The following is a 69,553-nucleotide window of genomic DNA, read 5'->3' as shown; positions in this document are numbered from 1 at the left end:
CCTTGGGGGGCCTGAGTCATTCTGGGGTTTCCGGCAAGCATATCGCCCGAGGGCACAGACAGACCACTGTCTGGTTCCAACTGAATGTGTCTGCACCCCTCTTCTCCTCCTCTCCGATCCTCAACGCCCCATCTTTTACCAGCTTCAGGGTTGTGAGTGAGGGAGAGCGAGAAGTAGCAGTGACTTGTCCTTGGCCACCCTGGGATGTTTTAAGGGGTACAATCTGGTGGCGAGGAGGAAGAGGAGACGGCCCAAGATATTCCCCATTCCTTCTCATCCTTTAGGGAAAGCATAGGGTCAGCACCTCCCCTATCAATCAGTCAATCAATAGTTACTTTCTGAACCCTTATTAATAATAATAATATTAATAGTGGTATTTGTTAAGTGTTTACTGTGGCCAAGCACTGTACTAAGCGCTGGGGGGGATACAAGGTAATCAGGTTGTCCCATGTGGGGCAGTCTCAATCCCCATTTTACAAATGAGGTAACTGAGGCCCAGAGAAGTCAAGTGACTTGCCCAAGGTCACACAGCAGACATGCAGCAGAGTAGGGATTAGAACCTATGACCTTCTGACTCACAGGCCCATGCTCTACCCACTAGGCCATGCTGTTATTGTGTGCAGAGCACTGTACCAAGCACTTGATAAATGTGATCGTCGTCTATCCTCACTCCTCCCAAACATTTGCCCCCTAGTTTACTTCCTCAAAGCTTGACTCAAAAGATCACATCATCCTGAGATCCGGAGGGACCTGGAGAGATCATCTAGTGCAGTCTTCTGTCTCCAGGTAGACCTACCCCTAAATCATCATGGACTGATACTTATGTAGCTGGCACCTGGCACGCAGACTCCACAGACTCTCACCCTCATACTGACCTTAAGCAAGATCAGTGGTCTTCGCTTCAACCCAGCGTTCCATCTCCCCAGCTGTAACGTGGTGCTTGGAGGAACCCTGAGATGATAACCCTTCTTTAGATCTAGTCTAATGATTAGAGATGCATTATTCAATATTCTTAATCAGCGTAGCCTAATGGAAAGAGCACTGGGCTGGGAGTTAGAAGACCTGAGTTCTAAGACTTGCTCTGCCACTTACCTGCTGCATGTTCTTGGGCAAGCCACTTCACTACTCTGTGCCTCAGTTCCCCCATCTGCAAAATGTTCTCCCTCCTACTTGGACTGCGAGCCCCATATGGGACCTGATGATCTTGTATTTACCTCAGCACTCAGTACAGTGCTTGACACATACTAAGCGTGTAACAACTATCATTATTATTGTTATTATTGTTACTATTAACTTCCCCTCTGACAGCCTATTATCCAAACTCTGGGACTAGAATCTTCTGACTCCCAGAGGTGCGCTCTTCCCCTTAGACCAACAGCAGGGCTGCTCATCAATCTGCAATGCCCTATCTGTCCTTGAGGCTCTATGTCTAATGACCTTAGCCTAAGCCTTACATCCTCAGCCTTTTTGGTCCCTCCAAAACCCCAGCAATGAAATGTTATTCTCGTCCTGAGAATAGCATTCCTCCCTCCAGAGGATCAGAAATACGTCAGACGAAACCCACTGGTTAATCAGGGTCATTCCTATTCCATCCTAGGACTAAAGGGAGACCCTGTCATCACCACCATCATCATTGTAATCAACACCTAAACCCCTCTTGAACCTGCTAATATTTTTTAATTGCACAACCTCAGGTGTGAACAAATAACTTGTATTTACCACTTGCTGTGTTGAAAAGTGTTCCTATTGCTTTGAACTTGCATCACCACCATCATCATTGTCATCAACACCTAAGCCCCTCTTGAACCTGCTGATATTTTTTAATTGCACAACCTCAGGTGTGAACAAATAACTTGTATTTATCACTTGCTGGGTTGAAAAGTGTTCCTATTGCTTTGAACTTGCCACCTTCTAGCTTTGGAAGATGACCCTATAATAATAATAATTGCATTTGTTAAGCGCCTACTATGTGCCAAGCACTATATTAAGCATCAGGGTAAATACAAGATAATCAGGTTGGACACAGTCCCTATACCACATGAAACTCACAGTCTAATGTTTTGTTTTGTTGTCTGTCTCGCCCTTCTAGACTGTGAGCCTATTGTTGGGTAGGGACCGTCTCTATATGTTGCCAACTTGTACTTCCCAAGTGCTTAGTACAGTGCTCTGCACAGAGTAAGTGCTCAATAAATATGATTGAATAAATGAATAGTGAGGAGGGAGTAGGATTTAACCCCCATTTTTCAGATGAGGAAACTGAGGAACAGAAAAGTTAAGTGATTTGCCCACGGTCACATAGCAGAAAAATGACTTATTCAACCCCACCTTGGCTACTGAATCTGCCTCTTCTCTGACAACCCTACCTTCTGTCTCTCCCCACTCCAGTCCATACTTCATTTTTCTAAAGAAACATTCAGTTCCATATCTCCCTACTCTTCAAGAAATTCCATTGGCTTCCTATCCACCTCTGCATCGAAGAGAAACTCCTTACCTTTGTCTTTTAAGCATTAAATCAGCTCTCCCCATCTTAACTCACCTCACTGATATCCTACTCCAGCCCAGCCTACATGCTTCACTCCTCTAGCCCAGGTGGCCCAATCTCATCTCTCTCACCACCGACACCTTTCCCACATCCTCCCCCTAGCTTGGAAATCCCTCCCCCTCCATATATGCCAAATCACCACTCTCCCATCTTCAAAGCATTATTAAAGTCACATCTCCTCCAAAAGACCTTCCCTGTTTAAGCTCTCTTTTCCCGCTCCCTCACCCTTCTGTATGCACTAGATCTGTGACCTTTAGGCATTTGATCTTCACTCCACCCTTAACCCCACAGCACTTCTGTAAATATCTTTAAATTATATATTACGGAATACTTATATATATTAATGTCTGTCTACACTTATAAACTGTAAGCTTTGTTGTGGGCAGGGAACATGTCTAACCCTGTTGTAGTCTCCGAAGCACATAGTAAGAGCTCAATAAGTACCATTAATTGATTGACTGATTGAAATGACAGATCTGAAATTAGATCCCAAGACCTCTGACTCCAGGTCTGTGCTCTTTTCACTAGGCCATGCTGCTTCCCTTTCAAACAATCAATCAATTGTATTTATTGAGCTCATATGATCCCTACTCACAATTAGCTTGCAATCTACCCAGGGGAAACAAAATAATTTACAAATAGGAGGACGATATGCTCAAAAAGTAAAGTGTATAAATTGATATATCAAAAAAATCAATCAATTAATCAGTGGCATTTATTGACCGCTTACTGAGGGCTGAGCACTGTACTAGCAGCATGGCTCAGTGGAAAGAGCATGGGCTTTGGAGTCAGAAGTCATGGGTTTGAATCCCCGCTCCACCACACGTCTGCTGTGTGGCCTTGGGCAAGTCACTTAACTTCTCTGAGCCTCAGTTACCTCATCTGTAAAATAGGGATTAAGACTGTGAGCACCCCCCGGACAACCTGATCACCTTGTAACCTCCCCAGCACTTGGAACAGTGCCTTGCACATAGTAAGCGCTTGATAAATGCCATCATTATTATTATTATTATTACTAGGAAGCTGGGAGAGAACAATACATTAGAGTTGACAGACAAGTTCCCTGCCCACAAGGAGCTTACACTCTAGAGGGGGAGACAGACATTAAAAGAAGTTATGAATGTGTACATAAGTACTGTGGGGCTGGGGGTTGGTGAATAACAAGTTTTCATTGGGTACAGATTCATTCACTCATTATCTTATTTAGACTGAACAGAGCATTGTACTAAGCACTTGGGAAAGTACAATACAACAATAAACAGTGACATTCCCAGCCCACAATGAGCTCAGTCTAGAGGGGGAGAGACAGACACCAATATGTACATAAGTGCTGTGGGGCTGGGAGGCCAGGGGAAGAGCAAAGGGAGAAAGTCAGGGCAACACAGAATGGGGTGGGAGATGAGGAAAAGTGGGGCTTAGCCTGGGAAGGCCTCTCGGAGGAGATGAGCTTTCAATAAGGCTTTGAGGGGGAGAGATTTGAGATTTGAGAAGGGAGGGCATTCCAGGTCAGAGGCAAGACATGGGTTAAGGGGCAGTGGGGAGACAGGAGAAATCGAGGCACAGTGAGGTCAGCACTAGAGGAGCGAAGTATGTGAGCTGGGTTGTAGAAGGAGCAAAGCGAGGTGAGGTAGGAGGGTGCAAGTTGATGGAGTGCTTTAAAGCCAATGGTGAGGAGTTTTTGTTTGATACGGAGGTGGATAGGCAACCACGGGAGATTTTTGAGGAGGGGAGTGACACGTCCTGAATGTTTCTGTAGAAAGATGATCCAGGCAGCCGCGTGAAGTATGGACAGGAGTGGGGAAGGACAGGAGGCTGGGAGGTCAGCAAGGAGGCTGGTGCAATAATCTAGGTGGGATAAGATGATTGATTGTATTAACATGGGAGCAGTTTGGATGAAGAGGAAAGGGCAGATCATAATAATAATAATAATAATAATAATAATAATAATGGCATTCATTAAGCACTTACTATGTGTGAAGCACTGTACTAAGCGCTGGGGAGGATATAAGGTGATCATGTTGTCCCCCTTGGGGCTCACAATCTTAATCCCCATTTTCCAGATGAGGTAACTGAGGCACAGAGAAGTTAAGTGAATTGCCCAAAGTCAAACAGCTGACAATTGGCCGAGCAGGGATTTGAACCCATGACCTCTGACTCCAAAGCCCGTGCTCTTTCCCCTGAGCCACGGAGATTAGAGTGCATAGGTGATGCAAAATGGAAGGTGAATAAGAGAAATCTATTCATTAATCCATTCATTCAATCTTATTTATTGAGTGCTTACTGTATACAGAGCACTTTACTAAGTGCTTGGGAGAGTACAATACAACAATGAAAAGACACATTCTCTGCCCACAAGGAATTTACAGTCTAGAGGGGGAGAGACAGGCATCAATACAAATAAATAAATTACAGATATGTATAGTAGTGCTATGAGGCCGGGATGGGGGAAGAACAAAGGGAGCAAGTCAGGGTGACAGTCGCAGAAGGGAGTGGGAGATGGGAGAAGAGAAATGAGGGCTTAGGGAAAGCTGTGTGCAAACGTGCTAAGGTGGTGCCAAAATGTTCCAATGATAGTAGGAAGGATGCTACCTAGGGAAAAGAAAAATTGAGGAAAGCTTCTTGGAGGAGGTGGGATTTCAAAAGGGCTTTGGTATAGTGGATAGAGCATGAACCTGGGAGTCAGAAGGTCATGGGTTCTAATCGTGACTCCCCCACTTGTCTGCTGTGTGACCTTGAGCAAGTCACTTCACTTCTCTGTGCCTCAGTTACCTCATCTGTAAAATGGAATTTGAGACTGTGACCCCCACCTGGGACAGGGATTGAGTACAACACAATTTGCTTATATCCACCCAGCACTTAGTATAGTGCCTGGCATATAGTAATTGCTTAAGAAATACCATTATTATTATTATTATTATTATTATTATTATTATTATTATTATTATTATCTGGTGGATTTAAAGTTGGAGGGAGGGGTTTTCATGGTACTTGTTAAGAGGTTACTATGTTCAAGCACTAGGATACAGGTTTACTATAAACACTGGGATAGATACAAGATATTCTGGTCAGGAACAGTCCCTGTCCCACATGGGGCTCACAGTCTATGTTCCAGGCAGAAGGGAGAGTGGAGAAGGAGAAAACTCCTCACTATTGGCTTCAAAGCTCTCCATCACCTTGCCCCTTCTTACCTCACCTCCCTTCTCTCCTTCTCCAGCCCAGCCCGCACACTCCGCTCCTCTGATGCTGCTAACCTCCTCACTGGGCCTCCTTCTCACCTGTCCCGCCATCGACCCCCGGCCCACGTCCTACCTCTGGCCTGGAATGCCCTCCCTCCTCACATCTGCCAAACTAGCTCTCTTTATCCCTTCAGAGCCCTACTGAGAGCTCACCTCCTTCAGGAGGCCTTCCCAGACTCTGCCCCCCCTTTTCTCTGCTCCTCCTCCTCTCCCGATCACGCCTACTCCCTCCCTCTGCTCTACCCCCTCCCTGCCCGACAGCACTTGTGTATATATGTACATATTTATTATTCTATTTATTTTATTAATGATGTGCATATATCTATAATTCCATTTATTTGTTGATGCTATTGATGCCTGTCTACTTGTTTTGTTTTGTTGTCTGTCTCCCCTTCTAGACTGTGAGCCCATTGTTGGGTAGGGATTGTCTCTGTTGTCGAATTGTACTTTCCAAGCACTTAATGCTGTGCTCTGCAAACGGTGAGCGCCCAATAAATACGATTGAATGAATGAGTGAATGAGTTGCTGGGGAGGGATAGTGAGTTGAGCCGCGGGGTAGTAGAAGAGAATGGATAGGTAGGAGGGAGAACCTTGAAATCAGCAGTTTCTCCTCTGGTGCTTGTTGTTTGGTCCTCTTGGGGACGTGGAACTTGAGCCCCTTGTTGGATAGGGACCGTCTCTATCTGTTGCTGACTTGTACTTCCCAAGCGCTTAGTACACTGCTCTGCACGCAGTAAGTGCTCAATAAATACGATTGAATGAATGAATGGAACAATTAGTCCAGATCCTTTAAAGATTTTCCCAGGTTTTCAGTCCCCCCTTAGAACGAGGAAGTTTTTACTGGTTAGACCTAAGATGGGCACAATGTAAGGAAGAAAGCAGTGGCGAGGTAGAAAGGAAAGCAGAAAAACATAAAGAGACAGTGTTGTGGTTTTAATGTAATTACGTTTGCGCAAACTGTTTGGAAGCACTCTTGTCCAAGATAAACACCCCCCCATCTCCACCCCCAGAGCCCCCAAGCAGGGCTCCTTCTCCGGGTTTGGCTCCAGAGAAACCGAGGGCTGGTCAGAGGCGGGAAGGAGGGGACCCAGGAGACCGGGTTTGGGAGGAGCAGGGGTGGGGATCCGTGGGCTGACATAGCAGCGTGGCTCAGTGGAAAGAGCTCGGGCTTTGGAGTCAGAGGTCATGGGTTCAAATCCCAACTCCACCAATTAGCTGTGTGACTTTGGGCAAGTCACTTCACTTCTCTGGGCCTCAGTTCCCTCATCTGTAAAATTGGGGATGACGACTGTGAGCCCCACGTGGGACAACCTGATCGCCTTGTAATCTCCCCAGCGCTTAGAACAGTGCTTTGTAAAATTGGGGATGAAGACTGCGAGCCCCACGTGGGACAACCTGATCGCCTTGTAATCTCCCCAGCGCTTAGAACAGTGCTTTGTAAAATTGGGGATGAAGACTGTGAGCCCCAGGTGGGACAACCTGATCACCTTGTACTCTCCCCAGCGCTTAGAACAGTGCTTTGTAAAATTGGGGATGAAGACTGTGAGCCCCACGTGGGACAACCTGATCACCTTGTAATCTCCCCAGCGCTTAGAACAGTGCTTTGCACATAGGAAGCGCTTAATAAAAGCCGTCATTATTATTATAGCCTCTGCTGCTCAGGTCCTGCTTCCCACCTCCTCCGCGTTTTCCTTCCTCCCTCCCAACCGGGAGACCCCCCGGGATTGCAGGCTGCCCCAGGCCGGCCTCCGCTGGGGAATCCGGGCAGAGGAAAGAGGGGGAGAGACCCCCCCAAGTGGGGAAACTGTCCACCAAAAGCTGGAGCCCATTGGACTGCTCTGTCCCACTCCCATCCCCGGACCCTGCCCCCCCAAATCTCCCACACTGAGGATCCCCCCCCCCCAGCCCAGGGTCCTTGGGAAAGGGCTCTGCTCCTCGCTAAGAGCTCGTCCCCTGTTTGCTTGTGGACTTGGTATGCCCCAGGGACACATGCCTTCGGACACAGGCTTTGGCTTTTGCAAGGCTGCAAAGTTGCATGAAGTAGCTGGAGGATTGGGGGTCGATCCTGCCTGGCAAGTAAAAGGGGGAGCGGGGCTCTCTGCACGGTGGGAGTCAGAAACGGGGGGCCCTTAAAGCGGGGAGCTGGGGAGTCAAGGCCGGGAGGGGAAGGGGGAAGGGAGTCTGGATTGGGGGGGTCTTGGGTCTTTTAGACTGTGAGCCCACTGTTGGGTAGGGGCTGTCTCTATATGTTGCCAACTTGTACTTCCCAAGCGCTTAGTACAGTGCTCTGCACACAGTACGCGCTCAATAAATACGATTGATTGATTGATTGGATGGGGGGGGGGGGTGATTTAGCTTGGTGCGACTCCTCAGCTCCTCACCATCCCCTGCATTGCAACCTCCTGCAGCCCACTCGGGCCCTGGAGCACTGACCGCAAAGAAGTCAGACAAAAGAAGCAGCCCTGGGCCCTGGGGGAGGAAGCCAGGGTCAGAGGGGCGATTGGGGAAGGAGACAACCAAGACACTCACTTCCTTACTCACTCTCCTCCCTGGGGAGGAGAAAAATCCCTCCAGCTCAGAGGGAGGGGAAGAGAGCACTGTGTTCTAAATGCTGAGTGCAGAGCACTGAAGTGGATCCTTAGGGAGCATACAATGGGAGAAGAAAATCCGATCCCAATCCCGGCCCTTGAGGAGCTTGTGTGAAGGGAGGGGGAGGGAGGAGGCGGAAAAAGAACAAGAGACCAGAGCGTGCAGATTGGGGTGAGGTTGGGTTGGATTTGGTAAAGAGAGCTTGAAGAGGAGGAAGAGGAAGAAGAGGCGGAGGAAGAACAACAACCAAAGGCCAGAGGTTGTTGTAGAGGGGGGTGAAGTTGGGGAGAGGGGAGACTGGAGGTTGGGTTGGATTGGATAAAGAGAGGTCGATGTTGGGGGGAATAGAGGTAAGTGGGGAAAAAATTAGAGGGGTGTGTGTCTAGCCCGTTGTTGGCTTGGGATTGCCTCCATCTGTTGCCGAATTGTACTTTCCAAGTGCCTAGTACAGTGTTCTGCACACAGTAAGTGCTCAAAAAATACGATTGATTGAATGAAATGAATGTCTGGGGGAAGACCGGAGATTTGTGAGGGGTAAAGAAAGGGTAGGAGGAAGTCCAGAGGAGGTGAGGTGGGGAAGGAGGGGAGAAGAAAAGGATGGAGGGTTGGGAGGATGTGGAGACATAGAGGTGGTGGGAAAGAGAAAAGGAAACAGACCTAGTTATGAAGTTTGTACCTCATTCAGCCCTCTGAGACTCCACCCTTAGCCTCACAAATCTGGGCTATAAATCTGGCATGTGATTCTTTTCCATATAAAAGTGGCTGTCATAGCCAGGGTCAATGTTGACGTTTTGAGTCAGTGTTCATTGCTTCCTTCTTCCTCTGGCCTTCCTGCTGATCCTAGCCTGGGGAGTGGGAACCCCAGTGGGAAAGGCATATAACCCAATAGGAGTCCAGGGGAAGGAACCAGATTCCAGCATGTGTTCTTGTCTGGAAGATGTGATTGAGGGGTGTTTTTTTGTTGTTGTTTTTAATGGTAGTAGCAACAACTGAAACTAGACCAGCAGGTGACAAAGTTCTGTGCCCCTCGCTGGGCACCCATGCAGTGACTGGGTTAGGAGAACAATGCAGAATGTGGAGGCTAAAGTCTCTCTGTCCCCACCCTCTCCTCCATCTCCTCATCGCTGCCTCCATCTCTGTGACCCTAAAATGGCCATATTTTCTGTAACTCAAAGTGTGGCTTCTAATAGAGAGCAGTGTGGCTCATTGGAAAGAGCATGGGCTTTGGAGTCAGAGGTCAGGGGTTCAAATCCTGGCTCTGCCAATTGTCAGCTGTGTGACTTTGGGCAAGTCACTTCACTTCTCTGTGCCTCAGTTACCTCATCTGTAAAATGGGGATTAAGACTGTGAGCCCCCCATGGGACAACCTGATCACCTTGTAACCTCCCCAGTGCTTAGAACAGTGCTTTGCACATAGTAAGTGCTTAATAAATACCATTGTTCTTCTTCTTATTATTATTATTATTAATACTGGGAGCTGATGGTTGAAAAGAAGGTGGCTTAGGGAGGATGAAATAATTGTTGTGGTATTTGGTAAGCACTTACAATTGATTGACCACTAATCAATTAATGGTATTTATTGAGCACTTACTGTGTACAGAACATTGCACTAAGAGTGTGGGAGAGTGAAATACAATAGAGTTGATAGAAACAATTCCTGCCTTCAAGAAGTTTACAGTCTAATGGCTGACAGACATTAAAATAAATTACAGATCCGGGAAAAGGCAGAGTATAAGGATATGTACAGAAGTTCTTTGGGGCTGAAAATGGGGTAAGGATCAAAGTGCTTAATGGGTACAAACCCAACTGCATAGGTGATGTAGAAGGGAGGGTAAATAGGGGAATCAGGGGTTAGGAGAGGCCTCTTAGTGATGGTGTGAGTTAAGTAAGGCTTTGAAGGTGGGAAGAGTAGTGGTCTGCCTCATATGAAGGGGGAGGGAGTTTCAGGCCAGAAGGAGAGTGTGCACAAGAGGTGGTTGGTGAGGCAGTTGAGATTGAGGTGCAGTGAACACTGTACTAAGCCCTGGGGTGAATACAGTATAATCAGATCATCGACACAGCTCCTATCCCACACAAGGCTCAGAGTCGAGCAGGGAGGGAGAACAGATATTTAATACTCATTTTACAGTTGAGTAAACTGAGGCATAGGGCAATTAGGTCAATTATAAACTAGTTGTGGGCAGGGAAAGTTGCTACCAACTCTGTTATATTGTGCTCTCCTAAGTGCTTAGTACAGTGCTCTGCACACAGTAAGTGCTCAATAAATATGATTGATTGATTGATTGATTGATTGATGGACTTACCCAAGACGAGGGAAACAGCAATACACACTCAGGTAGAGGAAATGGACACCAACCTCCCCAACCCCTCTCCCAGACCAAACATACACACATACATTTTTGCAGATGAGTCTCTGCCTGCTGTGCTAAGCCTGCTCCCCAGGAGGTTTCCTCTATGACCTCCCTGTGCCCAGCTTTGGCTGTAGTGGCAACTACTGGGGAGCTGCTTGCTGAAGCCATGACCATTGTGGTAATAATAATAGTGGTAATAATAATTGTGGTATTTGTTCAGCACTTGCTATGTGCCAGGCCCTGTAATAAGCACTGGGATAGAAACAAGGTAATCAGGTTGGACACAGTCCATGTCCCACATGGGACTCACAGTCTTAATCCCCATTTTACAGATGAGGTAACTGAGGCACAGAGAAGTGAAGTTACTTGCCCGAGGTCACACAGCAGACAAGTGGCAGAGCTGGGATTAGAACCCAAGTCCTTTGACTCCCTTTAACTCCCAGGCCCATGTCAGTGACCATCATGACCATCATGGTAGGGTCTGGACCGTTTTGACTGCCATGTCACCCTGCTACTTGTGGGACTGGGAGTTGGGGGGGGTGGTTGGTCAGTAAATCATATTTATTGAGCACTTACTGTGTGCAGAGCACTGTACTAAGCACTTGGGAGAGTACAGCATAACGTACACATTCGCTGTCCACAACGAGTTTACAGTTTAGAGGGGGAGGCAGACATTAATATAAGTAAATAAATTACAGGTATGTACATAAGTGCTGTGGGGCTGGGAGGGGGGATGAATAAAGGGAGCAAATCAGGACAATGCAGAAGAGAGAGGGAGAAGAGGAAAGGAGGGCTTAGTCAAGGAAGCCCTCTTGGAGGAGAGTGCCTTCAATAAGGCTTTGAATTGGGGGAAAGTAATTTGAGTTGGTGGGACTGGGGTGGTCCTTTTGAGGTGGTGGGACAGGTGGCCCATACTGTGGAACTCACGGTCATCTTCCCCGTCCGCCACAAAGCAGCCCCTTTCTCCCATTCACCTGGGATTTCTCCAACCCTCTGAACTACAACTGTTCACTCTTGGTGCCACTTCCATCTGTTCCATCCAAGTGATTGTGAAGCCCAGCTTGTAATTCAGGACCGAGCCATGGGAAGGGTGCTTTATTTACCCGGGCGGGTGTGCACCATAGCCACAGTGTGTTAGGAAATTATGATAGTTCTAGTTAATCCCTTACATAAACTTGGGAACTAAGCAGAGACACTAATAACTCAGGGAGAAACTCAAGCACAAAGCCCAGAAGCTCTCTCCTGCATTTCTGACCAGGCTATCCTGAGGCAGGTGTCCCTGCCACTCAGTCTGGCTGACTCCAGCTAGACTTGGGGGTGGCAGCCCCTTTGTTTGGGGGCAGAGGAGGAGGGGGAGGCATTAAAGCTCTGGACTTGCCTTTTCTGTTCGGCTGCCCCCAGAGTGTCTGGGGGAGGGAAAAGGGTTAAGACTTGAGATGTTATCTAAGGTCAGGTGGACTGGGGGAGGGCCCAGAGATTGTTTGAACTAAAGGTGTAGGGAGGAATGTGAGAGTGCTGGAAATCTGGGAATGAGGGGGTGGGGAGAGGGAGAAGAGAGGAAAGAAAACTGGTTGTGGGGATGGGAGCGGCTGGAGGCTACAGCCTGAAACTAACATTCCACGTTTCCACGGAGAGATTCTGCCACTCCTTGAACCCTGACTGAGGTCAGCCAGCCTGCTACTAATCTGCTAGCCGATGGACTGTTTGTGAAAACCTATTAGGTGTTAAGTGGAAGGAGCACAGAAGGAGAAGCAGTGTGGGAAAAACACGGTCCTGGAGCTAGAAAGACCTGGGTTCTAAGGCCGGCTCCACCACTTGTGTGCTGTTTGACCGTAGACAAGTTACTTTAGTTATCTATGCCTCAATTCCCTCATCTGTAAAGTGGAGATTAAGATTGTGAGCCCTATGTGGGGCAGGAACTTTGTCCAGCTCAATTTGCTTGTGCCCACCCCAGCACTTAGTACAGGGCCTGGCACCTACTAAGTACATAACAAATACCATTTTTAAAAAAAATTGGGAGTCAGAGGATCTAGGTTCTAATCCTGGATCTGCCTCTTGCCTGCTGTGTGACTTTAGGCAAGTCACAACTTCCCTGGGCCATTGTTACTTCCTTCTTAAATTGAGCCCAAAGTGGGACAGGGACAGTGTCCAATCTGCGTATCAATCTCAGCTCTTAGTGCAGTGCTTGACACATAGTAAACACTTATCAAATATCACTATCATCATCATCATCATCATCATCATCATTATATTAAAGTGTGGTTGAAATGCCTATTCCTCCTCTCCCTTAGGGTGTCAGCCCTGTGTGGGAAAGGGACTGTATCTGATCTGATTATCTTGTAACTACCATTGATTGTCTTGTCTTATGCTGTCAAGTCATCTCTGATTCATAGTGACACCATAGTGACACTCTCCCAGAGTCCTCCACCTCCATCTGCAATCATTCTGGTAGTGTATTCGTAGAGTTTTCTTGCTAAAAATACAGAAGTGGTTTACCATTGCCTCCTTCCAACACAGTAAACTTGAGTCTCCATCCTCGATGCTCTCCCATGCCACTGCTGCCCAGCACAGGTGAGTTTTGACTTGTAGCAGATTGCCTTCCACTCACTAGCCACTGCCCAAGCTAGGAATTGAATGGGTATGTGTATGCTTGACTCTCCCTCCCGTCGTCAGGACTGGTAGAATACTGGAAACGCTCTAGGTGTGACCCTGAGAGGGGTGTATCTACCACAGATCTTTTTTTATATGGTATTTGTTAAGCACTATGTGCCAGGCACCGTTCTAAGTGCTGGGATAGATATAAGGTAATCAGGTTGGACACAGTCCCTGTCCCACGTGGGGCTCACAGTCTTAATCCCCATGAGGTAATTGAGGACCAGAGACGTGAAGTGACTTGCCCAAGGTCACACAGAACACAAGCAGTGGAGCCAGGACTAGAACCCAGGCCCTCCTGACTCTCAGGCCTGTCGTCTATCCACTAGGCACACTGCTTCTTATTCAGTCGTATTTATTGAGTGCTTACTGTGTGCAGAACACTCTGCTTGGCCCGTCCATCATAAGTACTTAACAAATACCACAATTGTTCTTATTGTGGAAACTGGAGAATAAGTAAGGAAAGAGGAAGACACAGTCTCTGACATTGAGGAACTGAGAGTCTGTTGGAAGATGCAAGGCAGCTAGACACACAATAACATACATGTAGTCACTCTCCACTTTTGGACACTGTGTGGAGGGACAGAGAAAGGACAAGAATAAAGGAACTGAAAGTTTAATGGGGGAGTCAGGTCATAAAGTACAAGTGATAGGGGCAAAGAACATAAAAGACATGTATGAGTATCACTGACACATTTAAAAAAAACCCCTGAATTATAGTCACATGCTTACAAAGTACTGGATTCAGGGGGGAAGAATAGAGAGAAGACCAGAGTGAATGGAATCAGGAAGGGTTAATCTGGAGGAGATGGGTTTTTGCATTTGCACTTATGTGTCATTGAATTATATATTGTAAATTACTTATTTATTCCTATTAATGTCTGTCTCCCCCTCCAGACTGTAAGCTCATTATGAGCAGGGAGCATGTTCCATTGCATTGTACATAGTAAGACCTCAATAAATACCACTGATTGATCAATTGATTAGTAGAATTTGGAATGAGGTGTGGCAATCAAGTTTGGGGAAGAAGAGGTTCTCGAGGTCACAGAGAAGCAGCAGGGACTAATGGAAAGAGCACAGGCTTCAGAGACAAAGTACCTGAGTTCCGATCACCTCTGCCTTGTGCTGGCTATGTGACCTTAGGCAAGTCACCTAACTTCTCTGTGCTTCAGTTTCCTCATCTGTAAAATGGGGATTCCATACCTGCTCTCCCTCCTTCCTTAGACTGTGAGCCCTGTGTAGGACAGGAACTTTTTGTGTTTTGTCTGTACCCCAGCATTTAGTACAGTGCTTGGTACATAGTAAGAACTTAATAAATACAGTTATCATCGTCCTCATCACTCCAGGAGGGGATCTGAGGGGAATAGTTTGAAGGCAGAGCTGAAGTGCTTTGATTGGTGCAGAAGTGCTAAAGTGTCAGTTGCCAGAGGGGTAGGCCCTCAGCAGATTAGAATATCATGAGGGAAGGCCTCCTGGACGAGATGGGCTTCAAAGATGGGAGAAAGTATTGGGGAAGAGGGGAGGATGGAAGCAAGAGGTTGGCAAGAGATGGGAAGTGGTTCGGTCTAATGGATGAAGCACCAGCCTGGTAGCCAGAGGACCTAAATTCTAGTGCCAATTCCACCGTTCGTCTGCTTTGTGACCTTAGGCAACTCAACTTCTCTTCCCTTAGTTTCCTCAACTGGAAAATGGGAATTCAATACCTGTTCTCTCTCCTACTTGACTTTAAACCCTATGAGGGACAGACACTGTGTCCCACCTGATGAACTTGTATCTTCCGCAGCACTTTGAATAGCACTTGATACAAAGTAAGCACTTAACAAATACCATTTAAAAAAAAAAGAGGGGAGTGAGGCACAGCGAGTAGGTGGGCTTGAGAGATCCGAAGAGAGTGAGCTGGGGCGTGGTGCGAGAGAAACGTGGAAAGAAAGAATGAGAGCTGACAGAGTGCTGTAAAGCTGACAGTCAAGCGTTTTTGCTTGGTACAGAAAGGAATGGGTGGCCATTGGAGGTTTTTGAGGGGTGCAGGTCTAAACAGCCAAGCTGCTGCCCCACAACTCTTTGAGTGGCTCTGCCCAGAAGGAGCTGGGGGTCCCGGGTACTGGGATAAGATGGGTAAGGGACTGAGACCTCCCTTGGTATAAGACTGAGAGCTGGGACTCCTGGGTCCTTGGCTGTGCCCTATCTGGAAGGAGTTGGGGAGGAGCCTCCATTTTTTCACTTGTGGAAGGGGGAGAAGAGTCACAGACCTTCTGGAGGGTGAAGGCATTGACCTTGGAGACGGGGCTGGTCCAGAGGGTCCCTTTGGGGCTCTCCCAGCACTTGGATGCCAGGGTTCCATGAATCCTGGACTCCCGATTCTCAAATCTTGACTCAGAAGGGTCCCATATTCTCCCTGGTTCTCTGGGACTCTCCAGCCATCGAGGAGTTAATCTTCTCTGTTTTTTCCTCACCCCCTCCTCCCCCAACCTCCCCCCACCCCAGACACACACACACACACACACACACACACACCTTCCAGGCTCCTGGGCCCCAGCTCTCTGTCTCCTCCCTTTCCAGACAGGGCCACTGAGGCATGGGACACGTGCAGACACGCCCATGGGCCTCCAAGGAAGGGAGGGAGGAGGAGGAAGAGAAGGGGAGCTGGGCTCTAGGACTCTCCCAGTTTGCTGACCCTCAAGGTCTCCTTAGAACAGGAATCTGAGGAGGTGGGGGCTGGGGGGGTGGGGGTCTGGCCCCTGCTGAGGAGCCAAGGTGGATTCCTCAGACCGCTTAGGCTCCACTCTAGGGCTCTCCCGGAAGCCAGTGGGACTGAGAGCTGGGACTGGTCTGTGCATTAGCCAAGGAAGATATGGCCCTCACCTACTCCTCCCCTCTGACTCAAGTCAAAACAAGTCATCCGGTTTCCCCGGCCCAGCAGCTAGGGAGGAGGGAGTAGCGAGGGAGCAAGCGAGCGAGGGAAGGAGGGGAACGGCGGCTCCAGCCCCAGCCCAGGGAGCTGAGGATGGCAGGCTTTTAACTTGCAGCAGCAGGATTACTTCTAAAACCTTCATCCTTCCGTGACTCGACTTGGACTTCCTTTCCCCTGGGACTCGGCAGGTCTGAAGCCAGGAGGTGAGAGTGGAGGCCGAGGGCTTTGGGCCAAGGGCAGGGGGCCGGGGGCCGGGGGCTGGGGACACAAGTGGAGAGAACATGACTTAGGGCAGCCACCCTTTCTGGGAGACCCCCTCTCTCTGCACATGGGGCAGAGTCTCTTTGGGGCCAAAGGACAGGAATAGCGAGCGCCGAGCAAGGAGGAAGCGGAGGGAGAGCCAGGGCACCTGAGTTCATTGTTGCTGATGTTTGTCTTGCCTGGGTCTTTCAGGAGGGAGGGAAGGGTTGAGCTGACAGAAGCAAGCCCTGCCAATGGGGGTCCCATCCCTGTCCCTCTCCCATGCTGTCTTTTTCCCTTGAGATTCCACCATCTCCAATGACGCTTGGGCCAGATGTGCCAGGTAAGCTAGAGAGGGCAGCTGGGGGTGCCAAACCTCAGGCCAGGCTGGTGGGATGTGCAGGAGTGGTGTGCCAATCCTGCTTTGGGACTAAGAGGAATTCTCTGGGGGCTTCTACTGCCCAACTCAATCAATCAATCATTGGTCTGGATAGTGGGCTGGGGCCCATATGTGTGGGTTCTGTGCTGTTATGGCCCTGGCGGTAACTGGGCACTGCCCCTCTGGGGCCTTGCACTGAGGTGGGCACCTACATGGCTATCAAGCTGGAACCGAGCAGAGGTGATGAGGACCCCGGCATCAGACAGGGATGTCCTCGGTGGCCAGTGCCTGGCCCCAGCTCCGGGTCCGGGTCACTTTTCTCTGAGCCCCAGGGTCTCCTGTTGTTCCAGGAGGCTGATCAAGAATGGTCTGAGTTGGGGTTGCCAAAGGGTGGAACCAAAGCAGCAGCATTAATGGAGGGTAGGCAAACTTCTGTTGGTGGGGAGGGGGGAAAGGCAAAGAAGACAGTGCTGAGGCTAGGGGCTAAGACTCCTGTGTTCTTTTCTCAGCCCTACCACTGCCTTGTCATGAGGCATCATTAAGTAGGGACCTGATCAATCTTCCAAACCTTGAGGAAGAGTTTGGCCCTTAGTGACTGTCTTTTTTTTTTTTTTTTGGTAATTGTTAAGCGCTTATTATATGTCAAACATTGTTCTAAGTGCCGGGATAGGTACAAATAATTTCACCCCAACTCCCTCCCTGGTGTCAAAGGCAATGGCGCCCACCTCCCTTATGGGGCCTATTCTGGAACCAGGAATCAATCAATAGTATTTATTGAGCACTTGCTATACTCAGCTCTTGGGAGAGTACAATACATGAGAGTTGGTAGACATGATCCCTGCCCCTCAAGGAGCTTACAGACTAGTGGAAAAGACTGATATTAAAATAAGGGAAGCAGCGTGGCTCAGTGGAAAGAGCATGGGCTTTGGAGTCAGGGGTCATGGGTTCAAATCCCAGCTCCACCAATTGTCAGCTGTGTGACTTTGGGCAAGTCACTTAACTTCTCTGTGCCTCAGTTATCTCATCTGTAAAATGGGGATTAATACTGTGAGCCCTCCGTGGGACACCCTGATTACCTTGTAACCTCCCCAGCACTTAGAACAGTGCTTTGCACATAGTAAGCGCTTAATAAATGCCATTAATATTATTATTATAAATGACATATAAGGACATCAAAATAAATATGAAGCAGTTGCAGGAACCCAAGGTTCCCCACCTGTCAGGCTAAGGAATTGGTGGGGGTAGGTCATGGAGAGGAGTCCTCGGCTCTATCGGAAATGGGTTTCTGAGCACCCCCAAGGATCTCAGGGAGGTCAGTTACCAGAAGGGCTCAGGACTGGTTGTAGTGGTGAGGTTTTTGGTTTTTTTATGGTATTTGTTAAGTGATTGCTACTGGCAGGCACTGTTTAAAGTACTGGAGCAAATACAAACTAATCAAGTTGGACACAGTCCATGTCCCACATGGGGCTAACATTCTTAATCCCCATTTTACTATCTCGCCCAATTCCTGCCCCTGGCCTGGAACACCCTCCCTCTTCATATCCAACAGGCTATCACTCTTCCCACCTTCAAAGCCTTATTGAAGACACATCTCTTCCAAGAGGCCTTCCCCGACTAGGCCCTCATTTCCTCTGCTTCCACTCTGCTCTGCATCACACTTATACTTGGTTTTGCACCCTGTATTCCCCCCTTCCTCAGCCCCACAGCACTTAGGTACAAATCCGTAATTTATTGATTTTAATGTCTGTCTCCCATTCTAAACTGTAAGCTTGTGAACAGGGAATGTGTCTACCAACTCTGTAATGCTGTACTCTCCCAAGTGCTTAGTAGAGTGCTCTGTACCCAATAAGAGCTCTATAAATATGATTGATTGATGAGGTAACTGAGGCGTAGAGAAATTAAGTGACTTGCCCAAGATGACACAGCAGACAAGTGGCAGAGCCAGGATTAAAACACAGGTCTTTCTGACTCCCGAGCCTGTGCTCTATCCTTTAGACTACACTGTTTCTCCGTTGGGGGTTGAGGCCGCGATTCCCTGCAGCCTCCAGAGACCCATTGTAGCACTCAGCATTTTGCTTACAGTAAGTGCTCTGCCATGCCACCTCCTCTGTGAGGACTTCCCTGCAGATCACCCCCTCTTCTGTGGCCTTCCTGGCCCTCATTTTACTGATCCCCAGTTCTCACGGGAATTGTGGCATCGTGGGACATGTTTTCCTCTCCACCAGACTGTAGCCCCCCTCAAGGGCAGAGACCTTCTCCTGGAATCTTCTCAGGACTAGGGCAGTGCATTATCCAATATAAACAAACCTACTCCATGATAATAGGCAAATTTTTGTTTATGTCGGACCTACATGCATGTTTTACAAAACTCCTCTGTGAACACCTTCCTCTCTCCTAGTCTCGTTTATGGTATTTGAGTTCTAACAGACACACCCTCGGCCTCCTCTACCCTGTGTTATTTGGGGTTGATTGTGTTGTTTAAGTGGGACCTATAAAAATCTCACTGGTTTGAAAAATGATTCTCACTCACTCCTGGTTTGGTTTGGCCCCGGAGACCAGACAGGGGGCCCAGCCCACTGTACTCTAGCTGTTTCCTGGCGATTACGGTCAAGCAATCCCTCCTCCCTGCCCAGCCCCTGCATCCTTGCCCCACCGTCCCCCAGCTCTTGCTGCCCAAAGGAGGCAGGATAAACTCCAGACAAACTCTGGAGGACTTTTGGACTCTTGTGCAATGAGCTGACTCAGCTAGGTGGTGGCTGGGCTCTTGCTCCAAAGTGCCTGGAGCTCGGCGCTTGTCTCAGCCCATTGTAAGCAGCTGCCAGACCCTCTGAGCAACAGGTGTCTCTCTCCCTTGCCAGGGTGCTGCCCCGGGGGGCCAAAGTGGGGGCCCCGCAGTGGGGGGAAGGCAGTCATCTGGCTGCTGTTTTGGCACTTGAGCTGAGCTGTAAGACCCTGTTCTGTTTTGCCCCTGGAGCAGAGAAGGAGGGTCCGGAGCTCTCTGGACCCTGGAAGACCCTGGTTCCATAGTAAGTGCTTAACAGATACCACAGTTATTATTATTATTATTAATCTCTTGGTTGGGGCGAAGGGCCAGTCTCTTTGGATAGGTCCCTTGGGTTCCCCTTGGCCTGGAACAAGGCCATGATGGGCATGGAGTTGGCAGTTCCTCAGGTCTGAGAGCAAATTCCACCTCTGAGGGCAGTAAAGCAGGGAGAGTTCTCTGTTGGCATGTCCCCCTGCTTTATACTCCTTCCTCCCTGCACCCCAACCTCTCCAAGGGGAGTAAACTGCTTGTTCCCAGGAGCAGGGTGGTTGGGGTTACTGACTCTGGGGAGGTTCTGCCTCTGGCCCATTTCCTCTTGGGACCACTGACCTCTTGGGGTGGCTGGTGAGGGCCCAGAGGACCCTAGGAAATTGGGTTTTCTGGGAAGGATCTGGGGTGGGGCTGAGACTTGAGAATTGACACCAGAACAAGGGGTACTATGCCTTTCCTTTGGGCTGCCTCTCTCTTTTTTTAATGGTATTTGTTAAGCACTTACTATGTGTCGAACACTGTTCTAAGCAGTGGGGTAGATACAAGTTAATTAGGTTGGACAGAATCCCTGTTTCGCATGGGGCTCAGAGTCTAACTAGGAGGGAGAACAGGAGAGCTGAGGCACAGAGAAGTTAAGTGATTTGCCCAAGATCACACAGCAGACAAGTGGCAGAAAGAGAAGTAGCATTACCTAGTAGATAGCACATGGTTCTGGGAGTCAGAGTCTCTATATGTTGCCAACTTGTACTTCCCAAGCGCTTAGTACAGTGCTCTGCACACAGTAAGTGCTCAATAAATACGATTGATTTTATTGATTGAAGGACCTGGGTTCTAATCCCAGCTCTCTCACTTGTCTGCTGTGTGGCCTTGGGCAAGTCAATTCACTCCTCTGCGCCTCAGCTACCTCATCTGTAAAATGGGGATTGACTGTGAGTCCCATGTGGGATATGGACTGTGTCCAACCTGATTAGCTTGTTTCTACCCCAGAACTTAGTACAGTGCCGGGCACATAGTAAGCGCTTAATAAGTACCATTTTAAAAAATTGGCAGAACTAGGATTAGTATCCAGGTTCTCCAATTCCCAGGCTTTCCACTATGCCCCTCTCTCTGTGAGGCCTGGGCCCCTGATTTCCAGAATCCATCAATCAATCAATCATATTTATTGAGCGCTTACTGTGTGCAGAGCACTGTACTAGGCGCTTGGGAAGTACAAGTCGGCAACACATAGAGACAGTCCCTACCCAACAGCGGGCTCACAGTCTAGAAGGGGGAGGAAGGTCTCTTCCTCCTCACTGGGGGATGCGGTGCCCTTCCTGGTGGGTCAGCTTCCTTTTTCTGAGAGGTTGTCAGGGGAGAGCTTGCTCAGAGAGGAGAGGCATTTGGTCTTTTTCCCCGCACCCCCATCCTGGGCCAGGAGTCTACTGGAATTAGGGGCTGGGGTCTCTGCTGAGAGTTATGCCTCCACTTCTCCTAGACCCCTTGTGCTTCTCCAGCCCCTCAGAGAGAGGGATTTGGGCAGACCCGCCTCTCCACCATGGGATCTTCCTTCCTGGAAAAAGGGGCTGGGAACAGGGGTCAGAGGCCAGAGAAAGGCTGGAAGAAATGGATACTAAAAGGGTGGCATGGGCTGAATGTGAACTAGTGTGAAGGTAGAGGCAGGGAGAGAGAGAACTTGGATGCAGATGTTGGTTTGGAGCCTTGGTTGTCAGTTGGGCACCTTTGGAGATCTCCACGGACCACGCTCATCCTCATGCCCTGTCTGCCAGTTTGGGGCCTACTTTGGATCCCAGCAGACCTCACAACCTGGAAGCCAGAGTGGAGGAGGGGGATGGAGGGATTCTGGCTCCCTCCATTCTAATAGCACCCAGTTTGCTACTGCCAGAACAACCAGAACAAATTCAGAGCTTTGCAGCCTCAGACCCCACGACCTTCTACTGAGACCTCCTGCCCGCCAGGAGATTCTGCCCTCTTCTTCAAGAAACACTCATTTAGAGGGCAGTTTTATTTATTTTTTATGGCATTTGTTAAGTACTTACTATGTGCCAGGCACTGTTCAAGGCACTGGGGTAGATATAAGCGAATCAGGTTGGATACAGTCCCTGTCCCACATGGGGCTCAGTCTTAATCTCCATTTTACAGATGAGGTAACTGAGGCCCAGAGAAGTGAAGCGACTTGCCCAAGGTCACACAGCAGGTGACTGGCAGAAGCAGGATTAGAACCCAGGTCCAGAGCTCCATATTTTGCCCCTCATCTCCCTAAAGCTGCAGTTAGTCAGTCGTATTCACTGAGGGCTTACTGTGTGCAGAACACTGTACTAAGCACTTGGGAGAGTACAACACAACAATATAACAGATAGATTCCCTGCCCACAACGAACTGCATTTGGCCCTGCCCCTGGTCCCATCATGAGCCCAGAGGGGCCTGCTGTGGTCTAGAGGAAAGGTAACAGCCTCGAAAGGCTGGAGGCCTGGGTTCTAATCCCACCTCGGGTATGAGAGTTAAAAAAAATTGTAAACACACAGGAGGGTTTAGAATAAATCACCTAGGAATGCTGAGATCAAATTTTAGAGAAGCAGCGTGGCTCAGTGGAAAGAGCACGGGCTTTGGAGTCAGAGGTCATGGGTTCAAATCCCAGCTCCGCCACTTGTCAGCTGTGTGACTTTGGGCAAGTCACTTCACTTCTCTGGGCCTCAGTTACCTTATCTGTAAAATGGGGATTAAGACTGAGCCCCACGTGGGACAACCTGATCACCTTGTAACCTCCCCAGCACTTAGAACAGTGCTTTGCACATAGTAAGCGCTTAATAAATGCCATTATTATTATTATTATTATTATCATGTATCCTGGCTGGAGTTGGGGTTGTCCACACCACAAATTCCTCGTTTTTCCCCTGGTAGAATGGGGCTCTTCCGCCAGGGGTTGATTGTTCAGCTTCTGTCCTGGGGAGAGAGGGGGTTGTTGGCCTGCTGATCAAATTTTGATTCATTTTGGAATAGGGGAAACTCCAGATCTCCCCAAGCTTTGCCTCGGGCAGAGAGTGGTGTCACCTACCGTGCAGCGGGGTTAGCCCCCTCACTCAGCCCAGCCCACCATGGAGAACAAAGATGAGGTCAGTGACACAGACAGCGGCATCATCCTGCAGTCCGGTGAGTGAGATGTGGGGAATTTCCACCCCTCTGGGGGCTGTCTGTTTCTAGGGAATAACAGTCTGGATTCCCTCTGTGTCAGAAAGTGCTCCCACCTTCTTCAAAAATCTTTCTGAAGGCTCTTCTCTTACAGGGAGCCCCCCACATTACCGCACCAACTGACTGCAGTCATTGTGATTGCTCTAGTAACCTAGAGTTCTATAAACTAGGTGCTTTTTGATCACTTACAGTCTCTGGTCTGCTATTTGTCTCTCTCATTTATGTTGTGTGTCTGTCATTGTTGTGTCTGAGGGTTTGTCGGCTCTCTTCCTGCAGCAGACTGGCAGCCCCTCGAAGACAGGGACCAAGACTTCAGTCCCTCTCACTGTCTTCTGCATCTCACTACTCAGCACCCCATGGGTGCTGGGAGCTAGCCCTCTTCCTCCCTTCAAAGCCCTACTGAGAGTGCACCTCCTCCAAGAGGCCTTCCCAGACTGACCCCCCTTTTTCCTCTCCTCCTCTCCATCCCCCCTGCCCTACCTCCTTCCCCTCCCCACAGCACCTGTACATATATTTGTACAGATTTATTACTCTATTTATTTTACTTGTACATATTTACTATTCTATTTATTTTGTTAATGATGTACATTTAGCTTTAATTCTGTTTGTTCTGATGACTTGACACCTATCCACATGTTTTGTTTTGTTGTTTGTCTCCCCCTTCTAGACTGTGAGCCCGCTGTTGGGTAGGGACCGTCTCTATATGTTGCCAACTTATACTTCCCAAGCGCTTAGTACAGTGCTCTGCACACAGTAAGCGCTCAATAAATACGATTGAATGAATTGTTCTCTGCCCCTCAGGTAGCCTTGAGAATGGGCTCTGGATTCACCGGGAGGCAGAAGAGGCAGCTCCCTAAGCCCTGAGCCCTGCTGGGCAGAGTGCCCCAGCCCTGGCTCTGTGTATGTCTTGTGGGAGAGAGGGGGGCTCCCCCATTTGTTGTCCATATGTGAGTGTGTTGGGGTTTGGTTGGGGTGGCTCCCCAGTTGGCTGCCCATGTACGTGTTGTGGGGGGCTACCCCACTGGCTGCCCACCATGGGGTGCGGGTGCAAATGCTGCAAACCTGGGGCAGGTTGGGAGTGGAGGCTTGGCACTTCAGAGGTGCGGGCCCCTCTCTGGCCCCGTCTCTCCGGCTCCCTGATGCCTGGTGTCTGCTCCTCCTCCTCCTCCTCTCCCTCCTCCTCCTCCTCCCCATGCAGGTCCCGACAGCCCTGTGTCCCCACTGAAGGAGCTGACGCGGGCCGTGCGCAAGCAACAGGAGGCACTGGAGGCGCGTCTGGAGGCCTGCTTGCAAGAGCTGAGGAAGCTGTGTATGCGTGAGGCGGTCAGTACGAGCCCCGGGGCTCTGCCCTAGCCCTCCACTTCCCCTCGGGCCCTCCTGGCAGAGGGAGGGCAGCTGGGAACCCGGGGTGGGTGGAGGGCAGTTGAGGGAGAGGGACGCGTGGAGGGTGCTGGCCTGAGTCGGAATGGGAATGAGGGAGTGCCCGACTCGATGCGATTTATTGAGCACCTCTTGTGAGCAGTGCATTGGCATCGAAGCTTTGGGAGACTCTCCCAGGAGCAGACGCAGTCCCTGCCCTCAGAGGACTTTTCTCTCCTGATGATAGCCTCCCCCGGCCCCCTTGCCTCCGCAGGAGCTGACAGGCACACTGCCTCAAGAGTACCCGCTCAAGCCTGGAGAGAAGCTGCCCAAGGTCCGACGGAGGATAGGCGCTGCTTACAAGCTGGATGACCTGGCCTTCCACAGAGAGGTGAGGGAGACCCCAAAGAGGCATGCCCCCATATGAACTGACGCAGCCCTTCCACAGAGAGGCGAGGGGGACCCCAAAGAGGAATGTCTCCAAATGAGTGAATAGACACAGTTCCCTCCAGGGCCTCAGTTGTCTCTGGCCCTCCTGCTTGTTGGCCAGCCCCTGTGGGCCAAGGGGTGGCTGAGGGACCGGGAGCTCCTAGTTGGGATCTTCCACTGGTCAGCTGCCCTGATCCCAGAGGTGACCTTTGTTCCCGACTCGTCAACCCCTCCCTAGAGGGGAAAGTGTTTCAGTGAGCCGGCCGGGCCGGGCCGGGCCCGGACTAGGTCTCCACCCTCTTGAGCCTCCTGGGGAGGGAGGGATGGTGGGTTGTGGCCCGTGGCTGGGCTGTCTGGTCTGTGGGTGGGCCTCAGACCTGGCTTTTCTTGCTAGTTGAGGTGGCTTACGTTTGGCATTGGAAATTTCCAAGTGTTTCCTGTGACTTTTCTGCTGGAGGAACTTGGGCCCTCTATCTCAGGAGAGAACTTCCTCGTCTCCCCAACAGCCGGTTACTGAGAGGTTGGACTAGGATGAGGGGGTGGCACCTACCCCACGTGTCTCTGATTGGTTCTTTTCGCCTCCATTTCGCCTCCGGTTGGCCATCTGATCGATCTCTTCCCCATCTGCCCCCAGGACCCTCTGAGCAGCCTGGAGGGGGCATTGGTCCTGCAGCAGCAGATCACCGAAGCTGCCCGTCACCTCTACCACGAGGAGAACCTCAGCAAGCAGGTCCGCCGGCGGCGCAAGCATGCCGTCCTGCAGGAGGAGAAGAAGCTGCAGGAGCTGCGGCGCTGTCTCAGCGAGAGGCGCCCGAGTGGCGGAGGCGGTCCCCTGCCTCCTGGCCCCCTGAGGAGAGGTGAGCTGACCCATCTTGGAGCGGTGGGGGCCAGCCCTTGGGTCTCCGGGTTAGTCTTTGCCACATGGCTGGGACCTGCATAGAAGAGACTTCGGGTACTAAGCCTCCACTTCGATCAATGGTATTTACTGAGCACTACTATGTGCAGAGCACTGTACTAAGCACTTGGGATAGTACAGTGCAGCAGAGTTAGTAGACGCAGTTTCTGCTTTCAATAACAATAATGATTGTGGTATTTGTTAAGCACTTACTTTGTGCCAGGCACTGTACTAAGTGCTGGGGGGACAAATCGGGTTAGACACAGTCCCTGCCATATATTGGGCTCACAGTTTAAATCCCCATTGTACAAATGAGGACACAGAGAATTGAAGTGACTTGCCCAAGACCACACAGCAGACAAGTGACAGAGCTGGGATTAGAACCCATGACCTTCTTATTCCCAGGCCCAGGCTGTATCCACTAGTCCAGGCTGCTTCTTTGGGAACTTACACTTCCCCATTTGGGGTTTGGTTGGGTCTGGGATGGCAGGGTGGAATCTGGGGGTTTATTGTCCTGCCCGACTCCCACAAGCAACCAGTGGTGCATGGAGGAGAGGCAGAGCAGATGTAGATTGAAGTGGAGGTCTGGGGAGCCCCAGCTCCATGGGGTCAAAGTGCACACTATGCTAGGTTCCTCCTGTCAATCACTGTCTCCCCTTGCTTGTGACATGGTGGTGCCTGTGGACCCCTCTCCCCACTGAGGCCCGTGAGCCCACCCATCGCCACCTCAACTAGTCATTAATCAGTCAATCAATACTACTGATTGAGCATCTGCCCTGTACTTATTGGGAGAGTGCATTTGAATTAGTTGGCACCATCCCCGCCCTTGAAGAGTTTACAGTCTAGTGGGGGAGACAGACAGAAAATGAAAGAGAAGCAGCATGGCCTAGTGGATAGAGCCCAGTCCTGGGAGTCAGAAGGAACCTGGTTTCTAATCCCGGCTCTGCTACTTGTCTGCTAGGTGACCTTGGGCATGTCACTTAACTTCTCTGTGCTTCAGTTACCTCATCTGTAAAAATGGGGATTAAGACTCAGCCCTATTTGGGACACGGACTGTGTCCAGTCTGATTACTTTGTATCTACCCCAATGCTTAGAACTGTGCCTGGCACATATTAAGTGCTTAACAAGTACAGTTTAAAAAAGAAAAGAAAGAATGAGAATTGAAGGGATTGTTAGGCCTCTTTTCTGGAAGCCTCTGTCCCCCGTGCCTCGAGATTTGGGTATCGCTCTGCTGTCTTCTTGCTGCTGGATACTTCAACCTCTGTCTCTCCTGGGCCAGGGCTGAGATCTGAGCCAAGCCTAGTGAGTAGTTAGCACTCAGTTTCTGCCCATCTGTAGTAAATGATCTAGTTCCCCTCTTCCTCACTCCTCTCCCTTCTGCCTCTTTTCCCTTGCTTTCTTTCCCTCGTCTCTCCTTTCTTGTTCTTCTCTACCCTGTCTCTCTTCTCCCATTTACCTTCCCCCTTCTTCCTTCCTCTTCCTTCTTTATGTGCCATGCACCTAGGGAAAGCAGGGGAGGCTCACGTGAGGAGATTGAGGAGGTGAGGGGAGCGGACACCTCACCAGAGGTGCCCACCAGTGATGCCCCCACCCACCTCCTCCACCTCCCCTGTACCCCTACCCCCTTTCCAATACCCTCCCCTGGCCTACCCTGATCCTTGCAGTCAGGCCTTGGGGAATTTCAGATCACAGGCAAGTGAAGCGTGAGAAGGGTTGGTCTTGTCACCAAGTTCAAATAGCTGGGGAATGTTCCCATTGGGGGGGGGACCCTGGGCCTGTCCTCTATGCTCCTCAACCTTCAGGGTTCATGGAGGCTGTCTGAACCCTGCCCCAGTTACCTCCATTCCAGGGTTGGTGCCAGGTCTTCCCCCAACTGGGAAATTCCCCATAGGAAATGGGAGGGAGCTGGAGGAAGCACCCCAGAAATCTGTCAAGGAAGAAGAGAGGAAGAGGGCATCGATCTGGACTGTAAAGCCAGACACTTCATGCCCAGCCTGTTGGAGAACGGTGTTTCTGGTTCTCATTTTTAGGCAGGGAATGTGTCTGTTTATTGTTATATTGTACTCTCCCAAGCTCTTAGTACAGTGCTCTGCACACAGTAAGCGTTTAATAAATATGATTGTCTGACTGACTGGGATCCTGGGGAAGTCCTGGTGGTGTGCAGAGAGGGGGGCCCAACTGTGACCGTGGGAAACTATGTGGGTGAAGGAGCAGCCGGCCCCTCACCCGCTCCCGTGCCCGTATCGAGTGATGTTTGAGTGATAGCCGGCAGGAGAATGTTTTCCACATCTAGCTGTTTTCTCCCTCTCACCCTCTTCCCTCTCTGCCTCTGTCCTGTTCTCAGGCCTTCCCCACTTGAGGCATCCAGTAAGCTCTTCAGAGCCAGTGCAGGCCTGGCCCTGGCTCTCTTCCTAGGGCCTTGAGCCAAGGCTGGAAAGGAGGGAGCTACAAGGGACACCCCCCAATAGGCAGCTGCTGCTGGGAACCTCTCATTGGCCAGGCGGAGGTGCCCCTAGATTGGCATGGGGGTGGAGACAGAGGTGGAAGGGATAAAACAGGAAAACTTACAGTGCACAGGGTCATTTTCCATTCTTTGCCTCCATTAATAATAATAGCAGTGGGATTTGTTAAGCCCTGCCTATGGACTAATAATAATAATAATAATGATAATAATAATAATGGCATTTGTCAAGTGCTTACTCTGCGCCAAGCGTTGTTCTAAGCACTGAGGTAGATACAAGGTAATCAGGTTGTCCCACGTAAGGCTCACAGTCCTAATCCCCATTTTACAGATGAGATAACCGAGGCACAGAGAAGTTAAGTCATACAGCTGACAAGTGGTGGAGCTGGGATTAGAATCCATGACCTCTGACTCCCAAACCCATGCTCCTTCCACTAAGCCACGTTGCTTCTCAAGCAGTACTGGGCAGATAAGGATAATCAGATCACAAGCAGCCCTTGTCCCACGCAGGGCTCACATCTAAGAGGGAGGAAGAAAAGTTATTTAATCCTCGTTTTACAGAATAGGAAAAGAAACTGAGGCCCAGACAAGGTAAGTGGCTTGACCCAGGCAAATGGTGAAGCCAGGATTATATAACCCAGGTCTCCTGTATCCCAGTCCTGTGTTTTTTTCCTCTAGATCTTGCTGCTCCTCCTCCTCCTCTTCCTTTCCTCCTCCCCCTCCCTGACTCTTGCCATCTTGGCTTCCCCTTGCCGTGGCCCCAGGTGGCCCCAGGCGGCCTGGGCTAGCTGTGTCCCAGGAAGGTGGGGATGGGGGAGGGAGTGGAACAGGTCTGCCCTGTGCTTTATCCCCCCTTCAAATGATGCCCCATGACGTCGTGTCCGCCCGGGGCGGCGTGAAGAGCAGGCAGCAACATGCCTGGCTCTGGGTGAGATGTGGGAGCGTCTGGCTTAACCCTTTAGGGCTGAGGAAGTTGGATCCTCAGGACCCATCTGGGCAGGAGAAAATGGGGAAACCCCTCTGGGACCAAGGGTCATGGGGTCTCTGGCCCCCACCCTACTTCTGAGCTGGCTGGGGTCTGGAAGAGCCTTGCCCTTGGCGGAGGAAGAGGAAGGGGAGGGTAAGGTTAAGCAGAGAAGCAGCTTGGCTCAGTGGAAAGAGCCTGGGCTTGGGAGTCAGAGGTCGAGGGTTCTAATCCTGGCTCTGTCATTTGTCAGCTGTGTGACTTTGGGCAAGTCACTTGACTTCTCTGGGCCTCGGTTACCTCATCTGTGAAATGGGGATTAAGACCGTGAGCCCCATGTGGGACAACCTGATCACCCCAGCGCTTAGAACAGTGCTTTGCACATAATAAGCGCTTAACAAATACTATTATTATTATTATTATTATTATTATTATTATTAAGAAGGAAGAGGAGGGCAGAGGCGGCAAATGTGAGCAAGCTTCATGCTGGAGCTTCCTGGCACTGCCCGAAAGGAGCAAATGGAAAGAATTAATAAGTTAATGACTGGCAAGTGCAGAACTTTGAAGGCAAAAATGAGTTTCTCCTATTAAAAGGAAAGCTAACTGTCCTCATCAGGAGGCTGGTTTCACCCCGAGGCCCTGCTGAACAGCTAGAGACGCACAGAGACAGGAGGTAGATGGGCTCAAGGTTACGTGACCACAAAAAACCACAGGGCCAGAGGCACAAGGCTACGGAGTCACAAGGCCTTTCCCCCTCTTTGGGATGTGGGGAGGGGTCAGGAGAGCCGAACCTGGGGTTTCCTGTCTCCAACCTGCTGGGAAGGCGGCCATCCTTGGGGCACATTTGGGTAATGAAGGGGTTCCTCTTCACTCTGGTGGATAGAGAATCTTTGGGGCCACATGGATTGGATTAGATTAGATTAGAGAAGCAGTGTGGCCTATTGAATAGAGCACAGGCCTGGGGATCAGAAGGACCTGGGTTCTAATCCTGTCTCTGCCGCTTGTCTGCTGTGTGACATTAGACAAGTCACTTCACTTCTCTGGGCCTCCGTTACCTCATCTATAATATGGGGATTAAGATTGTGAGCCCCACGTGGGGCAGAGACTGTACAACCTGATTAGTTGTATCTACCCTAGCGCTTAGTATAGTACCTGGCACGTAGTAAGCACTCTATGACAAATACCCCCCCAAAAATTAGATTAGGCCTTTCTTGGTGAGGAGGCTGACTGTGGGTAGTCAGGGGTCGGGGTGCTGAAGTGACTGCTTTGTTTCCGGAAAGGAGCCCGGACCTCCTCCCCTGACCCCCTGTTCCTCTCTTCTTCCTACCTCCAGTAGAGTTGAGCGCCTCTGACGACAGCTCCCTCTCTGATGCCATCCTGCTAGAAGAGGGTAAGAGGTGCTCTTTTGGGGGAGGGGCTGCTAGGATGCCCCTCAGTGTCATTTATAGCCTTGTTGCCCCTTGGTTCCATGCCCCTGGGGGTCCAGGCAAGGGCTGGAAGTAAGTCTTCACAGAGCAGGATTTGGGGGAATCCAGACAGAAATAATATGTCATGGTCCAAGCAGGCAACTGGTCCCCTCTGAGTTCAATTTATCTGCTTTGGCACAAGTTCCCTATCTTTCCAAGACCTCTTTCGGTGTGCCAGGGTGCACCCCTGCTGCAGGGAAGGAGATCCAGGGGGATAAAAAATCTCCAGGGGGTGATGAGTTCAGGGGTTGTCAGCTGTTCTGGGCTCTGATCTGTGGGACTCTGGGATTTTGGTCTTCGGGGCTTCCTGGGTGGGCAGGCCAGAGTGTGGGAGAACCCCCGGCTGGGACTTAGAGGAGCTTCGAAGCAGTTTGAGTTAGAGGTGCCCACATGGGTGATCCCCAGAGCTGGGAGAGAGTTTCTTCAGGGAATGTCTGTAGTTTCCAAGGCAGTGGTGGGTGAGAAGAGGAGGAGGAGGTGGAGAAGACAGGGGAAGAAAGAAATATACACAGACTGTACTCCACTGCTCGCTTCCAGCACCCCCAGGGGCCAAATGGAAAGCTAGTCTGATCGATTGAGTCTGGTCCTTCTGGGGCCCAGGGGTCCCCTAGAGGGATTTGGGGTTTGAGTTGGGGTCCAGGCAGAGGGAGCGGAGAGCTGGATTTGAGCTCCGGCTTTCTCGTCAGGCCGGTTTCCCCGCCCGTTGCCAGCTCACCCTGCCACTTGTCCCCACAGAGGAAACCCGGGTGCCACCCCCAGAACCCTCAGTGCCCCCGGCATCCCCGGTGCCCCCCTCCCGGCCCCTCCCGCCCCAGAACCTGGAGGGGCTGCAGCCCGTCCGGCCGGAGTCCGGTGGGTCCGAGCGCTCCCCCATTCAGAACAGCCCCTGGAAGGAGACCAGCCTGGACCACCCCTATGAGAAAGCCAAGAAGTCATCATCAGAGACCAGCAGCGAGGCCAGGTGAGTGCATGGGAAAGGACTGGCATGGCCGGGGCCCCAGGAGGTGGTGGGAAAGGTGGTGACGATGACATTATCAGCTGCTGCTGTTGCTGCTGCTGCTGCTGGAGAGGAGTGATTGGTAGGAGAGAAGGCAGATTGACTTGGCTTTGTCATGTCTTTTTTCTTTTAAATGGTATTTGTTAAGCACTCACTATGTGCCAGTGCTGTGGTAGATATGAGCTAATCAGGTGGGACCCAATTCCTGTTCCACATAGGGCTTACAGTCTTAACCCCCATTTTACAGATGAAGTGACTGAAGCACGGAGAAGTTAAGTGATTTGCCCAAGGTCACACAGCCCACAAGTAACAGAGCTTAGAACCCAGACCATCTGACCCCCAGGCCCGTGCTCTTTTCACTAGGCCGTGCTGCTTCTTCCTCCTAGTAATTGTAATTGTAACACTGTGTGCCAAATACTCTGCTAAGCACTGGGGTAGATGCTAGATAAACAGATAAGTAGATGCTAGATAAGCAGTGCCACTAAGGGCTCTAGTAAATTCTTTTCTATGTCTGTCTCCCCATAATGAATTTTAGTTTTAAGCAGGGATTGTATCTACTCACTCTATTGTATGCTCCCAAGCATTTCATACAGTGTTCTGCACTCAGTAAGTATGATTGATTGATTTTGCTGAGGTGCTATTATGCCTCTTCAATTATTGTATTTTTTAAGAGTGTACTCTGTCAAACACTGTTCTAAGCACGGGGGTAGATACAAGTTAATCAGATTAGATACTATCCCTGTCCCAGTTGGGGCTCGTGGACAAAGTAGGAGGGAGGAGAGGTATTTAATCACAATTTTACAGAAAAGGAAACTGAGGTACAGAAAAATTAAGTGTCTTTCTGTGCTGCTTCAATCAAGCACCAGTCTAGTTCAAAGCAGTGTACTAAGTGCTTGGGAGAGTACAACAGCAATGGCTAGGCTGTAAGCTCCTTGGGGGCAGGGATCATGTTTTGCGGGGGGGTTTATGTTATTTGTTAAGCACTTACTACGTGCCAGGCACTGTTTTAAGTGCTGGAGTAGGTAAGCAGGTTGGACACAGTCCATGTCCCACACAGGGCTCACAGTCTTAATCCCCATTTTACAGATGAGGTAATTGAAGCACAGAGAAGTGAAGTGACTCACCCAGGATCACACAGCAGATTAGTGGCAGAGCCAGGATCAGAACCCAGGTCTACTTACTCTGTTATAGCAATCGATGGCCTTGGTTGATTGAGCGAATGATCTTTCTCTGCAGCAGCCCAGCCACCACTCCCCAGGACGGACCCAGCGTACCCGAGTTGTGTGTGCCGGAACCTGCTGCGTACCACGTGGTTCACGTGCGGGGCGTGCCTGGGCAGCGGCAGGGCCGGGCAAGTGCCCCCTCCACGCCGGAGATGCCCGGGAGGAGAGGGTCGGCGCAGTGTCTCAGGTGTGGAACGGGGCTCCATAGGTGGCCAGGATGTGTGGAGGAAGTAAAGGGGGATGTCCAACAGGAGGCCGGAGCCCAGGAAGCTGGCATGACCTAATAACAATAATGGTGGTGGTTATTGAGTGCTTACTATGTGTCAGACACTGGGGTAGAGATAGGATACACCTGGTGCTCGCAGTCCGGGGCCCTTCTGCCAGCTTTATGCCCCTTTGTATCCCGTTGTCCATGCCACCGCTACAGCCCTAGCAAAGCCTAGATTCAAGAGGTCAACTGATCCAGTCCCCTGCCTCCAGAGGGGTGCCTGTTTAGGTTTTAAAAAGTCTGCAGAGGTAGAGGGTCCCTGACCTTTCTCATTGGCCAGATCCAGTGTTGGACCTCCTAGTGCCAGCCCCAGCCCCCGAGGGTCCCCCTTCCCCCGTGGGCCTTCTCTTTTCCAGGCCACACAAGCCCAAGCTCCCTGACCTTTCCTCTGTGCCTCTGGCTCCCAGAGCGGAGGCTGACTGGGTGGGGCCGCCTCTCCTCCCCTCAGGGCGGACTCGATCCGGGATGGCCCTGAAGGCCGAGGCCGCAGTTCCTTCCCCCGCCGCCGCCCGACCCACTATACGGTGACTGTGCCCGACTCCTGCTTCTCGTCGGCCAGGCCGCCGCTAGCCCGGCCCATCCGGCCCTCCGGCGCCGAGGACAGCGGCTCCGAGGTGTCCAGCCTCACCTACGTCTGCTCAGCCGGTCGCGGCAGCCCGGACATCTTCCTGCGCCCGGGCCCGCCCCCGCCGGAGCGGCCTCGTGGTCCCCGCTACTGCTCCACACTGCTGCTCCCCCGTGGGCACCTGCCTGCTGGTGGCTACGTGGTGCTGGCCGAGGGCTGCCTGCCGGAGTCCGGCTGGGAGCGATACCTCCCGGGGCCCCGCGACCCCCGTATGGATGGGGACGGCGCCCCCGTACGCTACCAGCGACTGGTGCCGTCCCACAGCCGGATCGTGCGGACCCCCTCGCTGAAGGACTGCCCCACGGCAGCCGGCCGGACCCCCAGCAAGGCTGCCGTGTCCGAAGAACTCAAGTGGTGGCACGAGCGGGCGCGGCTACGAGGCTCCCGCCCTCACTCCCTGGATCGGCATGGGGCGTTCCGCAACCGCTGCTTCCCCGTGGGCCGGGAGAGCTTGGGGCGAGGCCCAGGGCCTCAGGCACAGGTATGGACACTGAGCTGGAGGGGGAGTATTTGGATGGCAGGGGCCTGAGTCGGAGGGGGTGGCTGGGGGAGCCGAGGAGCAGCGGGTCCAACAGGCCGGTAAATCCCCGGGGACTACCCAGGAAAGACTGAATGGCTATCGTGGCACATAGTAAGTGCTTACCGTGTGCTGTGTTGTGCTAGGGTCTGAACTAATCAGATCGTACACGGTCCCCACCCCATGTGGGACTCAAAGCAAAGATGGCGAGAGTTCAGGTGTCCTTATTATACAGGTGAAGAAAGTGAGGCCCAGAGAAACTAAATGAGTGTCCCGAGGTGACCCAACAGACCAGGGGGCAGATGTAGGATCAGAATCTGGTTTCCTGATTCCCCGTCCCGAACTCAGACCACTAGGCTATGCTGCCACTGGCGGGTGGGTGCGGGGAGACTCTGGGTCACCGTTCTTGGGGCCAAAGCCGAAGTCAGTAAAAGGTGGTCCCAGCAGGGTATGCCTTGGCTTTCAGGGATGGAATAGAAGCTGAGGCCCCTCAATTCTCTCCCCAGAGGCTGTCCTGGGTTGGCTCAGAGGGCTCAGAGGCCCTCACATGAACGGCATCATCGGGGACACAAAAAACACCCAGATGGCAGGGAGGTGTGTCCTTACAAGGACCAAAGGCCCCACCCCCAGCTGGCCTGCTGACCAGCTGTGTGACCAGGCCTTTCTCAATCAATAAATCAAACATTTATTGAATGCTTATTGTGTGCAGAGCACTGTACTAAATGCGTGGGAGAGTACACACAACAGAATCAGCAGACATGTTCCCTGCCCATAGCAAGCTTACAAGTTCTCCTTCTCTGGAGGGGTGAGGGCAATTGATCAATAGCATTTATTGAGCACTTACTATGTGCAAAGCACTGTTCTAAGCACTAGGGTGGTTACAAGGTGATCAGGTTGTCCCACAGGGGGCTCACAGTCTTAATCCCCATTTTTCAGCTGAGGTAACTGAGGCCCAGAGAAGTTAAGTGACTTGCCCAAAGTCACACAGCTGACAATTGGCAGAGCTGGGATTTGAACCCATGACCTCTGACTCCAAAGCCTGTGCTCTTTCTACTGAGCCACGCTGCTTCTCAACCCTGTACTAAATGCTTGGGAGTGTACAGTATAACAGATTTGGTAGACCTAATCCCTGCCCACAATGAGCTGGCTGCCTGGGATCAAACTCACTAACCCAGCCCTTTCACTCTCTCTCCTTGCAGCTGCCTTGAGCCAGGAGGACAGGCTGGGGATTTAGACATGGGAACATGAGACAGGGGTCCCCAGGGACCTGGGGTGTCCCTGGTGCTCATCTCTGACTGCTGCCCTGGGCTCTGACCGCTCCCCAGGTTTTGGCAGCCCCGGCCACCCTCCCAGATGACATGCTCGGCTTCAGGGCGAGCCAAGGCCTGTCCCTCCTACGCTCAGGCCGCCTCACTCTTGCCGGGAAGCTGGAGGAGGGGCAGGCTCCCCCAGACCTTGCTATTCCCCAGGAGGGATTCTGGGAGCTGGCGGGAGTGGGCGGAAGAAGGTGCCAAGACTTTAGGGGCGTGACAGAGCTGAGGTGTGCCAGGGAGGGTGGGGCAGTGAGCCGCATGTCCTCAGGGCTGTGGGTGGGTGGTGCCCTGGGGGTGGAAAGGGGTGTGGGGCTTCCTGCCTGGCTGGCTAAACCCGCTCCCTTCTTTCTCCCCGCCCCAGCAGGTGCCCACAGTCTGTGTGCTGCGGAGGTCACCTGATGGCTTCCCTATGCAGGTGTTCCTGCCCGAGAACGGGGAGATCATCAGCCAGGTGTGATGGTGCCGCTCTCCTGAACTGCCGGGCCCCTCCAGCCAAGCCCCCGGGCCTCACCACCAGGTCTCTGGTAATCCCACCAGTGGGCTGGACCCCAGATTTCAGGAGGGGGCAGCTGGCCAGGGCCCGCTATCTGCCCCCTGAATCTCCTTCAGCTCTCCAACCCCCATTGCAGGTCAATGATTGGGAGCTAAGGCCTCCTTCCCTTTCCCATCCCTCCCTCCTTCCCGCCTCCAACCCTCCCTTCTCTTTCCTCTCCCTCCCACTGGGGACAGCTGTGTCGAGTACTTGCTTGTTGTTCTCCTGTATCTTCAGCATTGGGAATTTGGCCCCCTGGGTCCTGATTCTGCCTACCCACCCACCTCCCACCTGCCTACTTCTCTGCTCTGCCACCTGGGCAGCAGAGCCAGGGATGAGGGAGCTCAGGATTGAGAGGACCCAGGTCCTGAGTTTGGGGCCCCATTCTGCAACCCCGGCAGCACTCCATAGCTAACACTGCCATCTCTAACGTTGGGCTGTGGTGGAGCATGGGACCCAGATAGGGGTCCTTCTGTCCCTCATCTGATTCTGAGTCCTCCAAGGGGATGGTGGCGGGGGGTAGGAGGTGCGAGGAGCACCTGGAGAGTGGGTGGTTATCAGTCAGTCAGTCAGTCGTATCTATTGAGTGCTTACTGTATGCACAGCACTGAACTAAGCGCTTGGGAGAGTACAATATGACAATAAACAGACAGATTCCCCACCCACAATGAGCTTACAGTCTAGAGGTGCATTCCTAGGGCTCTGGATCCCTGCAGGGTGATTTGAAGAAGCCAGTTTGAGAGAGGCCAGGTCACAGCTGTCTCCACTGGGCTGCAGGGGCTGGGGAGCTGGAAGGACCATGCTCCCCGTCATCAGCAGCAGCAGATGAGTTAAACCCTTCAGAAAGACAGACCCCAGTGCAACTGTGGAAACGTCAGACCCAGAGGCCCTGTCTTCCTATCAGTCTGTGGGCTCTTGTTTGGAAGATGCCCACTAAGAATTGGCAAGTCCTTGTGGATAAATCCCAGAGATGCCCTGCCCATATCCCTGGCCCCCAGGATGTCAGGTTGCCGGCAGGATGAAGGTGAGAGTTTCCGGGGCATCACCATGGCACCCACCTTGGTGCCCATCTTCAAAATGGTCCTGCCACTGCCATGCTGTCTTGTGGCACAGTCTGAGTGCCCAGATGAAAGGGCACGGACTCCCATTGGTTCATCTTTTCATCTGCCTTGCCTAAACTTTATGGCCAGAAGAGTATTTAACCAAAAGATTTGCTTCCCAGGTACCCTCCCGGGCATTTCAGCTAGGAGAGGGCAAGAATGAGATAGCCCAGGGCGGAGGTGTGAAGGGAACTCAAACAAGGGCCATATCTGCCAAACCGGTGCTATTCTGAGACAGAAGTCCACCCCTAGGCGACCAATCTCTGGATTTCGGTCTCTGTCCCAGAACTCCACCCATTTCCCCTGCTGCTTGTGTAGCCCCCCTACAATCATGCCTTACCCCGGGACCATCCTCCCCCACCCCCTCCCCTCCTGTCCCCAGCTCACTGTCCCTCCCGAGCCGGGCAGGGTGTCCCAACAGGCAGACTTTATCCCACCCGGGAACCAGAGCATTTTCTATTAACTTATTTGCCGTGAAGTTACTGCATTTGATACTGTTGTAAAGACAATTTGTATTCAGTTTTGTATGCAACCTCAGGGGCTGGAACTATGTGGAATTGTGTGCCAAATCCTCTTTTAATAAAATGTATGACAAGTGGATGGCCCAGATGTGGTCCAGGTGGGGAGTCTTCTACGGGGGACAATGGCGGAGAGGTGAGGGGTCATGGGGATTGGGCCAGCAGAGCCCCTGAGAACCACTTTGGAGGTGGCCGAAAGCTGGGAGCTATGTGAATGGGGTGACCCAGCTTCCTGCCACCCCACCCACGTTCACTCCGCCACTCAGTTCATTCATTCGATGATATTTATTGAGCACTTACTGTGTACAAAGAGAAGCAGCATGGCTCAGTGGAAAGAGCCTGGGCTTGGGAGTCAGAGGTCGTGGGTTCTAATCCCGGCTCTGCCATTTGTCAGCTGTGGGACTCTGGGCAAGTCACTTAACTTCTCTGTGCCTCTGTTACCTCATCTGTAAAATGGGGATTAAGACTGTGAGCCCCTCTTGGGACAACCTGATTATCTTGTATCTCCCCCAGTGCTTAGAACAGTGCTTGGCACATAGTAAGCGCTTAACAAATACCATCATCATTATTGTTATTACAAAGCTCTGTACCAAAGTCTTGGGAGAGTATAATACAACAACAGGGACATTCCCTGCCCACATCGAGCTCACAGTTATTAATCAGTGGTATTTACTGAGCATTTACTGAGTGCAGAGCAGTAATAGAGTTGCTAGGCACAATCCCTGTCTATAGTGTTCTTACAGGCTAGAGGGGGAGAAAAGTGGGAGGGTTTTTTTTTCACTTTAGGGGAGCAGCTGGGGTGGTTAGGGGACCAAAAGGGGGCACAAAGTGAGGTTGACGACAGGAGTTGGCTGAACGCCGTGGCTCTTTCTCGGGATGGGAAGAAAAGGCTGAGATCCATCAATCAATCGTGTTCGTTGAAGCGCTGCAGTGTGCCTACTGAAAGACGAGTCGAAAGAGAACAAAGCACCAGGCATTGCTAACTTTAAGCACAATAAGACAACAAGCAACAACCACTTTGTGTGCCCATTGTGGCCGGAACTGGATCCTGTATTGGTCTTTCCAGTCACACACGCAGTTGCTGGTGAATTTCACTATCAGAGGTGTCTTCAAGAACAAAAGATACACACTCACACACACCCGGAGTGCTGAGTACTGTACTGGGTGCTTGGGTAAGTACAATAATTAAGACACGGTTGCTGCTCTCAAGGAGCTTACAGTCTACAGATGATTGGCTGAGTCTTTCTGTTCCAAAGTGTCACTTTTGGGAACTGGGTTGTGGTGTATAAAAGGCACAGAGCCCCCACTTCAGTCTTTCTTCTAGGCCTAAGCCTAGCTTTCCCCAACCTCTTTTCCCTCATAATAATAATAGTGGTATTTGTTAAGTTTTGATTATGTGCTAAGTGGTGGGGCATATTCAAGATGATCATATCAGACACAGACCCTGTCCTGTGTTGGGCTAACAGTCTAAGGCGGAAGAAAAAGACGTATTTCAATCTCCATTTTGCTGGTGAGGAAACTGAGGTACTGAGAAGCTAAGTGACTTGTCCAAGGTCACACAGCAGTCAAGGGGTGGAACAAACTCTAGAACCTATGGGCTAGTGGACAGAGCACAGGCCTGGGAATCAGAGAACTGGATTCAAAGCCCTGCTCTGGCTTCTTTTTTGTTTTGACACTTGTATGCTGTGTGACCTTGGGCAATTCCCTTCACTTATCTGAGCCTCAGTTACCTCATTAATAAAATGGGGATTAAATCCTCCTCCCTCTGACTTAGACTGTGAGTCCCATTTGGGACAGGGAGTATGTCCAACCTGATTATCTCGTATCTACCCAGCACTTAATACAGTGCCTGACGCATAGTACTATTAACACATATCATTAAAAAATAAATTAATATGAAAACCCCAGGTCCGCGGATTCCAAGGCCTGTGCTTTTTGCACTTGACCTCATTGCTTCTCCTCCCCCTTCCCACCTGGTTTTCCACAAGACTAAAGACCTTGTAAAATGTTTTCCAGTGAGGCAGTGAGGGCTCTAAATAAACCAGTTTGCCATTTAAAAAGTCGCCTCTCTCCTGTCCCCTGCCCAGGTAGGCGGTTGCTTCAGGGACCGCACCCTCCTTAACCCCTGCACTTGGCCTTACGGGATCCCCGGCATTCAGGCTGATCCACCTGGGCCATTTGCTTTTGACACGGTAGTGCTTAAAGTGGGCCTGCGTGCTCCCTGCTGGCTGGCGGCTCCCCCCTGCCACCATCAAACCACTGGCCAAATGAGGATAGTTGGGCAGGCTGGCCCCAGGAAATGACTTCTTGCGCTGCATCCTTGGGTGTTGGACTCATGGCAGGACCAGTCTAGGGTGACAGCTAGGGCCTGGTCCCCCACATCTCTCCTCCTCTGCCCAGAGTCGGAGCTAAACCCTGGAAGGTCCAACTCCCTGCTGGCCCTCAGCCTGAAGCCGGGTTTCTGGCTGAAAGGTTATCAGGGAAATGGAAGGGCCAAGGATCTGTTGGGAGCCCTGTTTCCATGGTGATCCTGGGAGGCAGCCTTCAGCTGGGAGAACGGCCGTATCCCAGAAGTCTGTGCGGCGGAGACAGGCCAGTGCATGGAAGCTGTTTAGACTGGTGGGAAACTCGTGAAAATCTACAAACGGCCCCGTGGGTTTCGTGCTTGGGATGATGATCTATGTCCCTCACTTTTTGTTCTCGGGCTGGCTTGTTGGGGGGTCAGGGAGGAGGGAGACAGGTGGAAGTGGTGTCCTGGGCTTCCTGAGTTTCAGTGACAACTGTATATCTATTTCCTTCCCCCATCTCACACTGAGACCACATCTCCTCTTGGCCCATATGCCTCCTCTGCCCACCCCCACCACCCTCTCCTACCTTTTAGCCAGGGCCCACTCCCCTCTCTGCCACCGCTTGGGCACTTTAAATCATGAATGACGGTCCCCATGGTCAGGAGGCTGGGGCTCCAGAGGTGACTCTGAGTGACCGGTGCTCAGGCCAGGGAGGGTTGGGAGCAGAAGCTTAGGGTCCCCTGAGATCACCCCTCTAGAGGCCTGTAACCCTTGGCATGGTTTTTTGCTTTGGCTGTGTGGCAGGGTTAGAAGCTACGTAGAGAGGTGCCAGGTGGTCTTCAGGGTGGCATTTTCAAGGTTTGGGAATGAGGAGGGCAAGTAGCTGGTCTCCCCTCCACCTGAATCAGGCTGAGGACTCTAGCCTCAAGCTGCAGCAGTAGTGACTTGGAGTGGACGCCAGCAAGAATTTCCTGACCAACAAGGGTGTGTGTGACACGCTGGAACAGGTGAGTGAGGGTGGCAAATGACTCGTCTTCCGATGCGTCCGGGGCCTAAAGGGAGACGTCAGGCATCAGCGAATGGGGAATTGAGGCTCTACTTGCCACTCCTCTAGAAACCCAATTGTTTCTGGCAGTAGAGGCTCTGTTGCTTCACCTGACCCTTGGCTCCAGGCCACAACAATTCTTTCTGGTGCCAGATGCCACCTTCGGCTGCCCACCCAGCTCCAGCAAACCGATAACTGCCAATCTTCCCGTCCTGCCAGGAAGGGACCACCAGCTGGAGTGAAGGTGGGCTGGCCTTCCCAGACCCTGTTCCTGGGAAGCCCGGACAGAAAGACCATCTTCAATTCTATATAAGTTTTACCAAAACCAAGCACTTCAGTCTGATTACCCAGAAAAACTGTAATAAGAAATTCTCTCCCCTTCAATCCTACCCCATGCTCCTTAAGTTTTATTTGGAGATTCAGCTTGGCCTAATGGAAAGATCATGGATCTGGGAGTCGGAGGACCTGGATTCTAATCCTGGGTCCTCCACGTATCTGCTGTGTGACTTTAGGCAAGTCACTTAACTTCTCTGTGCCTCAGTACCCTCATCTGCAAAATGGGGATTCAGTATCTGTGATCCCTCCTACTTAGAATGTTAGCCCCATGTGGGACCTGTTTATCTTCTATCTATCCCAGAGCTTAGTACAGTGTGTGGCTCACAGTAAGTGCTTAACAAATACTACAATTATTATTATTATTATTACTATTATTATTAAATAGATAGAAACAGACAGTTCACTCAGATCCAGAGACAGGAGGTCAGGGAGTATAGGCTTGGCCATTGCTGAACCAGATTTTTTCAGCTGTCCTTGGGCAAGTTTGGATAAGATTCAGAGAAGCAGCATGACTCAGTGGAAAGAGCATGGGCTTTGGAGTCAGAAGTCATGGGTTCAAATCCCGGCTCCACCAATTGTCAGCTGTGTGACTTTGGGCAAGTCACTTAACTTCTCTGGGCCTCAGTTACCTCATCTGTAAAATGGGGATTAAGACTGTGAGCCCCCTGTGGGACAACCTGATCACCTTGTAACCACCCTAGTGCTTAGAACAGTGCTTTGCACATAGTAAGTGCTTAATAAATTCCATCATTATTATTATTTGGATATAGCCCTGCCTTGAGGTAGGGAGATGGATGAAATGATCTTTCCCAGGCCCTTCTAGCTCTGTGTCTCTCTGCTCTCCCCAAACACAGGATAGACCCCACAGAGGCGGATATCCAAGTTAGCAGAGAGGGTGCCAGTGCCACCAAAGGATTCTGAATATTTCATCCCAGGAATTTCCTGAAACGTGACAGGAAAAGGATCACCTCCATCCTGAGCCTGCTCAGCCACCTTCCCCACCCATCCACTCTCTGTCCCCAAGGTGGAGCTGGGACCCCAGGGAGAGAGGTGTAAGCTACCAGGACTCCTGCTGGGCCTCTCACTGGGGCAGAATGGCAGATGCCTCCGGGGCAGAAGATGACCCGGACTCCATGTCCCCGGAGATGTGAGTCGAGTCGATAGTTTCTGGGGCCCCTCCCTTCACAATGAGACCCTCTCTTCCCTCGCACTGGAGTCCCTCTCTTACAGCTCAGCTGGGGTCCGGTGGTCCGGGGGCCTGGAGTGGGAGTTGGACTTGGGCTCAGCCCACCGTCCTAATTGGGCTTTGCCCTGCTGTCATTACAGAGAGCTGGTAGTGGGGGCTCCCCAGGTGAGGTCAGAGCCCGGGTCCTCTGAGGAGGCCGACCCACCAGCCCCCAGCGTAGATCAGCCAGAGGAACCAGCCCAGCCGACTCCCACCATCTTGGATGACTCTCAGACCTTCAGCCCTGGTGAGCAGCCTGGTGAGGCTGGGGCAGTGCCAGACACGGCAGCTGGGAGGTAACATTCGATGGGTGGTATCTGAGGGGCAAGTCCCTAGGCCTTCCTTAGCTCTACTGGGGACCTTCTAGGGCCGCTCCCACTCCCGGGACCTGAAGATGTCTCCTGTCTTTCTGGTCCTCCATCTGCCTCTGGCCACTTCTTCCTCGCTCCCTCCTCCCCACCTCCCTGATGCTCCTCTCCCCTATTGCCCTTTCTGAAGCCAGGCCTCCCAGGGTGTCCAGGAGTGGGCTGGCCAAAGGGATAGGCTGGAGTCCTGAGGACTTGCCACCGCCCCCGAGAGAGAGAGAGGCACAGAGACTAGCGAGCAGCTAGAGCAGAGGGGATTTTGGTCCAGGTTGACCTGAGGTGAGGAGGGCCAGGCTGTTAACCCAGATGCCATCCTCATGGGGAAGGGGCAGTAGTGTCCCCAATTTCACTTCCTGATGGTGGCAGCAAAGGTTGGGAAGATGACAAATTTATTTATTTATTTATTTTTCTTGTACATATCTATTCTATTTATTTTATTTTGTTAGTATGTTTGGTTTTGTTCTCTGTCTTCCCCTTTTAGACTGTGAGCCCACTGTTGGGTAGAGACTGTCTCTATATGTTGCCAATTTGTACTTCCCAAGCGCTTAGTACATTGCTCTGCACATAGTAAGCGCTCAATAAATATGATTGATGATGATGATGATGATGACAAATGCAAAGATCCAGGGGAGCTGTGTTCTCCATGACCCCTCTTTCCTTACATTAGTAAAGCAGGAGGGGAAGAAGTGTGTCTGTTTTCTCCCCTTCTTCCTCAGTCCACCCCCTGGGCAGGGGTTAGGACAACTGTGGGGTATGCCCAGCGTTGGGTGTGATCGTGGCTGGGGGGCGGGAGTGCACTCCACACCTTGGCATGGCCCAGTAGCTTCAGACTGCCTCTGTCTAGCTGCTCAGATAAGTGTCTGCTGCTCATCTGTGGGTGGAGTTTTCTGGGGTGTGGTAGAGGTTGAGGACTGGCCAGAGGTCATCTACACCCTCACAAACTCGCTGGAGCACTCCCCTTTCAGGCCACTGGCCAAATGTCCAGATGTACAAATGTCCTCTGGGCTCTGCCTTGTGCTCTGCGACTGCAGCATCAGGGGCAAAGGAGGGGAAGGTGACTGCTCTATACCCTGGGAGGTGCCCTCTGGACCCTGCTTTGCTCAGAACACAATTCTCGCCACTCACTTCCCAGAGTTATCCTCAGAAGAGAAGGCAGCGTTGGACTTCATCGAGACCTTTCTCAAGTCTGAGAATCAGGTAGAGCTGTCCTGCAGGGCAGGACTGGTGGTGGCTTCTTGAATGGTTCGTTCCCACCCCGGGCAACCCTTCTAAAACCCTAACTTAAGGCCCTTGGGAATGTCATTTCCTATAGTCCTCTGGGCTTGGGTTTACATGGATCCCTCCTGGTGCTCCCCCGAAGTGTCTGCACCCTGTCTGAGGAGCCCCTGTGGATGTGGGCTGGACTGGGGCATCCTTGGTACTGAAGATCTTAGGAGACAATAAAACTTATCAGTCGGTTTATTTAGCTCCAACTCTCTCCTCTAATCCTTTGGGCTGGTGCTTAGAGTTTCTGGGAAGGTCTGGGTTTGGCCTAGTTCGACTCTATTCTCTAGGGTTCTTGAGAAAGTTTTAATAATGGGAGTGGAGGAGTCTTGGGCCTCTGTCCCCAGGACGCTGAGCTGGATGAAGAACAACCCTGCCTTGACCATGTGCTGGCCAGTGCCCAGCTCTGTGAGTGTGTGTAATAGGTAGCCCCTGCTGCGGGCCTGGAGACGGGGAGGAGAGAGGCCAGGATGGATGGATGGGGAAATCTGTGGGTTGTTTCCTAGGATGAAACCAGCAAACTCGGTTTCCTGAAGTCAGTCAGCCTCTTGTGCCAGGAAGAGGGAGTCATCCAGGGCCATCTCGAGAGCTTCTGCAGTAAAGAGGTTCTGGTCCAGACACTTCAGGTTTGTGGGAGGATGGATCGGGAGGGAGGGGGACTTGGGGGAGAGTGAGAAGGGGAGGGAGAGGGAGCACGGGGAAGGAGGGACAGGAGGGAGGAGTGGGTGCCTGGGAGGATTCTGGCTCTTAAAAGCAATCTTTCTGAGTGGTGCTCCTCCTGCCCTTTCTGCTGCCTCCACAGGGCAGATAAGGGTCTAGTCCAGAGGCTGGGGGAGGACATGGGCCATGATGCCCTCCCACCTCCCACTCCCAGAACCCATTTTGTTCCAGTCCTGTGGAGTTGGTGTGCCATGGTGCTTAGAGAAGCAGCATGGCTCCATGGAAAGAGCCCGAGCTTGGGAGTCAGAAGTCATGGGTTCTAATCCCGGCTCTGCCATTTATCTACTGTCTGACTTTGGGCAAGTCACTGAACTTCTCTGTGCCTCAGTTACCTCATCTGTAAAATGGAGATTAAGACTGTGAGCCCCACGTGGGATAACCTGATTACCTTGTATTCCCCCAAGAGCTTAGAACAGTGCTTTGAACATAGTAAGCGCTTAACAAATACCATCATTATTATTATTATTATGGTGGCACCCTCCACCTGGTCCCACTGGGAAGCTGCAGGGGAGGGCTTGGGCTCAGGAGGCCTGTGCTCCCACTGACCCTCTTCCTCCTCCTTCCCATCTTCCTTCTCATCCTTCGGATGCCCCAGGCTCTGATCCTGCAAGAGATGGATAACTTTCTGCCCAGCCCGGTGCTACCACAAACTTTGCTTTGCATTGCTGATCTCAGGTATCCACCCTCCCCTGGGCCCAAGCCTGGGGCGGGGGTGGGGGGGGGGGGGTGGCGGGACTTGGTACTCCAGGGGTTGAGGATCCCTTGGGCAAATGGGGTGTGGTTCAGCATGCTATCCTGGCTCAGACACTTGGGGTCTGCCCTGCGCCAACATGTCTAACCTGGTCAGGGGCTCCAGCTCCCAACCAGAGACTTTATCCCATCATGCCCCAGTACCAGACCCACTGGGAGTCAATCCAACAGTCCCCTTTCTCCTCTTCCCCGCCTCCTTCCCCCTTCTCTTCTCCTCCCTCCCCCTCCTCCTCCTGTCTTCCCCCTCTCCCTTCCTTGTCTCTCCTTCCCCCCTCTTTGTTTCCCCATCTCCTCTCTTTCTCTCCCCTCCCTTGTCCTCCCTGCCCAGTCAGGTGAAGCCTGGCCTGAACCCCCTCCAGAAACAGAGCCTGATCCAAGTGAGCATTGGCAGTCTGCTTTCTCTGCCCTGCATCATTCTGCTGTGCCCCGAACCCATGGGCCCCAGTGCTCTGTACATACAGGTAATCTCTGCTTCTGGCCATCTGGGGCTCTAGGGGGCAGGGGCCCTGCCTGCTGCTCCTGAGCACTGGATCCCAAAGGCCCGGGACCCTGGGAGAGTGCTGAAGGAGGGCCTGTGTCCACCAGAATGAGGGAACTTAATGGATTCCTGCAAGATGGAACCTCTGATGTCATCATATTACACCGCATGCCCAGAGTGATGCATGTGATACAGTGCTATCTCACTGTCTGGATACCCCTGCTGTTGTCCCTTCAGGGGAAGAGGCAGCACTGTTTGCCAGTTGGGGTCTGGGACCCAGGTAGCGGGTTGGGGGAGGCAGGAGCAGGGGTAGGTTGAGAGGGGCCTCTGAGGGGATAAAATCTGGGTATTGGTGAGTTTGGGCCAGCTTCCAGCTGGTGCCCTCGGGGGGGTCGGGGCCGGGTCCTGATCTGCTCACTCTTCCCACCAGACTGTGAATGCTCTGAGTACACTGCTGAATGCTCTGTTGGAGGAGAATTCGAAACTGAACATGCTCGTGGTGCAGGACATTGTGGAGGTCTGTCGGTTGAGGGTGGGCTAGTAAGGGGGGTGGGACTGGGATAGGCAGGGCACTAGGGAGCAGGGGGCTTGGGGAGCAAGGGGCACAGGATGCTGGGCCTGCAGCCCAGGCTCTAAACCAACTTGAAGGCCCACAGAGGGTCATCCATTGCCTAGAGAATCACTCTGCAGTCACTACAGATGGGAAGGCTCCAAATCCCTACCAAAATCACATCTCCTCCAAGTGGCTTTCCCTCACTGAGCCCTCATTTCCCCTACTTACTCCCTCACTCCCTTCTGAGGTCACCTCAAAACTTGGATCTATATCCCTTTAGCACTTGATACTCATCCCATCCCCATCTTCAGAGCACTTAAGTACATGTTCCTTCAAACTCTTTCAGTCCCCTAATAGTAATACATTTTAATGCCTTCCTTTCCCTCTAAACTGTGAGAATGTGCCTAATACCTTTTTTATATTGTACTCTCCTGTTTAGTATGGTGTTCTGCATACAGTAAGCATTTAATAAATATGATTCGTTGATTGGCCTACTCTATTGTTCTCACCCAAGCACCTTGTACAGTTTCCAGCACACAATAAGCACTCAACAAATACTATTGATTGATTGATGAATTGAAGAGGAAAAAGAAGAGGAGGAGGAGGAGGAGGAACAGTATGGGTGAGATGAGGGAGAAAAGCAGACCAATAGTCAACATTCAGGCTTAGTCCTCACTTCCAGGCCCAAGAAGCTGAAGGCAACAGGGCCACTTCCTCCTTGAGGTAGACTGTAAGCTTGTTGTGAGCAGGCAGTGTCTATTATATTGTTATATTGTACTCTCCCAAGCCCTTAGTACAGTGCTCTGCACACAGTAAGCGCTCAGTAAATATGATTCACTGACTGACAGACTGACTGGCTGGCAGGGCCCCTTATCCCTCAGCCTCTCTTCCTAGGTCACCCTGCCCTGGTTGACCTCTGATAAGGTCCATGAGCGAGCCCGAGCTGTGGGCACCCTCGCCCAAATGCTGAAATTTGTCGACCATTACCCTGTGCTGAAGGTGAGTGCTGGGCACGGGGCCCCGCTCTGCCTGGACCGGAGCCGGGCCTCCCCAGGAAGGTGGGTTGGGGTGAGGGGAGAGGGAGAAGGTGAACAAGCCTACTCTTTCTGGAGCAGCACATGGACTTGTTCAGCATGGCCGGGAAGCTGACGGGCTCCCTCAGTCTTTGCTGCATAGACCTGAGCCAGGAGATCTGCTTGTGGTCTTCCCAAGCACTGAGTTATTTCTTCAGCATCATCACCAGGCAGCGGTGTAAGTGAAGCTTTCCCCCTCCTCCTATGGCAGGGAGTCTGGTAGTCTGGCCTGGCCCAGAGAGCCCCACCCCGACCCCCATTCCCATCCACTCCACCATCCTCTGCCCTTTCCCCCTCTGTGTCCTCCACACCCTTTTGTGCCAGCTTGGGATCACTCCTAGGGGCATGGGCAACCCCAGTCTCAGGTTCTGGGTGGGGCACTTGGGTGCCCTACCTGGTTCTTGCCCTATATGGGTGGAAGCCCCCAGTGAGGCAGATTTTTTAAAAAATCGTAAGAATCAATCAAAGAATGGTATTTGTTGAGTGCTCACTGTGTGAGGAGCACTATGTTAAGCACTTGGGTAAGTACAATAGCAGTATGGCTCAGGGGAAAGGGCCTGCGCTTTGGAGTCATTCATTCATTCATTCATTCAATTGTATTTATTGAGCGCTTACTGTGTGCAGAGCACTGTACTAAGCACTTGGGAAGTACAAGTTGGCAACATAGAGAGACGGTCCCTATCCAACAGTGGGCTCACAGTCTAGAAGTAGAGTAGAGAAGCAGCGTGGCTCAATGGAAAGAGGTCATGGGTTCAAATCCCAGCTCTGCCAACTGTCAGCTGTGTGACTTTGGACAAGTCACTTAACTTCTCTGTGCCCCAGTTACCTCAACTGTAAAATGGGGATTTAAACTGTGAGCCCCCCGTGGGACAACCTGATCACCTTGTTACCTCCCCAGAACTTAGAACAGTGGTTTGCACATAGTAAGCACTTAATAAATGCCATCATTGCTATTATTATTACAATACAATGGAGTTGGTGCACATGATCCCTGCTCACAAGAAGCTTATAGCCTAGAGCAGGAGAGAGACATTGAAATAAATTATGGATATGTACAAAAAGTGCTCTGGGGCTGAGGGTGGAAAGAATACCAAGTGCTTAAAGGGTACAGATCCAAATACATAAGTGATGCAGAAGACTCATTCTGTTCATGTCTCCCCATTCCTCAAGAACATTTAGTGGTTGCCCTCTGCATCAAACAGAAACTCTTTACCCCGCCATTAATGCAGTCAATCAGCACTCCCCCTCCTATCTTACTTCTCTGATTTCCTATTTCAACCTAGCCTGCACGCTTTGCTCCTCTATCGCGTACCTCAATCTCGTCTATCTCGCTGCCAACCCCTTGCCCACATCCTCCCTCTGCCCTGGAACTCCCTCCCCTTCATGAAGCAGTGTGGCCTAGGGGAATGAGTAGAAACCTCAGAGTCAGAGGACCTGGTTTCTAATCCCAGCTCCACCTCTTACCTGCTGTGTGACCTTGGGCAAGTCACTTAGCTTCACTGTGCCTCTGTTCCCTCATCTGCAATATGGGGATTCAGTGCCTGCTTAACCTCCTTCTTAGCCTGAGTCCCATATGGAACCTGATGGTCTTGGTGTCTAGCCCAGCACTTAGTTCTATATTTGGCACATAGTAAGTGCTTAGCAAATATTATTTATAAATATGTTGTCTGTCTTTCTTCCCCATATAGTGTAAGCCCCTTTAAGGTAGGGAACATGCCCCATGCTTCTCTTGTATTTTCCCAAGCACTTGACACCAATGCGCTGCACTCAGGACAAACTCAAATTCTACCATTCAGGAGAGGAGACCTAGGTTCTAATCCCGGTTCTTCCATGTGCCTACTTGTTGTTATTATTATTATTATGGAATTTGTTAAGTGCTTAACTATGTGCCAGGCACAGTACTAAGCGCTGGGGTGGATACAAGCAAATCAGGTTGAACACAGTCTCTGTCCCTTTTGGGGCTCACATTCTCAATCCCCATTTTACAGATGAGGGAACTAAAGCACAGAAAAGTGAAGTGACTTACCCAAGCCTACTATATTACCTTGGGCAAGTCACAATTACTACTCTGAGCCTCAGTTTCCTCTTCTGTAAAACGGGGATGAAATACTTGTCTTCCCCTTCCCCCTTCGACTGTGAACCCTATGTAGGACAGCAACTGTGTCTGACCTGATTATTTTGTATTTTCCTCAGCCCACAGTACAGTGCTTGGCTCATTGTTACCTACTTTACAAATACCACAGTAAAAATAATTGTGATTTTTAGTATTATTATTAGTACTACCATTCCTACTATGGACTAATAATAATAATGATAATAATTGTAGTATTTGTTAAGCACTTACTATGTACCAGGCACTGTACTTAACACTGAGGTAGATACAAGCAAATCAGGTTGGACACAGTCCCTGTCCCATGTGGGGTACACAGTCTCAATCCCCATTTTACAGATGAGGGAACTGAGACACAGAGAAGTGAAATGACTTGGCCAAGGTCACACAACAGACAAGCAGTAGAGCTGGGATTAGAACCCAGAACCTTCTTACTCCCAGGCCCATGATCTATCCACTATGCCATGCTGTTTCTCCCACAGCATTATCCACAATAGATTTCTATGCAGCCGTATAACTTCTTTGTGCCTCAGCTTCCTCTTCTGTAAAACAGGGATTAGGGTTGTGAGTTCCACATGGATCATGGACCGTGTCCAACCTGATTAGCTTGTATCTACCCCAGCACTTAGTACAGTATCTGACATGTAGTAGGAGCTTAACAATACCATTTAAAACAAAAAGCCAAAATCCAGTTGCACTCCTACCTGCCTTCCATCTGTTTTCTCCAGACTCTGTTCACCTAGGAGAACAGGGTCTGGGCTCATTTAATGATGGCATTTATTAAGTGCTCACTATGTGCAAAGCACTGCTCTAAGCACTGGGGAGGTTACAAGGTGATCAGGTTGTCTCATGGATTGCTTACTGTCTTAATCCCCATTTTACAGATGAGGTAACTGAGGCCCAAATAAGTTAAGTGACTTGCCCAAAGTCACAAAGCTGACAATTGGCAGAGCCGGGGTTTGAACCCATGACCTCTGACTCCCAAGCCCGGGCTCTTTCCACTGAGCCACGCTGCTTCTCTTTATTTCTCTCTCTCTTCCCCACTTCCCTCTCCCTCCTCAACCTTCATCCCTTCCACATTTGCCCGACTGGGGCTCAAGCAATTGCTCCTTTTTTTATTATATGTTACATAACCCAAACTCTTCCCTTCATAACTGGGGTTGGATGGGGCTGGGGGAAACTATCCTGTGTAGGCAGTGCCTGTTCTAGATGCTCCTTGACCAGAGGCTGAAAGGAGTCAGTTGGTTGGCTGCCCATCTAATTGTCCGTCCATCTGTCTATCTCTTCCCCCTGCCTCGACTGAGGGAAGCCTGCAGCCAGACCCTCCAGGGCTGCTTTGTTGTTTCAGATAAGTCTCTGAAGACCAAGCGGATAGACCACTGGAGAGTCATGAGAGACTGTGAGTTCCAGAAGAACCTCCACTCCGATTGGTTCTCCAACACAGAAGATGTTGTCCTGGTAACCCTGGCTTTGGGCTCTTCCTCTCTCCTTGGTCCCTAATATCCTTCCTTCCTCTGCATCTATCAGTCAGTCAATTGTATTTATTGAGTGCTTTCTATGTGCAGAGCACTGTATTAAGCACTTGGGAGAGTACAATATAACAGACATATTCCCTGCCCACAACAAGCTTGCAGTCTAGAGCTTACAGTTTACGCCTCCCTTTCTTCTTCCACTCTCTACTTTCTCTCCATGTCCCCCACTTCCTCACCCTGTTTTCCCCTTCTTCCTCCCTTTCCTTCTCTTTGTTCCTCCCTGCCTTCGGCTCTTCTCCCTCCTCTCCCCTTCCCTTCCTTGCTCTCTTCCCCTCATCAGATTTGATGTCAGGGGACCAGGAGGCCTCCTCTTGTCCAATCCAGAAATCTCAAGATTTGGGGGTTTGGAGATTCTCTCCATCTGTGGATGTGTGTGGTGTGTAGTGTGTAGGCTGGTGAGGGGAGACACGACAATGCAGACCTTTTGATCCCTCTCCCACCCTTGTGCTTGCTAAGGCTGAGACCACCGGGGTCTTTGGTGAGAGAGAGCTTCTTATGGGGAGCCAGCAAGAGCAGCCTGACTTCATCTGACCTTCCTCCCTCCCACCCTCACTCTTCCCCCATCCTTCTCTTCCTCCCTCCTTCCCCTCCCACCCCCCTTCCCTCCCTCCCACCTTCCTATCAGGAACTCCCTCCCCCTTTATATCCAAAACACCATCCCTCTCTCCATCTTCAAAGCCCTCCTACAATCTCATCTTCTCCAAGAGGCCTTCCCTGACTAACCTCTCTCCTCCCCACCTTATTCTTCCTCCCTCTGCATCTCATCTAGACCTGGGGACTTATCCCATCTCACCTCCACAGCTCTTTAGTCCAGTTCCTACTCGGTGCCTTCACTCTCTGTAGCTTATTTTAATATCCCTCTATCCCACATGATTACAAGCTCCTTGAAGGCAAGAATCATGTCTACTTACTCTATGGTAGTCTCCCAAGTGACTAGTTATTTTAATATCCATCTATCCCACATGATTACAAGCTCCTTGAGGGCAAGAATCATGTCGACTTACTCTATGGTATTCTCCCAAGTGACTAGTTATTTTAATATCCATCTATCCCACATGATTACAAGCTCCTTGAGGGTAAGAATCATGTCGACTTACTCTATGGTATTCTCCCAAGTAACTAATACAGTGCTCTGCACACAGTTAACGCTCAGTCAGTAGCTTTGATTGATTGGGTGAATGAATAAATGCTTTCAGGGTGGTCCAGGGCCAGAACCTGGGGTCTTGGGTTCCCTGTTTGCCAAGGACCTGTGGTCCTGCTGGTTCCTGGCCCTGGGGGTGCAGGAGAGGAGGGTGTGGTGTTGGGGGAGGGGGTACAGACACCGGGAGGCATTCCTTCAGCTCTTTCAGAAATTCCTGAGCCCAGAGGAGAGGGCAGATATGATTCTTGTAGTCACAGAAAGCATGACAGACGCCAGCCGACACAACAGCTGGGTGGCCGACATGATCCTGCATGTGGTGCTGAAGCCACCGCTACCCAGAATCGGGAAGGTAAGACTGGAACTCGTTAGCCTGGAAGACAAAGAGAAGACCGAGAGGGGCCTCGGTAGCCTTCTTCATAACCTGGGACTTCAGAACTGACTCAAATCCATATCCCTATTTCCTTCTCCCCCACTATCTGTAATATATCTTAGTATCCACCTCTCCCACTAGACTCTCAGTTCCTTGAGAACAGCGATCATGTCTACTAACTCTACTGTACTTCCCAAGAGCTTAGTATAGTGCTCTGAACACAGTAGGTACTCTATTGAGCGTTATTTATTAATAACACTAATTGATTGAAAAATCCTCTTGAGGGGTGGATATACCAGGGACCCCCACCACAACAACCTCCCTGTTCTCCATCTCTCCTGAGGACAGAACGAGATAAAATTACATTACAGGAAGAGCATTCCTGTGATCAGTGTGATCAGCCTGGCTCAGTGGAAAGAGCCCGGGCTTTGGAGTCAGAGGTCATGGGTTCAAATCCTAGCTCTGCCAATTGTCAGCTATGTGACTTTAGGCAAGTCACTTCACTTCTGGAGGCCTTCCCAGAATGAGCCCCCTCCTTCCTCTCCCCCTCCCCCCTCCGTCCCCCTGCCTTACCTCCTTCCCTTCCCCACAGCACCTGTATGTATGTATATATGTTTGTACATATTTATTACTCTATTTATTTATTTATTTTACTTGTACATATTCTATTTATTTTATTTTGTTAATATGTTTTGTTTTGTTCTCTGTCTCCCCCTTCTAGACTGTGAGCCCACTGTTGGGTAGGGACTGTCTCTAGATGTTGCCAACTTGTACTTCCCAAGCACTTAGTGCAGTGCTATGCACACAGTAAGTGCTCAATAAATATGATTGAATGAATGAATGAATGAACTTCTCTGGGCCTCAGTTACCTCATCTGGAAAATGGGGATTAAGACTGGGAGCCCAACGTGGGACAACCTGATCACCTTGTATCCTCCCCAGTGCTTAGAACAGTGCTTTGCACATAGTAAGAGCTTAACAAATGCCATTATTATCATTATTATTATTATTCATTACTGAATCAGATGACTGGTTGGAAATTTCAAGGTCCAGTCCTCTGCCTCCAGACAGAACTGGAGCTGTCACTGAAGATAGGCAGTGGGGTTGGGGAAGGGAGGATTGGCTTAGAATAGAGCTCCATAGAAGATACTTCCTTGGCCCTAAAGGGAACAATCTTTGGTGGTACGAGTTTCCAAGACAATGGTTGGGTGACTGGTGACCCTTGTTCTTATCAGAGGGCTAACTGGAAACAGGGAATGAGTGACCTTTTAGGGAGGGACCCCATTCACCCATCCATCCATCCACCCATCAATCCATTCATCCAATCATCCACACACCCACCCATCTTTCCATCTATCCATTCCCCGTCCACTTACCCACCCACCCATTCATTCATCCACCCACCCATCCATCCATTCATCCATACACATCCATCCTGAACACACAGTTCTGACCACCAACTCTGCTCCCTCCCAGGTGCCAGAGTTGGTCCGAGCCATTAATGCTCACCTGCAGAATATCAGCTTTCCCTGGATCCAGAAGGATATGCAGAAGATTTTTCATTTGCTGACTCAGAGGCACCCAGAAGGAGTTATCTGGACCCTAATGGAATACCAGGACTTGGATGAACAGTAAGGCCCATCCCTACCAGCCCATGCTATGCCTTTTCTTTCTCTCTGTCACCCTTTTCCTCAGTCTCCTCCTCCCCCCACTTAGCATCTTTCCTCCCTTGTCCTCAATTCTCCATCACTCCTCCTTCTCCTTCTTCCACCATCATATCCCTTCTTTTCCTCTTCCAGCATCCCTTCTCCTTCCACCAAAATTTCTCCTTTTTCCTCCTCTATCATCCCTCTTCCACCTTTTTTCCTCCTCTCCCTTCCATCATATCCTCCCTCCTTCTTCTGCCTCCTTCATCATCCCTCCTTCTCCTTCCATCATCCCTCCTTTGGCCTCCCACTTCATCTCTCCTCTTCCATCTTCCATTTATCTCCTTCCCCATCTTCTGCCACCCAGCCCCCTCTTTTCTCCATCATCCCTCCTCTTCCTCGCGGAAAAGGGCCCATGGGGAGGGGGACCCAGGGCCACTGAGGCAAGGGTCTTTGCTCCCTTTGGTGCACAGAGCCAGGGGCGGGGAGGTGACCAGACTCCTTGGGCGGGTGTTGGGTCGGCAGGGAGCTATGGAGGATCCTGGCATCAAATGCAAAGACAAACCAGGAGGTCCTGAGTGTTCTGAAGAAGAAACTGTGGACAGCCCAGGCCCATGAGAAGGGAGAAGGGGACTCTGGAGAGCCGCTCCAGCTGACCACCATACAGGTACGGGGAACTTCTGACATGGTCCTGGGGCAGAGTTGGGGATGGGGAGGCAGAGACCCTGACTTTCCTCCCCTTATAGTTCCTGGCTCCAATCCCCCACCCATCAGAGCTCTGATCCAAAGATGCAGGACTCTGGACAGGGGGCCCGGGGCAAGGGTGCTTGAAGCCACAGACACTGTCTCCCCCTCTCCAGGCTACTGGAGCCCTGTCCAAGCTGTTGCTGCAGGTTGGCTGCCGCCGGGAGGTGCCTGCCTTCTACCCAACCCTGCTGGTGGCCCTCATCTCCCAGCTGTCCTTCCTGGTGGCCAGCGAGAACAGTGAGAAGTCCCAGGAGCAGCAGGGAGAGCCTGCCAGCCTGGAGCTCATGAGGTAATAATAATAATAATGGTATTTATTAAGCGTTTACTATGTGCAGAGCACTGTTCTAAGCCCTGGGGGGGCAGTGATACAAGGTGAACAGGTTGTCCCACGGGGGGCTCACAGTCAATCCCCATTTTACAGATGAGGTAACTGAAGCCATGAGAAGTTAAGTGACTTGCCCAAAGTCACACAGATGACAATTGGCTGAGTCGGGATTTGAACCCATGACCACTGACTCCAAAGCCTGTGCTCTTTCCATTGAGCCTCACTGCTTCTTTATACTTCTCTATGCTTCTCTATAAGGTAGCCCCTTTCCCACCTCAGTTCCCAGCAGGGGCTTCCAGGTGGTACTTGAATTGACCCCAGACTCAAAAGCTCCAGCTTCTGGCTCCACTTGTCCACCTGCCTGGCTCTCCCCATCCCTTCTTTCCTGACTTGGCCTCTCCATTCCCACGAGGCTCCCTGGCCTTCAAGTCATCTCTCAGGCCACCCTCCCACCCTCCGGAGTTTCTTCCCCCATCCTCTTCTCCGAACCCTCTCCTCCAACATTGCAAAACTCCACTGAAAATGTCCTCTTCCCTGAAGCCTTCTCAGTTTTTTTAATGGCATTTATTAAGTGCTTACTATGTGCAAAGCACTGTTCTAACCGCTGGGGAGGCTACAAGGTGATCTGGTTGTCCCACGGGGGGCTCACAGTCTTAATCCCCATTTTACAGATGAGGTAACTGAGGCACAGAGAAGTTAAGTGACTTGCCCAAAGTTACAAAGCTGACAATTGGTGGAGCCAGGATTTGAACCCATGACCTCTGACTCCAAAGCCTGTGCTCTTTCCACTGAGCCACGCTACTCCTCTGGTTTTAGCTCCACCACTCTCTTTAGTCACTGAAATTATTTCATGGGCTCCTTAGCCCTTATTGCAGTCTCTGTATGGGGTTGCTTGGCTTTGGTCACTTGAGTTTTATGTGTGTGTGGAGGTGTGGCTTTCCTGGCTCTCCCAGTAGACTGTTAGTTCCTTAGGGGTAATCTGGAGATATCTCCTTCCTCTGATACTCAGCAGAAAAAGTGAGGGAGAGAGGGAGAGAGAGAGAGAGAGAGAGACAGAGACAGAGAGAGAGAGAGAGACAGAGACAGAGAGACAGAGAGAGAGAGAGAGAGAGAGACAGAGAGAGTATCCTGACTTCCCCAACTGTTAGGCCCAAGGACACTGGGCACTGGGTCTTTCGGTTGATCAGTCAATCAACCAAAGTTGAGCACCTACTGGTGTCTTCTCCAGTCCTCTGCCACCAGACCTCATTCCTATGCCACTCCCCAGGTTCTGTGCAGGGCCGGGCAGCCGGAAGCTCTCAGGGCAGACCACTGGCAGGCTGACTGGCCAGAAGAAATTGGGCTTCCTGGGCCCATGCCCTTCTGTCTTCCCCAGGCCTCAGCCAGGCCCTTTCCTGAAAGACGACCCTCCTCTCGCTCCTGTCCAGCTGCACCCTGCAGGTCCTGAAGACTTTGATTCGTTGTGTCGGCAATGGCGACCAGGTGACCTACGTCCAGCTGCATGGGGGCTGGAACCTGCTATCCAGCCGCCAGAGCCACTTGAAAGGCATCTCACTCCTGGGCAGGTCAGCGTGTTGGCTCTGCCAGGCTCAGATTGAGCTTGTCCTCCAGGGTAGGCCAGCACTTGGTGAGGGTTTCTACAAAGGCTGCACTGTGGTAGTCTGACCTGGTCTGCTCTGGGTCTGTCCTAGTACTGTCCTGGTCTCTGGTCTGGGTTTGTTCTGGGTGTCCTGGATCTGTCCAAGGTCTGTCCTGGGTCTGTCCTTGTTGTCCAGAATCTGTCTCGGGTCTGTTTTAGGTCTTCCATGCCTTCCCTGAATGGGTCCTGGGTCTGCCCTGGATCTGTCCTAGGTCTGTCCTGCAAACGTCCCCAGCCTGACCTGGATATGTCCAGCCCAACAAACTCCACTCTGGGGTGGAGCCCTGGTGCCGTCCCTACCCCTTGGGCATCTTCAGCTAGGGTCAGCCCTCCCTCTAGCCTCCCTGAGACCCTCAGGAACCCCTAGACGTTCCCTAAAGCTTCCCCAGGGCTTCCCCTGATGTCAGCCTCTCCTCTGGGGCAACTGGGCTTCCAAGGGTCAGGGCCTGGGGCCAGCAACCCTTCCCTCTTGGAGGAGCCCTCCCCCCATCAGGGGCCTGACAGTCCCTCTCCGCCCAGCAGGTCCATGGTGGAGAAGAATCCCCGATACAATCCATCCCTCTTCAGGCTCCTCTTCCAGATCCTGCAGGAGGGGAGTCACGAGAGCCTGGTCCCCACCATGACCTTCTTCACTGAGGTCAGGGCACCGCTGGCAGGTGGGGGTGGGTACTGGGGTGGTGGGGGGCAGCTTCTCTTTCTGGATCCCTCAGGGGTGACCTAGCGGCCGTGTGAGTGTCTCCAAGGGACATATCCAGGGGTCCCCAACCCTCTGCTCCAGGAGGAAGAGAGATTTGGTAATTCTGCTTTTTCAAAGCATTTTCACATCCCTTCTCTTCATCATATGCTCACCAAATCCTCCAGAGGCAGGTATTGCTCTCCTCATTTTACAGACAAGGAAATTGAGGCCCAGAGAGCTTCACTGACTTACCCAAGGTCACCCAGCAGGGACTAGATCCCGGGTCTCCTGACTTCCAGTCTCAGGCTTTCTCCACTACGTTCTGCTGCATGTGTTCCTTAGAGAAGGGTGAGGTCTTTCAGTCTGGGCTCAGCCCAGGCGTAGCCAAGAAGACTCCTGGGCAGTAACAGGTGGCTATGGGCCAGCCTGCCTCCCTGCCCCAGGACCCCCTGCTGTCCAGTCCTCCCCGTTCCCTAGTCTCCCAGCTACCCTCTGCCTCTGACCTTCGGCAGCTTCTTCAGAGTTCGGACTTGGCGGCCTTGGTGGACGAGTCCATCATCGGCTTGATCGAGAGCTGGATGGAGGCCAGAGACCCTGCCATCCACCAGCTGACGCTGCGGGCCATGGCGAATCTGGGCCTGCACCAAAATACGGTGAGGCTGACAGACTGGCATCTCAGACAGTTGTCCGGCAGAGTTGCCTCCCCTGGGACCCTCCTGTTGGGGGAAGGAGGGGGTGGGCTCTAAGGACAGGGACCCTCAGCCTGGGGCTGCCACCACAAGTGGCCCTGAGCACCTGAATATCCCCCTTAGGTTTCCCATCTTTTAGTTGGATGTGGGGATATGGGAATGAAGGGAAACCCCTGACAGAGGAGTGATGCCTGGCTCCCCAGCTCCCCAGCAACCCTTGCCCTTTCTCTTAGAGTGAAACGATTCCATGGGTTGGGCTCAGGCTGGATCTGGCTCAGGCTGCCGGGGCCCAGAGCCCTGGGTGAGGTGTCTGTGGGGGTCCGCTGGCTGCAGGAGGGGGCTGTCAGTGCCCTGGATGGATTCATCATCATCGTCATCATCGATATCTGGAGAGAGCTTACTGTGTGCAGAGCGCTGTACTAAGTGCTTAGGAAAGTACAATACAACAGAGTTGGTAGACACATTCCCTGCCCACAGTGAGCTTACAGTTTAGAGGGTTTCCATGGGGGTCTGCTGGCTGTAGGAGGGGACTGCCAGGGCCCAGGGTGGTGTGTCCTGGGGGTCTGCTGGCTGTGGAAGGGGGCTGCTGGAGTCCTGGGTGGTGTGACTGTGGGGATCTGCTGACTGTGGGAAGGGGTTCCTGGGTCATAGGTTTCTGGGAGGTTGGCAACATGGGGCAAGATGGGGGTAGGAGGGGAAGTTGCTCCTACTCTCCAGCTCCCCAGAGAACCATGGACAGCCCCACGAGCCCTCAGCCAAATGCACAAATACCCTTAGGGGTCGCACAGCCCCTCCCCCCACCCCAACTCCAGCCCTTGGCTCTCCTCAGGAGGGCTACCTCCTGGAGCTGCAGCCTGTGGTGTTGAGCTGCTGCTACTCCAACCCGGAGACCACCACACGGGAAGCCTTGGCAGTGCTCAGACACATCATCCGCGTGGCCGACCCTCGCGGCCGGGCCCTGCGCACTCTGGAGATCGCCGTCGCCCTGCACCCCTTCTTCGACGGTGTAAGTCAGGGGAGACTGGAGCAGGGTTGGGTTGGGAGTAGAGGCTGGGTGGATCAAAGGCCTCATGGGAGGGAGGGAGGATCAGTGGATCAATCAAAAGTATTTACTGTGTGCTTACTGTGTGCAGAGCACTATTCTAAGTGCTTGGGAGAATACTGTAAAGTTAGTAGGTGTAAATCCCTGTCCACAGGAGCTTACATTTTAGCGGGGTGATAGACAATGAAGTAGTTTATAGATAGGAGTTCTTTCTCCCACCCCTCCCTCTCTTTTACTCCCTGCACTTCTCCCTTTTCATCCATTTCCCTTCCTTCTCATGTCTTTTTCCTTATCCTTCCCTTTTTTCCTTTTCCTTCTTTCCTCCCTTTCCTTTCATTTATTCATTCATTCATTCAATCATATTTATTGAGCACTTACTGTGTGCAGAGCACTGTACTAAGCACTTGGAAAGTACAATTTGACAACAGATAAGAGACAATCCCTACCCAACAACGGGCTCACAGTCTAGAAGGGGGAGACAGACAATAGCATCTAAATAAATAGAATTATGTGTACATATATATATATATATATATATATATATACATCATTAATAAAATAAATAGAACAATAAATATACACAAATATACACAAGTGCTGTGGGATGGGATGGGGGTAAAGCAGAGGGAGGGAGTAGGGATGATGGGGAGGGGAGGAGGAGCAGAGGAAAAGAGGGGCTGTCTCCCTCCTTCCCTCCTCTCCATTTCCTCCTATTCCTTTCCCTTTCCCAACCCTCCTCCCCAACACTCCCACTCAACTCCTTTTCCCCTTCCTGTCCTCTCTCTCCCTTGTGCTCTTTCCCTCTTCATCCCTTTCCCCCCTCATCTCTCTTTCTCTATACTTCCTTTTCCTCCTTTCCCTCCCTCTTCCTCCCTCCTCCCCATCCCTCCTACTCCATCTCCCCTTCCCTTTACTGTCCTTCTCTCTTCCTTCCTCCCCCTCCCTCACCTTCTCTCCCTCTCCACACCTTCTCCTCTCTCTCCCTCCTTCCCTCCCTCTCCCTCCCTGTCTTTCCATCTATTCCTCTCCTTTCCCTGCCCCTCTCTCTCTTCTCCTTTCCCCTCTCTATCTCCCTCACTCTGCCTCTGCCCCCACGGGTGGCTGCCCCATGCAGGAATCAGAGGATCTGCGCCTAACAGCCATTGAGACCTTTGGGGCTCTCATGGAACGGCTGAGGGGTCTCTATTTGGAGCCACGACTGCGACGGCAGGTCCTCAGCAGCCTGGTGCCCCTGGTTCTCCACCTGGAGGATGAGAATGTGTGTGTGGCTCAGGTAAGACCCCGGTGGTGGGACCACCTCCACCTACCCGCCGGCCCCCCTACCAGCCAGCCGGCCCACCGACTCTCTCAGCTGGATCCATCGTCTGTGGGAAGGGACAGAGAAGGCTCAATGCAAACAGGGAAACAGGCCCCAATCTGTCCAATCCTGCCTTACCACTTTCTCCCCACCCACCACCTCCTCCTCCAGACACTGAAAAAGCCGTGGGGCAAAGGCCACTTCGCTTTCTCTCCCCTTCCTGGTGGGGTGCTGGCAACCAGTGAAGCAGCAGGACCTTGGAATTAGCTGAAAGAGGAGAAGGAGGAGAAGAAAGAGGTGGAGGAAGAAGAGGAGAAAGGAGAGAGGGAGGGGACCAGGACATGGAAGAAGGAGAAGTCAGGGGCTGGGAGAATCTACAGATGAAATCTCTGCACGTCGGCCTCAGGGGAAACCCCAAGGCTGGGCTAACTGATTCCATCCCAGCCCCCTGCTCAGGGTTGGACTCTCCCAGGGCCAACTGGACACTTACCCATGTCTGTCAGGGAGATCATTTCCTGGAATCAGGGAAGGGAATAGTGATGGCACTGAACTCCACCTCCCACCCTCTCCTAAGTCCGTCCACTCTGGGTCATTCAGGCATTCATCAGCCTGGAGGCAGAGGGCTGGACCAAATGCCCTCTCAATGCCCCTTCCAGCTTAAAGTTTTGAGTGTCCACCGACATCCCAGGGAGCTACCCCAGGGGCTTAGGCCCTGTGGCAATCTGGGAATTTTTCTGGCCTGCCTTACTGGGACACCTGCTGCTCTCCTTCGAGCTGTTTTTCTTTTCTGTCATTCTTCCTTGCAGCTCTCAGCGTTTAACCATATTTGTGGTTCTCCAGTTTGTGGCCCCATCCCATCTGTGTGGGAACCCCTCCCCTGCTCTTTCTGTCCTCCAGGAGTGTAGGCTGGCCCTCCTCCACATCGCAGATGTGCTGTTTTGGGCGAAGCTCAGGCGGGTGCTGACCCAGGTGTCGGCCCAGGGAGCCGTGTGGAGAGTCAGTGAGTCCCTGGTAAGTCTGTCTGCCATCCGTCTGTACTGCAGGGCAGCAGGGCAGACCGAGGGCAGGGTTCTTTTGAAGGAAAGGCAGGGTGGCATATGGCCAAGGCAGGCCTTCATTCACTGAACCCCAAATCCCACTGCCAGCTCTCATCAGTCCCCACATCCAGTCTGTCACCAAATCCTGCCTCCTGTCTGACCTCCTTGCCTCCAGTCTCTCCCCTCTTCAGTCCATGCTTCACTCCACTGCTCAAGCGCTTTGCTCAGTGCTCTTGCACACAGCCTGCACTCAATAAATGCCATTAGTGATGATGATGATACCTGGATCACTTTTTTAATGTGCCACTGTGCCCACAACTCCCCACTCCTCAGAAACCTCCAATGATTGCCTATTTCTTGACCCTCGGCTCTAAGAGACATTCAGTCAGCTTTCTCCCTCCTTCCTAGATACTCTTCTCCCACTACACCACAGCTCTCACTCTTCATTCCTCTCGAACCAGACTGCTCACTGTGCCTCGTCCTCACCTCTCCCACCTTCCAGTTGATGCCCTTCCCCTCTGAGTAGAACTTCCCCTTAACACTGGGCAGATCACTGCTGTTCCCACCCTCAAAGTTCTCTTGAAAGCACATCTCCAGTAGGCCTTCACTGAATGATTTCTAGTCTCCCCAGATTATGTCTCCATAACTTCCACTTCAGCACTTCTACACCACCTTGGCACTTAGGTCCTCAAGGCCTCCGATGGCCCCATGCCTATCCTACAGACCCACTCACTTAACCACTGGCTCAGTGCTTTCACTGTTTCCTTCTCCCTTCTGCCTGTAATTTATTTTAGTTTCTGTCTCCTCTGCTACATCTCACCTCCTTGAAGGCGGGGACCAGGTCTTTACTCTCACTATTGTACCTCCCAAGTCTTTATTAGATTGCTTTGCCTGCAATAGGCACGCAATCAGTCAATCAATTGTATTTACTGAGAACTTACTGTGTTCAAAGTACTGCACTAAGTGTTTGGTAGAGAAGCAGCGTGCCTCAGTGGAAAGAGCATGGGCTTTGGAGTCAGAGGTCATGGGTTCAAATCCCGGCTCTGCCAACTGTCAGCTGTGTGACTTTGGGCAAGTCACTTAACTTCTCTGTGCCTCAGTTACCTCATCTGTAAAATGGGGATGAAAACTGTGAGCCCCCCGTGGGACAACCTGATCACCTTGTAACCTCCCCGGAGCTTAGAACAGTGCTTTGCACATAGTAAGCACTTAACAAATATCATTATTATTATTACAAAATAACACATTTCCTGCCCTCAGTGAGCTTACAGTCTAGAGGGGGAGACAGATATTAATATAAGTTACAGGTATGTACATAAGTGCTGTGGGGCTGGGAGGGGGGTGAATAAAGGGAGCAAGTCAGGGTGACACAGAAGGGAGTTGAAGAGAAGGAAAAGAGGATTTAGTCAGGGAAGGCCTCCTAGAGATGTGCCTTCAGTAAGGCTTCGAGAGGAGGAGAGTAATTGTCTGTTGGATATGAGGAGGGAAGGCATTGCAGGTCAGAGGCAGCATGTGGGCAAGAGGTCAGCAGCGAGATAGACGAGGTCGAGGTACTGTGAGAAGGTTAACATTAGCTCACTCAAAATATACCGTTGATTAAGTGGAGAGACTTGTGCAGAATGACTTTTTAGAAAAGCAACCCGGCAGAAGAGGGAAGGGTGGACTGGAGAGGCAGTAAGACCATAATGGGCAGGGAACATGTCTGCTAGTTCTGTTGTAGTGTACTCTCCCAAGCGCTTAGTACAGTGCTCTGAACACAGTAAGTGCTCAATAAATACCACTGATTGATTGATTGAGAGGGAAGCTTGGCTGAAAGTATTAAGAAAAGTCCTAGAACCCTTTTTCTAGGGCAGCCGTGAGAGCAGCAAGGGGTGGGAGGATGCAGCCCTAACCATGTGGGTTCCAGATTCTGGAGGGGCTGCTGGACCCAGTCCCACCCCCTGGCCCCTCCCCCAGCCCTTGCTGCCTGCTCTTCCTTTGGTCAGCAGTAGCCACAGCCCCACTCTCCCATTTTACTCCACCCTGAGGCCCCGGGGCTGCAGGCAGGCATCTTCTTCTTCTTATCCATCATCTTCTTCCTATCCGTCTCCCCATTCCCACCTCCTCAGGAAAACCTGCTTAGCTTCCCCCTTCCACTCCCCCTTGCTTCAGGCACCAATGGAAAGCCTGCTCCTTCCCTTAAGAAATTTTCTCTTCAAGTCCTGGAAGGTGGGGACTGGAGGCTGGAGGCAGGGAGACCAGTGAGAAGGCTGACCCAGTGGTCCAGTGGGGCTATGTTGAGCGCCCGGATCGGCGAGCTCGCTGCTTGTATGGAGAGGAAGGGGAATATGATGGAAGCAGCCTGTGTTCTGCAGTCACAAGGAGGAGGGCTCTCTGGAGGATCAGGGGACCAGGGGGATCCCTTGTCCTCTGGGCCTCGGCCTTGTCTGTTCACAGCTGGAGGAGGGGAAGAGGACGGCCCGCCTGTTCCTGAGCCAGACTCTCGGCTTCTTCACCCACTCCCAGGCCTCGATCCGCCGGGTGGCCGTGTGGTTTGTTGGTAAAGTCCTCATCCCCTTCAGACATGCCCCTCTTCCCCAGGCAGGATTGGGCTACCCCAGAGGGAATTTGGGCACTCATCAATCAATCAATGGAATTTATTGAGTGCTTATAGTGGGCAGAGCACTGGACTAAGCACTTGGAAAATTACAATCTAATAATAATAATAATTATGATGGTATTTGTTAAGCGCTTACTATGTGCAAAGCACTGTTCTAAGCACTGGGGAGGTTACAAGGTGATCAGGGTGTCCCACGGGGGCTCACAGTTTTAATCCTCATTTTTCAGATGAGGTAACTGAGGCACAGAGAAGTTAAGTGACTTGCCCAAAGTCGCACAGCAGACAGTTGAAGGAGCAGGGATTTGAACCCATGACCCCTGACTCCAAAGCCCATGCTCTTTCCACTGAGCCACGCTGCTTCTTCAAGTTGGTAGATACAATCCCTGCCCTTAAGGAGCTTACAGTCTAGAAGATTTGGCTCTAATCATTATAATAATTATGATTAGAGCCATAATAATTGCTATAATTATTGTAATAAATAATATTATATAATATAATATTAAAATGTGAGCAAATCGGGTTGGACACAGTCCCTGTCCCACATGGGGCTCACAATCTTAATCCCCATATTTCAGATGAGGTAACTGAGGCACAGAGAAGTGAAATGACTTGCCCAAGGTCACAGAGCAGACAAATGGTGGAGCCGGGATTAGAACCTATGATCTTCTGACACTGAGGCCCGAGCTCTAACCACTAGCCATGTTGCTTCCCAGGCAGTCACAATAATAGCCCTTAATAAGCACCTATCGCATGCAGAACACTCTACTAGGCACTGGAGTAAAGATACCAGGGGACAGGTAGTTAGGGTCCCCTGCCCAGAAGGGACTCATAGTCTAAGAATAAGGTGGGAAGAGAAACGAAAGGACAGATAAAATGATCAAAATACGAAAACAACCCAAAAGACCCAGCTCAGAGTCCGCCAAGTCCTGCCGTAAAGAGCACTCTCCGATGGGATCCTCAGGGTGCAATCGCACAGCTCATCAAAGGGTCAAAGCCCTCAGAGCTCCCGCCCACTCTAAACTCTGCCGAGGCTGAGGTGGGCTGCTATGGCCCAAATCCCAGTGTTCCCGGGCAACCTGGGCTGTGCCAGGGAAAGAGGTGCTGAGGAAAGGCAGCGGAGGTTCCTGAGGGAAGAGGTGCCATTAGCCTGCATTTTCTCAGTTTACCTCTGCCCTGCCTATTGGTGATATCACTTGGGGCACCAGTAACGCCCACAGGCCCCACTCCACCTTATTCATCCCTATTAGAAGCAGCATGGCTTAGTCAACAGAACACAGGCCTGGGAGCCAGAAGGACCTGAGTTCTAATCCCGACTCTGCCACTAGTCTGTTTTGTGACCTTGGACAAGTCACTTCTCTATGCCTCAGTTACCTCAGCTATAAAATGGGGATTAAGACTGTGAACCCCATGTGGGACAGGGTCTGTGTCCAATCCAATTAGCTTGTACTTGCTCTAGCCCTTAGGACAGTATTTGGCACATAGTAAGTGCTTAACAAGTACCATAATTATTATTAGCTCCATCGGAGCAGAGGGGCAAAGTGCTAATTCTCAGTGGACAGCTGTCTCCTCTTCCTCCTCACCCTTGTCCTCCTTGGAATGTGCTGCGGGCAGAGACCTAGGTCCTGCCTGTCCTTTTGTCATGAGGAAAAGACTGTTTTGGTTGGGGGTGTTACCGGGACAGGTCTCACGATCCGGCACTTGGACGTCCAGGATGAAGGGGAGCTAGAGCGCGTCTTCGTGGGTGAGTAGGGCAGGCAGGGGTTTCTCCCCCAGGACTGTAGGGAAGGAGGCCCAGGGAGGGATGGGGAGGAGGAGGGCCAGGGAACGAGGAAGGGCCTGATCAGCCAGTCACACATGTTTCATCTGTGGGGCTGAGGCAGAGCGTGAGATAAATCAGCAGTGGCTTGGGGGTTGGGGCCTGGAGAACTAGGGCATTGGAAGGCTGGGGACTTGGGACCTGGAGGACTGGGAGGCTTGGGGGATGGGGATTGAGGGGCAGGACAACTGGGGGAGTTTGGGGGGGGCCGAGTTTGGGGTCCGTCTGTTCTGCTCCCCTGACTCTACACTCTCGCAGAATTGTAGCGGCCTTGGCCTGTGGAGGTGGGCGCCTGTCTCAGCTCTTCCTCTTCGTCGGGGCCATTGCTTCCTCAAGCTGAGGGGAGGGGGCTATGAGGAGGTGGGGGCACCTTCCATGAGTGGGGCAGAGCCTGGAGCTGGACAGCTCGGGACAACTGTTTTTCGGGGGTGGGCTCTAGCAAGTCAAACTGTGGTGGAGTGGAGGTGTCTGTGCGTGTGTTTTTCTTTCTCTCTCTCTCTCTCTCTCCCCCCCGCCCCGGGTCACCCAGTCCACTATTTGCCTCGCAGCTCTGCGACGGCTGCAGGGAGACCCCGATCTAGCAGTCAGCTGCCTCGCCTCCCAGACCCTCCTCATCCTGGAGGCCCGAGAGAAACAGCCACCCTGCTGCAGGGGACTGGCCGGCGGCTTCTCCCTTAGGAGACCTTCATGAAAGAGGGAGCCACCTGGGACGTCCACTCTGGCCCAGCCCTGGAGACTGGGGTGTCCTGCTCCCTCCTCCTCAGACACATCGCCAGTGAAATGTTTATTGTTGCAGAGCTTCGGTCATAAAAAGAAATTTGAAAGTGGGGTGGCCGTTGGCCTTGGTGTGCACATTTCTGCGGGGAATAGCTTCCACCAGCCTCTCCCTGCTGCAGGGGCCCTCTTCCTCTCCACGGCCTCTGCTGTTCCTCCCTTCTGTGTCTTCCCTGCTCCACAGCCCAGTGGCCAGTGGTGTGGACTGAGCACAGTCTACAGTCCACTGAGCACAGCACTGGGCTGGGCTCTAGGCTGGGGGAAGGAGGAGGACAGAAGCAAACAAACGTAAAGTCGGTAGGGTGGGAGCGTACACACATACAGGGAGGACAGGCGCCATCAGTCAGTCAGTTGTATTTAGTGAGCACTTACTGTGTGCAGAGCACTGTACTAAGAGCTTGGGAGAGTACAACAGAACAATAAACAGACACATTCCCTGCCCACAATGAGCTTACATTCTAGAAAGGGAGACAGACATTAATATAAAGGGAGGGAGGGAGGATGGGAGCATACTGTGACTCAATGGAAAGAGCCCCGGTTTTGGAGTCAGAGGTCATGGGTTTAAATCCTGGCTCTGCCAATTGTCAGCTGTGTGACTTTGGGCAAGCCACTTCACTTCTCTGGGCCTCGGTTACCTCATCTGTAAAATGGGGATGAAGACTGTGAGCCCCCCGGGGGACAACCTGATTACCTTGTAACCTCCCCAGCGCTTAGAACAGTGCTTTTCACATAGTAAGCATACTAAATGTCATTATTATTATTATTCATTCATTCAATCTTATTTATTGAACACTTACTGTGTGCAGAGCACTGTACTAAGCGCTTGGGAAGTACAAGTTGGCACCATATAGAGACGGTCCCTACCCAACAGCGGGCTCACAGTCTAGAACGGGGAGACAGACAACAAAACAAAACATATTAACAAAATAAAATAAATATGTACAAATAAAATAAATAGAGTAATAAATACGTACAAACATATATACACATACACAGGTGCTGTGGGGAGGGGAAGGAGGTGGGGGGGATGGGGAGGGGGAAGAGGGGGAAAGGAAGGAGGGGGCTCAGTCTGGGAAGGCCTCCTGGAGGAGGTGAGCTCTCAGTAGGGCTTCGAAGGGAGGAAGAGAGCTAGCTTGGCAGATGTGCTGGGGGAGGGCATTCCAGGCCAGAGGGATGACGTGGGCCGGGGGTCGATGGCGGGACAGGCGAGAACGAGGCAAGGTGAGGAGATTAGCGGCAGAGGAGCGGAGGGTGCGGGCTGGGCTGGAGAAGGAGGGAAGGGAGGTGAGGTAGGAGGGGGCGAGGTGGTGGACAGCCTTGAAGCCCAGGGTGAGGAGTTTCTGCCTGATGCGCAGATTGATTGGTAGCCACTGGAGATTTTTGAGGAGGGGAGTAACATGCCCAGAGCATTTCTGCACAAAGATGATCCGGGCAGCAGTGTGAAGTATGGATTGAAGTGGGGAGAGACAGGAGGATGGGAGATTGGAGAGGAGGCTGATACCCACATGGTGGGAGAATGGGACTACACACACATGAGGGGAGAGTGGAAACACACATGAGGGGAGAGTGGAAGCACACATGCACATGGTGGGGCGGATGAAAGCACACACATGCAGCAGGAAGGACAGGCTCACAAACACATGCCAGGGAAGCCAGGTACATACACAGTCAGCGGGGATGGGTAAGTAGTTGGGGAACTGACAGACTGGAGAGAGAAAAGTCAAAATCCTTGCCCTTGAGAAGTTTTGGGGCTAAAGGTCAGATGCCAAAGAGTAAGGGACTCAGGGTCAAACGCAGAATTCTGAAGATGGCATTCAGGATCCTCCACAAGCCCCCCACCCCAACTCCTCAGCGCCAGCCCTCCACCAACCAACCACCTCCTACCCCCTGCCCTCAATCCCCTACACCTCATCCCCACCCTCCACCAACCACGGGCTACCTACCGCCTAATAATTAATAATAATAATTATGGTACTTGTTAGGCACTTACTATGTGCCAAACACTGTTCTAAACACTGGGGTAGATTCAAGTTAAGTTGGACACGGTCCGTGTCCCACACAGGGCTCACACGCTTGATCCCAACTTTACAGATGAGGTAACTGAGGCTCAGAGGAAGTAAAGTGACGTGTCCAAGGTCACACAGCAGACATGTGGCAGAGCTGGGATTAGAACCCAGAGCTTAGTACAGTGCTCTGCACACAGTAAATGCTCAGTCAATACGATTGAATG

At 51.5% G+C, this 69,553-nt stretch overlaps 2 protein-coding genes across 9 annotated transcripts; both read left to right on the top strand.

The window, feature by feature from the left end:
- Positions 1-22,938: 22,938 nt before the first annotated feature.
- On the top strand, positions 22,939-36,736 carry INAVA (innate immunity activator). Its single transcript, XM_038749519.1, has 9 exons — positions 22,939-23,081; positions 24,319-24,443; positions 24,754-24,870; positions 25,543-25,765; positions 30,563-30,619; positions 31,431-31,656; positions 32,929-33,102; positions 33,632-34,289; positions 36,003-36,736. Exons 1-9 carry the CDS (start codon positions 23,027-23,029, stop codon positions 36,093-36,095), a joined length of 1,728 nt encoding a protein of 575 aa, XP_038605447.1. The 5' UTR covers positions 22,939-23,026; the 3' UTR covers positions 36,096-36,736.
- A 3,635-nt stretch (positions 36,737-40,371) lies between these two features.
- Positions 40,372-67,349, top strand: LOC119930812 (maestro heat-like repeat-containing protein family member 7). Of its 8 annotated transcripts, none has more exons than XM_038749498.1 (25): positions 40,372-40,407; positions 40,985-41,083; positions 42,312-42,604; positions 42,784-42,929; positions 44,180-44,244; positions 44,817-44,936; positions 45,626-45,705; positions 46,109-46,241; positions 46,689-46,775; positions 47,706-47,810; positions 47,927-48,062; positions 51,343-51,452; positions 52,867-53,016; positions 54,513-54,667; positions 55,208-55,349; positions 55,543-55,718; positions 57,182-57,319; positions 57,916-58,030; positions 58,582-58,722; positions 59,588-59,764; positions 60,915-61,073; positions 61,938-62,108; positions 64,571-64,673; positions 66,415-66,474; positions 67,098-67,349. In XM_038749498.1, the coding sequence occupies exons 3-25, from the start codon at positions 42,552-42,554 to the stop codon at positions 67,238-67,240; spliced, it is 2,865 nt and encodes a 954-aa protein (XP_038605426.1). In that variant the 5' UTR covers positions 40,372-40,407; positions 40,985-41,083; positions 42,312-42,551; the 3' UTR covers positions 67,241-67,349. The 8 variants fall into 8 exon arrangements, with proteins under 8 accessions (XP_038605426.1, XP_038605427.1, XP_038605429.1 ...); XM_038749499.1 differs by lacking the exon at positions 40,372-40,407 and adding an exon at positions 40,411-40,440; XM_038749501.1 differs by lacking the exon at positions 40,372-40,407 and adding an exon at positions 41,275-41,365 and having other exon boundaries at positions 40,896-41,083; positions 42,482-42,604.
- Positions 67,350-69,553: the final 2,204 nt, after the last annotated feature.

The sequence above is a fragment of the Tachyglossus aculeatus genome, chromosome 7, assembly GCF_015852505.1.
Source record: "Tachyglossus aculeatus isolate mTacAcu1 chromosome 7, mTacAcu1.pri, whole genome shotgun sequence".
NCBI lineage: Eukaryota > Metazoa > Chordata > Mammalia > Monotremata > Tachyglossidae > Tachyglossus > Tachyglossus aculeatus.
The sequence above is the reverse complement of the archived record's forward strand: the minus strand, read 5'-3'. Positions and strand labels throughout refer to the sequence as shown.

Bases quoted from the DNA above. Each gene is read 5' to 3' on its own strand.
- INAVA (XM_038749519.1), top strand. From the start codon at position 23,027: ATGGAGAACAAAGATGAGGTCAGTGACACAGACAGCGGCATCATCCTG. The intron at 24,444-24,753 runs GTCAGTACGAGC...TTGCCTCCGCAG, and splicing joins AGCTGTGTATGCGTGAGGCG to GAGCTGACAGGCACACTGCC. The intron at 33,103-33,631 runs GTGTGGAACGGG...TCCTCCCCTCAG, and splicing joins GGGTCGGCGCAGTGTCTCAG to GGCGGACTCGATCCGGGATG.
- LOC119930812 (XM_038749498.1), top strand. From the start codon at position 42,552: ATGGCAGATGCCTCCGGGGCAGAAGATGACCCGGACTCCATGTCCCCG. The intron at 51,453-52,866 runs GTAACCCTGGCT...GCATTCCTTCAG, and splicing joins ACACAGAAGATGTTGTCCTG to CTCTTTCAGAAATTCCTGAG. The intron at 64,674-66,414 runs GTAAAGTCCTCA...TTACCGGGACAG, and splicing joins GGTGGCCGTGTGGTTTGTTG to GTCTCACGATCCGGCACTTG.